This window comes from Oryx dammah, unplaced genomic scaffold (assembly GCF_014754425.2).
Source record: "Oryx dammah isolate SB20612 unplaced genomic scaffold, SCBI_Odam_1.1 HiC_scaffold_26, whole genome shotgun sequence".
Lineage (NCBI taxonomy): Eukaryota > Metazoa > Chordata > Mammalia > Artiodactyla > Bovidae > Oryx > Oryx dammah.
The window spans coordinates 29,460,663-29,532,751 of NW_024070210.1; the positions used below are offsets into that span (position 1 = coordinate 29,460,663).

Genomic DNA, 72,089 nt, shown 5'->3' on the forward strand with positions numbered 1-72,089 from the left:
CAACACTCCAGTCTGAAAGTCTAAGAGGCATTGCTTTTATGTTACATAGGAAGGAACATTTGCTTTCAACAAGGAGAGTTTCATGTAGGACTGTGGGATAATGTTCTGGGTTGTTTTTGGCAAATTTTAATAGTGGAAATTTTTATGTAAAAAATAAAACGTTTCTGCCCTCACTGAAAAAAGAATGTGACAATTTTAACTAAACATATTACTTTCTCCTGCACAGCCTGGCATTGGAATTTCATGTGATTTTCATATTCGAGATGAACAGCGCCACCTAATGGCCACAAGCCATATTCTGAAAGAGAGGAAGAGAACATTGAAAAAACTGGTCCCATCACTTCATGGCAAATATAAGGGAAACAGTGGAAGCAGTGACAGATTTTATTTTCTTGGGCTCCAAAGTCACTGTGTATGGTGACTTCAGCCATGAAATTAAAAGACACTTGCTCCTTGGAAGGAAAGCTATGACAAACCTAGACAGAATATTAAAAAGTAGAGACATCACTTTGCTGACAAAGATCTGTATAGTCCAAGCTATGGTTTTTCCAGTAGTTATGTATGGATGTGAGAGCTGGAGTAAAAAGAGAGCTGAGTGCCAAATAATTGACGCTTTTAAACTGTGGTGCTGGAGAAGCCTCTTGAGCGGCCCCGAGACAGCAAGGAGACAAAACAAGTCAATCCTAAAGGAAATCAACCCTGAATATTTATTGGAAGAACAGATGCTGAAGCTGTAGCTCCAATACTTTGGCCACCTAATCTGAAGAGCCTACTAATTGGAAAAGACTTTAATGCTGGGGAAGATTGGAAGCAGAAGAAGGGGGCAACAGAGGATGAATGGTTGGATGGCATCACTGACTCGATGGACATGAATTTGAGCAGACTCCAGAGATAGTGAAGGACAGGAAAGCCTGGCATGCTGCACTCCATGGGGTTGCATAGAGTTGGAAATGATTTAGTGACTGAACAGCAACAACAAAATCATTAGAAACACCTTGGATGAAGTAATATATTCAACTATGATCATTTTATTTGTTTTTTTAAAGAGGTAAATTAGGAGTATCAATAGGATTTTATCTTGATTTCTACAAGGCTAATGTGGGACTAGTCTTCTGCATGGAAATAATTATTTCATACACTCTCCCTGGGGACATGATGGGTCTGCCGAATGCATCTTGGACTCCAGAGAAGGAACCTTAAGCTGGCATCCACTAATTCTGTTGGGGAAGCTGCAGCATGTGGCATGACCCTTTGCCAGCCCAGCTCTGGAGTCAAAGGAATTTTCCATTGCTCACACATGCCATCCAGCTCTGGGGGCATAAGTGAGAGAAGGGATGGGAGGGGCATGGCTATGCACCATCTTAGTCAAGCTTGCTACTCTAAGAACAATGCCTCCCAGACTGAGACTTGGGTGTGGGGCTCCCAAGTCAAATGAGTCACCTTCCCTTCCAGATCATGAGCCTCTACAAGGCTATGTCTCTTTGGTCTCAGTCTTTCTGAGGTGGTTTGAACCATAGGCTATAGAAATCTATAACTTCCTGTAAGAATTGTTCCAAAATAGCCTGCTCCAATTGAGAAGGGATTTAAACAATAAAGTGTGCTGTTTCACTCTTCCCTCATCACATAGAATATTCAAAATAACCAAAATTCCACTAAAATGTTATAATGTGGAAAAGTGGTATTTTATTGTGTAGTCTTTTCTACCTGCCTTTAAGTTCTTTGGGGAGTGAAAATCACATACAGCTTTATGTACAATTCCAAATGTTTCTTGAATTAACTTCCAGGCTTACAAGAAAGCAAGGGGACTTCGTAATGCAAAAGCCACAAAAAAGCAGCAAAAGACTAAATAAAAAAGTTAAAACATAAGTTTTTTATGTAAGGTTTATTATGTTACGTGGCACCAGTGGTAAAGAACCCGCCTGCCAATGCAGGAGACATAAGAGGTGTGGATTCAATCCCTGGGTTGGGAAGATCCCCTGGAGGAAGGCGTGGCAACCCACTCCAGTATTCTTGCCTGGAGAATCCCACGGACAGAGGAGTCTGGTTGCAAAGAGTTGGACACGACTGAAGAGACTTAGCATGCACGCGTGCATGGAGATCATTAGAAATGATGATTTTTGCAAACTGGTGTCAATACTAAACAATCACTTTCTTTGCTTTCTTCTTGGACTCAGATAAGTTCCCAAAATATGTTGGAAAGGAAGAAGAGGGAAGAGATGTGATAAGGAATGGTTTGAGAAGAAATTGGAGAACTGTGGGCTAAATGCCATGGAGACCAGGATATCACTTACCTGGCTTCACCGTGTGCCAGGCACTCAATTTGGCATCTTGTGTGCATTACTTCACGTCAGCCTTATCACCATTCTTGAAGATAGAGGTTACTATCCCATTTTTGAAGAGCAGAGGAAGAGAAAAGATATTTTGCAGCTTGGTGGTTTAGTTGCTAACGTGTCCTACTCTTTGTGACCCCACGGACTTTAGCCCGCCAGGCTCTTCTGTCCATGGGACTTCCCAGGCAAGAATGCTGGAGTGAGTTGCCATTTCCTTCTCCGGGGGATCTTCCTGACTCAGGGATCAACCTGCGTCTCCTCCTTGGCAGGCAGATTCTTTACCCCTGGGCCACCGGAGTAGCCCCCAGGTAAGGTATATTTATAACTAAGTGGATCTGTCCACTCGCTGGTCCAGGGGCTGGCAATAGCAGCTTCACCTGGTGCTTCTCCCAGGGGAGATATTTTTAGAAATCTCTTCAAATAATTGTGTTCAGCACAATGGTCTGAGAAACACTTTCTTGGATCTGGAGGAAGGTCTTTAGGGATATGCCATAGGGATATCTTTGATCTTTCTCTTTATTTCTTTTGAATTTTTTAAACTGGAAAATGCTTTGCTGTTTCCTCTATTTATAAAAGCAAGCCATGCTCAGGAAATAATAGTTTTCTGGGAGATACATACAAGAATTAAAAAATAAATAAGAAATTATTAGTAGTGTGGCCCCTCAGAGATAAACATTGACTTTTCTTTGCATGCATCTCTCTCTCTTCCATGGTTACATCAGTTCAGTTCAGCTGTTCAGTCATGTCCAACTCTTTGTGACCCCACGGACTGCAGCACGCCAGGCTTCCCTGTCCATCATGTTTACATAAACGCACACATATTTTAACAACAATAGAATCAAAAACGCATACTATTGAATGAATGTTTTCAGTTTTCAGTATACTGTGGACACCTTTCCATGACAATAAAGAGATCTCCAACAACACATTGGAGCTCATCTTACCATCAAATAAATCTACACCAGTTAACAAGTCAACACTGAGGCAAATCCAGTCAGCATTTTCCAGCAACTTCTTTAAAAAAAACAAAATCCTGATTTCATTATTTATTTATTTACTTCTTATTTTTGGCTGTGCTGGATCTTCCTTGCTGCTCAGGCTTTCTCTTGCTGAGGCAAGTGGGGGCTACTCTCTACTTGTGGTGTTGCAGTGGCTTCTCTTGTTGTGGGGCAGAGGCTCCAGGGCGTGTAGGCGCAGTAGTTGCAGCTCCCCGGCTCCAGAGCACAGGCTCAACAGCAGCGGGGCATGGGCTGCATGTAGAGTCTTGGCCGGACCAGGAATCGAACTCGTGTTTCCTGCATTGGCAGGTGGATTCTTATCCACTGTACCACCAGAGAAGCCCCCAGTCAGCATTTTGATTAGTGACTTGAATGAAGGATTAAAGGTTGGGGTTAAGGTTATTTTGATCAAATATTTAGATAACACAAAACTAGCTGAGATGGCTACTGCACTAAACCATCTTAATAAATGCAATTATGACTCTAAATTGAAGTAAAACAACAAATATAAAACTTCAAGTCTGTGTGGCATCTCCTTGACCAATCCCCATATCTGGGGGACTGGGGAGAGTTCTGCAGAAGGGGGTGAAGACAGGGCAGGCAAATCAACCACCCACCTCAGTCAGAATCAACAAACAAAGCATAGCAAGAGAAGTGGTGCAACACCCGTGATGAGAATGATAACTCTCAGTGCAAACTTATTACCTCAGAAGAGGTTGGTCGCCCACTCTATGGACGGGCTGGTTATGGGGCAGTTTCCCTGGTAAGATCTTCCTGGGAGAAATCCTGATATTTAGATCACGGGTGCTACCCAGAGGCTAGCTTCTCACAGCTTGCAAGGAGAAGGCTGACTGCTTTGTGCGCAGACAGAGACTGGGACCTGGCAAGATCATTGAACACGGTTTACAAATCGAGCTAAGTAAAACTCTTAGAGAAGACTGATCACCCACAGATCACTTCTAACAGAGAACGCGGATCTTAGCGAACTCACTATGTTTGGGAAATGAAGAGATTTGGTCTCCAAGATGAGTGTCTGTACAAGTTGGATAGTGGGAACTCTGCCATTTCAACGTGGGAATGAGATGTCATTCCAGTTGAATGTAAGGACTGTCAGAGGTCAACTGTGTGAACTCACAGGGGGAGGGCCAAATAGGGTCACCCCCTGCTTCTGGAAGGAAGACCTAGGACCGGCACTTCCCAAGGCTGCTTTCTGTTGCCGTCACCCTCCCTGTCCAGGCACTGAGGCGCTGTCCCTGGAATGGTCATTTGAGATGGGGTAAAAAAAAGGCCTACAGGTAGCCAGAAGTTTCTTCTTTGAGCCTTAGCTGGCAGGCCCAGAAAGAAGGCAGGAGGCTTACCGGATCACAAGGCTTTGCCTTAACAGATTCCTTTTGCCAACCTGGGAAGTTAATAAAGATGAGCTTACCTTTGATTGATTTTACAATTTCCCGCTTTCACTGCCCAGTCATGTACAGTTAAGTACACAGGGATCCTCACACATACTATTCTCACAGTATCTCTTTCAAAGGTATATCACCTGGCTCTGTGAGTAGATAGGAAAGACCCCTTGTCGGCAGTGTTTTAATTCCTCCTCATTGGTTGGACCAGAGTTAAGTCTACCACATTTTCCCCAAAGGCAGTCATGTACTCTTCTCCTAATTTACTAGATGGTCTATCTAAAGTGTATGTCACGTGCCTGCTGAAGGAATTCTAGGACTCCTGGGCCAGTGTTTACACAAAGGGAACTATGGGCACAGCTATTCTACCATCAGTCACTATTCAACTCTTTGTCAAGCCAGTGGAGCAAGCTAACAAGAAAAACCTGAGTTTGCTGCTTTTATCGTTTTTTTATAACCTTTGACTCTGAAGACTGTAATCAGTTGTAGACTGAGATATACAAGCTCGATATTGAGGCCCCAGGCCCATTTCCACCCTCACCTGAAAGGTTTATAAGGAATCCACACTTAACACTACTGTGTTTCAAAGTCAGCAATAACAGTCCATCAATGGATCAGACACCACTAATGCCATGGTCTTAGTATGAAGAACCAGAAAGGTACAACAGCCAGCTGACCCCATTTCCTACTGCTGTTGTTCAGTCACTAAGTCGTGTCTGACTGTTTGCAACCCCACGAACTGCAGCACACCCGGCTTCCCTGTCCTTCATTTAGTCCAGTTCAGTTCAGTTCAGTCGCTCAGTCATGTCCGACTCTTTGCGACCCCATGAATCATAGCACGCCAGGCCTCCCTGTCCATCACCAACTCCCGGAGTTCACTCAGAGTCGCGTCCATCGAGTCCATGATGCCATCCAACCATCTCATCCTCTGTTGTCTCCTTCTCCTCCTGCCCTCAATCCCTCCCAGCATCAGGGTCTTTTCCAATGAGTCAACTCTTTGCATGAGGTGGCCAAAGTACTGGAGTTTCAGCTTCAGCATCATTCCCTCCAAAGAAATCTCAGGGCTGATCTCCTTCAGAATGGACTGGTTGGATCTCCTTGCAGTCCAAGGGACTCTCAAGAGTCTTCTCTAACACCACAGTTCTAAAGCATCAACTCTTCGGCATTCAGCTTTCTTCACAGTCCAACTCTCATATCCATACATGACCACTGGAAAAACCATAGCCTTGACTAGACGTACCTTTGTTGGCAAAGTAATGTCTCTGCTTTTCAATATGCTATCTAGCTTGGTCATAACTTTTCTTCCAAAGAGTAAGCAAAAGAAAAGCCAGTTGTTCTAAATCCAAAACCATCAACTTTCTGATTTTACATAATTTTTAAACATACGTAGACCGTTCTTAATATAAAAGGTAGATGTTCTGTGAGTAATTTATTGAGATTTGCTTACGGATGAGTGTTCGGATATAAGGACATAAGTTTTTCAAGCTAAAATCATTGAGGCTATACATTGAATATCAACTTGTTAGAGCAAATGCCAAATTATTTCTTAAGGAGAATCTGGGAAACAACAGATGGTCATTTCTTAGCCCACCTCCAGGTGGCGGTGCAGTGGCCTTCTGTCCACCATATGTGCTTGTGAGTTACCTCTGAGTTAATAAGAAGTTGTCAATCTCTCCCTAGCTTGCTTGATTATTAAAACACACGCCTCTGAGTTTAACTGGGGCTCTAGGAACTTACCATGATGCTTTTCATTTTCGTTTTTTAATTAAATGATTTTTGGCTGCACTGGGTCTTCATTGCTGCGAGTGGACTTTCTCTCGTTACAGTGAGTGGGGGCTGCTGTCTAGTTGTGGTGCGTGGGCTTCTCATTGCTGGGCTTCTCCTGTTGCAGCACCCAGGCTCTAGAGTGCTCAGGCTTCAGTAGTTGTGTCACATAGACCCAGTTGCCCGGCAGGATGTAGGATCTTCCCAGATCAGGGATCACACCCGAGTCTCTTGCTGCTGGTGCTGCTGCTGCTAAGTCGCTTCAGTCGTGTCCGACTCTGTGCGACCCCAGAGACGGCAGCCCACCAGGCTCCCCCGTCCCTGGGATTCTCCAAGCAAGAACAGTGGAGTGGCTTGCCATTTCCTTCTCCAATGCATGAAAGTAAAAAGTGAAAGTGAAGTCGCTCAGTCATGTCCGACTCTTAGCAACCCCATGGACTGCAGTCTACCAGGCTCCTCCATCCATGGATTTTTCAGGCAAGAGCACTGGAGTGGGGTGCCATTGGCTTCTCCAGCATCGGCAGGCAAATTCCAAACCAATGGACCACCAGGGAAGTCCAAACTTACCATGATGTTTAATCTTGGAACTCACAGCTGCTCCTTAAATATTGAAAACTTCGGAAAATGAACGATATTTATGAAAGACTACTTGAAGGACAGCAGAGCACCCATTCTTTAAGATCAGCTATTCTCAAACTTCTTTTTTAACCAAAGAACTCTTGTTCAAACAATGTCTTTCTTAAAAGCCCAGGGTCAGAGAAACAGGATGCAAAGGAGGGACGAGGAGCTTGGTTCCACCTCTGATGGGCCCCTCAGAACATAGCCTGAGGACCACTGATAGATCCTCTACCACCATTCATAGACAGTGGGGCAGAGCACAGAGTGGCACATGCAGCCTGGCCTGGGGGCCTTCCTAGAACAGCTTCACAGAATCGTGCTTTACACAAGCATCAGCATATCTCACTGAGGCAGATGTAAGAAACAGTGCTAGGAAACAAACGCAATATTTACTGCAAGGTTGTTGTTAAAGATATCGTTTACCCGGTTTTGTGACATCCTCTCTGGGAAAACCCCAAGGAGGAAATACTTCCTAGTCTTTGGACCAGAAATCACATTCTTTTGAGCTAATGGTTTATTCCTCCTATGGATGCAATGGTTGATCCCTCGCTCGTGGTGTTGGTCACTAGAAAGCTTCAGAAGCAAGCCTGCAGACTACCCCCAGCAAGTCACACAATCTCACAGCAGGTACTTCATGAACCAACTTCTCCCTCAGCTCCACCTTGTTTTATAAAATATATTCCCTTAGCCTTCATTCTTCTGCTTTGGAGTACTTTTTGTATGTTGTTTTATTGCATATTTTAAAGCTACCTCGATATTTTTTAAGACATTATGTAAGAAAATTCTTATTAAGAACATCTTCCAGGACCTCCCTGGTGGTCTAGTGGCTAACACTCTGAGCTCCCAATGCAGGGGCCCCAGGTTGGATCCATGGTCAGGGAACTAGATCCCATAAGCTGCAACCAAAAGATAAGCACACGTCACAATGAAGTTCAAAGGTCCTCATGCTGCAACTAAGACCTGACACAGCTAAATAGACAGATATTTAAAAAGAACATCTACCAAATCCAACAATGGAAGGCGCCAAGGATGTTGAATGTCTAAACTCAAAGAGGACCAAATCAGGAAACTAAGCAAGAATATTCTGGAAATAAAAATCCTGGTGCACACATGATAGCCATCTTCACCATTCTTAAAGGGCAAGGAGTAAGATTATTCTGTATTCCTCTAGAGAAGGAACCTAGAATACATTATGGTCATTATCCAAAAAGCTGTCAAATCTTAGAACTAGACAAGGAAGTTCAGTTCAGTTGCTCAGTTGTGTCTGACTCTCTGTGATCCCATGGACTGCAGCATGCCAGGCTTTCCTGTCCTTCACCAATTCCCAGAGCTTGCTCAAACTCATGTGCATTAAGTCGGTGATGCCATTGAACCGTCTCATCCTCTTGTCCCCTTCTCCCGCCTTCAGTCTTTCCCAGCGTCAGAGCCTTTTCCAAATGAGTCAGTTCTTCCCATCAGATGGCCAAAGTATTGGAGTTTCAGCTTCAGCATCAGTCCTTCAAATGAATATTCAGGACTGATTTCCTTTAGGATGGACTGGTTGGATCTCCTTGCAGTCCATGGGACTCACAAGAGTCTTCTCCAACACCACAGTTCAAAAGCATCAATTCTTTAGCACTCAGCTTGCTTTATGGTCCAACTCTCACATCCATACATGACTACTGGAAAAACCATAGCTTTGACTAGAAGGACCTTTGTTGGCACAGTAATGTCTCTGCTTTTTAATAAGTTGAAGGTCATAGTTTAGGTAGGGCATAGTTTTTTTTTTCCAAGGAGCAAGTGTCTTTTAATTTCATGACTGCAGTCACCATCTGCAGTGATTTTGGAGCCCAAGAAAATAGTCTGTCTCTGTTTTCATTGTTTCCCTACCTATTTGCCATGAAGTGATGGGACAAGATACCATGATCTTAGTTTTTTTGAACGTTGAGTTTTAAGCCAACTTTTTCAATGCTCTTTCAATTTCATCAAGAGACTCTTTAGGTCCTCTTCTCTTTATGCCATAAAGGTTGTATCATCTGCATATATGATGTTATTGATATTTCTCCCTGCAATCTTGATTCCAGCTTGTGCTAGGGACTGCACAAATTGGTGAGTTGTCACAAGAAGTGTTCAAACTCAAAGAGGCTCAAGTATCCTCCTCATTGAGGTTACAAAGGTGTGGTGGGCAGCCTTTGAGTTCTTAGCCAGATCACACCCTCTCCTTTAGAAGAGTCACTTCAACTTTTACTGAAGAGGTAGACACAGGCAGCCATGTATCTATCTCGGGACTTTTTTCCACTTCTGCCACAACAGATTGGACCAGGGCTGGAGCAGTGACCCAAGCTGGAGTCTCCCTGAACTAAAGAACATAACTGGCAAAGTCAGAAGGAGCTAAAAGATGATCCATCACCCTTGTATACATCAGAGGTGTGGCAACCCAAAGCATGCTAAGTCCAGATCCGGAGAAGCAAACTTGCTGGGGAGGGCACCCACCAAAGTCGGGGAGAAGCAGGGGCAAGAAAGAGTACAGAGAGAGGAGGGAAGCTTGATGACTTTCTCCTCCTATGAGAGCTAGATGCACTTCCCTCAGTTGTTCCTGTGACATTCCTCATGTCTGAACAATAGCCAGCCATTGCCGAGATCCCTGACTACAATCAAAATGAATCCCCAGATGGATTATGAGGCTAGATTAGTGGCCCCAAATGATCTCACATTGCTCTGAGTAACCTTCCTGGGTGCTAGCCCCTGGGGCTTATGATTTAGTAGCAAGAATCAGATTATAAGAAATGTGTATTTTTAAACACCACCTCCCTCCCCCAGTGATTTTGCTACTTGGCCAGTTTGGGAACCACTGGGTCAGGTATCATGTAGGGTCTTGGTCCCTTTAAGATTCCCAAACTTTGGTTTAGAAGTTGACCCAATGCAGCTATCCTTATAGTATCCTTCCTACTAAAAGAAAACTGAAAACTTTAGACACAACCACTTTCAAATTCACATTTCAGAGAGAAAGGTCAAGGGCCCCTGTCATCCTCCAAGGGTAATACAACCTTCAGACTGAATATTAACAAGGCGTATTGATCAGCACACATGACAAGCACAGGTTCCCAGCTTCTGGGCCAAGGTATTTAAATATTTATATCAGTGACCTAGATAGTGAAATTAGAAGTATGTGTCTTCAGTTCATTGATGCTATCAAAGACTATTAAGCACCTCTTTCTTGGGCACTGCAGTTTTACTAAGATGAGCCCTCCCTCCTCACATTATGGGTGTTAGAACACCGGGCTTTGCCCTCATGTGGCAACCGACATCTGCTTTATTTGATTTCAAAGCTGATAACTCTTTGAAAAAAATTTTAAGTGTTTAACTATTCACTCCTGATTCAGTCAGGAATTCCTGTTTCAAATAGATATTGTCAGGACTTTCCTGGTGGCCCAGTGGCTAAGACTCTGTGCTCCCAATGCAGGGAGCCTGGGTTCAATCCCTGGTCAGGGAACTAGATGCCACATGCCACAAGGAAGATCAAAGACCCTGAGTGCTGCAACTAAGACCCAGCACAGTTAAGTAAATTAATTAATATTTAAAAACACAAATAGATATCATGACTGTGTGAAAGGGAAAGCCAGAGGATATATCACATCCAGGTGAGGGTGCCCTCTAGCCTCAACAGACAGGCTGGTTCTTTAGACACTGCTCTGCCCATGTCCCCTCTCCTCCCATCCTCACCCTCGTATATGCCCATCTCACCTTTCACAGCGCATAGCCCAATTCAGTTTTGATTATACACTTTATTTCTAGTTACAAAGCTCTTCCTTCCCCTCTATCTCAATTCTGTCACCCAACTTGTCCTCCTGATATTTTGGGTGTCTCTCTCTTCTGCCAGCTCACCAAGTACAACTCCTGCAAACAAACTTTATGCACAAAGTTCAAGTCCAATCCCATCACTGCTGGTTTGTTCAGCCTTTTAACCTGGCCATCCCACACCCAATGCCTGTGCCATCTGAGACCTATTGTCACCTATCTTGGTCCCATAGTTTATTTTATACTGCCCCTTGCAGCTCAACTCACCCAATTCTTCTTACACATGACCTCCACTGTTTTTTCAGGAAGTCGATGACCAAAAATCCCAACACACCACAGCAAAGAGTGGAAAGAATTCCTGTCTTTTCTGCCTTCAGTGCTTGCAGTACTGATTCACTCAAGTTTCTCTGTATCTTCCACTAGGGGGTACCACCCCATAATTTTTGAAACAGGAAGTCTGCTGAATACAGTTCTTAATGAAAAATGAAGTCCAGGCACAGTGGATTTTTTTCAAACTTTTCTGAACACATGCTGTAATTTTATGAAGCAATTTAATTTGATTCCTTTTAAATAAAAGCTGACCCATGGGCAGAGTAATAGGCAGCAATCTCTAGCAGTATAAACTTATATAAGGGAATGCCAATTAAAAACCCTTGGCTCTATTACGGTAAGATAAATAGTCATGAATTAAATGAAATAAATGCAAAACCTGAGTACAGCCAGACAAGTGAAGTTATTTTTACTTGAGCAAGAGAAATAGACATGCTGAGCAAAAAGTTGGCTTTAAAATGAAAGCTTTTGTTAAACAAAAATAAGGCAACTCAGATGTTCTGGGACTTGGCATAAATGGAACAGAATTCTCTTATCTCTGGGCTATAAAAGACTTGCAACACTAAAAATCGGTTCAAGTCTTTGGGGATTTTTTAAGAGGAAGTATGCCCAGACATTACACTGTAGTGACTGAAAATGCAGGATGCCTGGAATTTAGACTTTCCAGTCTCCCACTTAACTCTATAAAAACTTGGCCAGCCTCCATTTCCTTAGCCTAAATCTTAGTTCTGTGTCAGTTTGATGGCTTTAATGATAGGACCAACCACCTAGGTTTCGGGTGTGAATTACATGAGCTACAGCATATAAAGGGCCTACAGAGTGACTGGCCCACAGTAGGTACTCAAGAAAGGCTAACAATTTATTCAGTGAGTCAGTGCAGTGTATGAAAGATCTCTTAGGATGGCTAAGACCAGATATCTTTGCACTGAAAATGATATTTACTATCATTTTGGCAAACACACTCATACAGATAAGTAATCAGGAGACCAGAGAAGTTAATTTGACAAAGGTCACACAGCTATTTCTTGATAAACTTTAGAATAGAACTTGGACTTCCTTAATGTCAGGCAACTTTCTTTCCCCTATCCTATATTGCTTCTCCTAGTACCTGGTTATTTATTCATGCAGATTGAATACATTCTGGGGCTAACAACTGGTTTTGTTGGCAAAGTTTTGGTGAATGTAGCCAAGTAAACATTGTTGCAGCAATATCAAAGACTCCTGCAGTATGTATCTTTAACAGCTTTGATTTTTAAGCCTCTTTCCTACTTTTACAAATTTAGAAATAATATAAAATGAAAGGTTATAAGCAAAAAGATGTTTGCTACCATATTCTTTGGAATACTGAAAAAATAAAAATAATCTACATGCCCAACAATAGGAAAGTAGTTTAATATGGCAGAAGCATGGATTCTGGAAACATTTAAAAATTATGAAGACCACAAAGAAACAGAAATATTTACTTTATTCATCTCATTCCATAAGGAGGTAATTTAACACATAGAATGATAATGTATTTTTGTAATTAAAATCAATTAAATAATTATATGGATAAATCTAGAAAATAAAAGAAAAAATAAAGTGATTTTACTGGAATTGGAAATGACTTTTTCTTTCACTTTGAGTTCTCTTCATGACAAAGAGATGCAATAAAGACTTGTTTAGAATGAACTTTCTTTATTGGGACTGGGAGAGATTTACATGATCCAAGTATCCTTTAATGCATCATGATAACATATAGCCAAATGAAAGACAGGTCAGAGCCCTCACCATACAATGAACTGAGGGACACAGCAATGTATACCCATCCCTGGCCTCTCAGAATTTACAAGCTGGTAGAGAAGAGATGACATAAACCTGGATCTCGACACTGCTCCACCTGCAAAATCTTTAACATCCCATCTCAAGCCAGGGCTGTTCCCCTCTCAGCTTTCATGCCACCTGCTTATTAACATCATTAGAACTGCCAGTCTGCTGGTGCCTGTGCTCTCTTTTGTTCCCACAGCTTTGTTTCATTTTTCTTTGTACTTCTGCTTAAAGACTAAAGCATATCACTTTAGCTACCCTGTCCACAATAAACTGCAATATCCTAGACCTTTATTTCTAATTCATCTGAGCTGAAAGCCCCCATGAGCTGGATGTGTTCACTTGTCTTTGCCCAGCCTGGGTTGCAGGACTTCCCTAGATGAAGCCACCCAACATCCCTTCATATACCCCTGGCCAGTTTCCTCTCCTGCTCCTGGTGGTCCTGCCTAGTCTCGGGCTTCCCCCCGCCCCCACCCCCACCAAAACACACTTTACTGTACAGAAATTCTTACATGAGAAATTTCTTCCCTTGAGCCAAGCCCAAAATCTAGCTGCATTCTGCATCTATCCTTACTCCCTGCCTTCCAGTTTCCAAGGTGACCTGACCCCGCATGTGCTCTCGAACCCAGCACCTCCTGCCTATTCCCACTTTTGTACCATGAGCTTGTTGCCCCTCTCTTCAACTTTGCCTAAACTATGATCATCTTCCTTCAAACCCTTCTCCCCTCCAACTCTTGCCATCATCTATAAAGAAGCCTTTTCCTTGAGATGGATACATACTCTTCTAAATGATTAACACTTGCCTTTCTCCTCCCCTCCCCCATACTTCTAAAAGGAGTTGTCCTACCTTGGCTGTCTCCAAGTCCTCTTTGCCTCATCTGAGATAACCTGACTCCTCCCACTCTATCACCCAAACTGTTTCCACAGAAACTAAATCCAAAGGTGACTTTTCATTTCATATCTCATTAGAAACTCTCAGCTGTTTCACCCTGTTAACCATTCCTTGTCTTGAAATATTCTCTTGACTTATGGGACACTCCACTGTGACCTTAGTTATTGGCTAGTTATTTGAATGAAAAAACAGATGTCACCTGAGGAGGGGAGAGCTAGTAAGGCTCTCAGCTCAACAGGAGGGCTCACACTTCAGGGGGGCGGTGGCAGGGCAGTTGTTAAACTTAAAATCCACTAGATTAAGTTTCGGGAACTGAATTCCTTCCTAGAGACTAGTTTTGTGGACTCTATGTCAAGTCAACTGATGACTCAATGATAAAAGAGATGGATGGAACCCATCAAAATGATACAGAGAACTGTTTATTCTTTTATCTCATTGACGGACAGGTGTAGTGGAGACTGGATCATACTACAGGAACTTGTGGACAATGCTGGGATTTCCTCTCTTGAAGATGATCAAGAGTGAGGGAAGTGGAATTCAAATCAGCTGGGTCTCCCTCAGTCTTCTCTAACAGCTAAAGCTTTCAAACTGCATTCATTCTATTCAATAAGACAGCGAATTTTCCATTATTCAAAGATTACTTTTTAATCTTAGTATCATTCTTGTAAAGTATAACCTGGCACTTAAGTATATGCTGTCTCTTATCTATTTTGATTCTTTCTTACTCTTAAGTAATATGTCTTCTATTAGACTGCAAAAGGCCTTGATGTCAAGGGTCCTTTTTAGTCTAATTGTCTTTTTTCTTCTACATTCCCTAGCATAATAAGACTGACACTTGAAAAATGTTAAAAACAAAAATCCCCATTAAAGACCTAAATGTTAGATCAGACACTATAAAACTCTTAGAGGAAAACATAGGTAGAACAGTCTCTGACATAAATCACAGCAAAATCTTTTTTAATCGATCTCCCAGAATAATGGAAATAAAAGTAAAAATAAACAAATGAGACTGACTTAAAAGCTTTCACACAGCAAGAAAAAGTGAAAGTTGCTCAGTCGTGTCCAACTCTTTCCCACAGACTATATAGTCCATGGAATTCTCCAGGCCAGAATACTGGAGTAGGTACACCTTTTCCTCTCCAGGTAATCTTTCCAACCCAGGGATTGAACCCAGGGTCTCCCGCATTGCAGGCAGATTCTTTACCAGCTGAGCCACAAGGGAAGCCCAGGAATACTGGAGTGGGTAGCCTATCCCTTCTCCAGCAGATCTTCCCAACCCAGGAGCTGAACCAGGGTCTCCTGCATTGCAGGCAGATTCTTTACCAACTGAGCTATCAGGGAAACAAAACAAAAAGACAATCCACAGACTGGGAGAAAGTACTTGCAAATGATGTGACTGATAAGGGATTAGTCTCTGAAATTTACAAACAGCTTATGACACTTAATAGCATCAAAACAAACATCTGCTCAAAAAATGGGCAGAAGACCTGAATAGACAGTTCTCTAAAGAGGATGTACAGATGGCCAATAGGCACATGAAAAGATGTTCAAAATCACTACTTATTTGAGAAATGCAAATCAAACCTGCAATGAGATATCACCTCACACCAGTTAGAGTGGCTACTATCAAAAAATCCACAAACCACAAATGCTGGAGAGGGTGTGGAGAGAAGGGAACCCTCCTACACTGTTGGTGGGAATGTAAATTGGTACAGTCACTATGGAGAACAGTACGCAGGTTTCTTAAAAACTAAAAATAGAGCCACCATACTACCCTGCAATTCCACTTCTGAGCATGTATCCAGAGAAAAACAAGGCCTGAAGACACATACACCCCAATGTTCATTGCACACTGTTTACAATGACCAAGACATGGAAACAACCTCAATGTCCATAAAGAAGACATGGTATATAAATACAATGGAATATTACTCAGCCATTAAAAAGAATGAAATAAGGCCACTTGCGGCAACATGGATGGACTTAAAGAGTGTCATACTAAGTGAGAGTATCATACTAAGTGAAGTAAGTCAGACAGACAAGGAGAAATCTCATATAACATCCTTTATATGTGGAATCTAAAGATGAATGATACAAATGAACTTATAAAACAGAAAGAGACTCACAGAAAATGAACTCATGGTTGCAGTGGGGAAGGGATAGTTAGGGACTTTGAAAAGGTCATGTACACACTGCTATATTTAAAATGGATAACCAACAAAAACCTATTGTATAGCACACAGAACTCTGCTCAATGTTATGTGCCAGCCTGGATGGGATAGGGTTTGGGAGAGAATGGATATATGTATATGTATGACTGAGTTTCCTTCACTGCTCACCTGAAATTTATCACAACATTGTTAATTGGCTATACCCCAATACAAAATATTTTTGGAGGTAAGAAAAATAAAAAGAAATATATATATATATATATACACAAATGAAAAAAAAAATCCTGTTGTTTAATTTAGCAAGTATTTTAACTTTCCAAATTTCAATTGACTCCAGAATGTGATATATTATTCTAGGTGCAGAACTGTAATATAGAAAATATTTAAGTTATTTGCATTTTATGAGCAGGAAGAGAGGCAGAAACACCTCAATACCTAAAAAGGACACCTTCCTGTGTATATTGTACCAACCTAGATATAAAAGCTGGAATCCCAAGCAATGTTCAGAACTAATTTGGGTTTTCTTTGCACTAAGAAATACAAATCCTTGTAGTTCACCTCCTTAGGCCAAAAGTCGTAACATCCGTAGCAGCTAGGTCTTTTGGGACTCTGGATTAGGCTTTTTTTTTTTTTTTTTTTTTTCCCCTGTCAGGCAAATAATCTGAAAAGAGAAAGAAATTACATGTAAGTGCATTTTTCTGCTTGTGCGGTTTCTCCACCAGCTAGAGACATTTAAAGGCTCTGAACCTCTTGCATCTTTAATTCTCTTTTTTAAGTGTCATTTTATTTTTAGAGAACTTTTCACTTTTTTTAGTTTTACGGCCAGATTGGGACACCTAGCTGGAAAATCATTTTCCCTTAAAAAAAAAAAATGCTAGAATTTGAATGCAGGCATGGAATTCCAAACAGATTTACTACAGTGCGATTCTTTGGACATTAACATTTATAGCTGAAAGATAACTGCAAAGGGTCCTTAAATTAACCTACAAAGACAAGAGTCGCTAGAGACACTTTTCCCGCCTTTTAGATAAAAGGGGATTAATTACCTGTAAACTTCAAGGCTCCAGGACGCACGATGCAATCCCTCAGTGGAACTCTGTGCTAGAAGCTGCAGCTTCTATGATTTCGGGCAAGACTGGCCCAAGCACTCTGGTCACATAGAATGCGGAAGGAAGAAGTACCTGAGCTAGGTAGGAGCCACTCAGAAGCAGCCTGGGGCCGCCACTCACCTCGAGGAGGAGGAGCTGGCGTCCGGACCCACCTGGATCGAGAGAACAAGTGAACCCTGGGTCCGCCAGGTGAGGGAAGGGAACGCCCGCCCTACTCACCCCAGAAGAGGCGGGGCGCGGCTCGCGATTACCCGCAGGGGCGGAGCCGGTCAGCACCTGGGCCGAGGCGGAACTGAGGGGATCCAGCCAACACCAGAAGAACCTGGTACCGAGACTCACCTGTGCGGGGGGCCTGAGGCCGGGCCGGGGCCAGAACTCACCAGGGCCGGCGGAAACCGCCCCGGGAGTAGCCCCAGGCTCGCCCAGCGCGGAGGGCGAGGCACCCCGCCGGGCCGCAGCACCCGAGCGCCCCTCCGTGGGTCCGCGCGGCGCCATGACCTGGAGCGCCACCGCCCGGGGCGCCCACCAGCCCGACAACACTGCGTTCACGCAGCAGCGCCTCCCCGCCTGGCACCCGCTGCTGTCGGCCAGCATCGCGCTGCCGCTCTTCTTCTGCGCCGGCCTGGCCTTCATCGGCCTGGGCCTGGGCCTGTACTACTCCTCCAACGGCATCAAGGAGCTGGCGTACGACTACACCGGCGACCCGGGTACCGGCAACTGCTCGGTGTGCGCCACGGCCGGCCAGGGCCGCGCGCCGCCGCCCCCCTGCTCGTGCGCCTGGTACTTCTCGCTGCGCGAGCTCTTCCAGGGCCCCGTGTACCTCTACTACGAGCTGACCAATTTCTACCAGAACAACCGGCGCTACGGCGTGTCCCGCGACGACTCGCAGCTGAGCGGGCTGCCGAGCTCGCTGCGCCACCCGGTCAACGAGTGCGCCCCCTACCAGTACAGCGCGGCCGGCCTGCCCATCGCGCCCTGCGGCGCCATCGCCAACAGCCTCTTCAACGACTCCTTCTCGCTGTGGCACCAGCGCCAGCCCAACGGGCCCTACGTCGAGGTGCCGCTCGACCGCATCGGCATCGCCTGGTGGACCGACTACCACGTCAAGTTCCGCAACCCGCCGCTGGTGAACGGCAGCCTGGCGCTGGCCTTCCGGGGCACCGCGCCTCCGCCCAACTGGCACCGGCCGGTCTACGAGCTGAGCCCCGACCCCAACAACACCGGCTTCATCAACCAGGACTTCGTGGTGTGGATGCGCACCGCTGCGCTGCCCACGTTCCGCAAGCTGTACGCGCGCATCCGCCAGGGCAACTACTCGGCCGGGCTGCCGCGGGGCGCCTACCGCGTCAACATCACCTACAACTACCCGGTGCGCGCCTTCAGCGGCCACAAACGCCTCATCTTAAGCAGCATCTCGTGGATGGGCGGCAAGAATCCATTCCTGGGCATCGCCTACCTGCTGGTCGGCTCCCTCTGCATCCTCGTGGGCTTTGTCATGCTGGTCGTCTACATTCGCTACCAGGACCAGAACGACGACGAGGACGACGACGAGTGATTCCTGCTTTCAAAGTACCCTTTCTGCTCCTTGCCAAAACTTTTGCAAACTTCTTTAGGCTTCTCCCTCTCGACTGTCAACTTCGCCTCACACTGCCTCCTATTGTGGATGAGGGGACCAGGGAGAGAGAAATTAACACCTGATCAGGGGCTTCGAGGCTCTTTTAGGGTGTTTGAACTGCTAGAGCGAGACATTCCTGCAAATATCCCCCATCTCTTTCACGAGTGGACATGTTAGGTTCTTTGAGCGAGGAATGGACGCTTACTTAGACATTCAAACCCCATCTGATGAAGAGACAGACCTGTAGATGTTAAATAACTCGTTCGAGATCTAACAGCTACTCATTGGCTCCTGGTTCTGGTTCTGATTCTGATTCTGACTTTGAAGCTAGAGCTTTAACCACTGTAGTACAGTGGTTTTCTTTTCTTGGGGATGGGGGTAAGTGTAGAAAGTGAAGCCGGCAAATAACCAGCAGAGGCATGGAGAAGTGGAGGAGAACATACTGTTTTAAAATGTAGATAGATTAGAAGGCCCCATCCCCAGAAATTCTGACACATTAAGGCTTTAGTGAGACCCTCGAAGCTGCAGTTTTAACAAACCCATCTGGAGATTCCTCCTGTATTCCCTCAAGGGAATCAGTGCCCTGAATCAGGGAACAAGTAGGATACTGTTGCCTATTTCCTTATATGTTTGAGGCTAGGTGTGACTCCATCACTGCCTGTCCAGTTTTTCAGGTGGTCCTCTTTTCCCAGGGGCAGGGACAAGCATAATGTTCCAAGTTTGATCTCACTCCTCCTTGAACATAGGAAGCTCTCTGTAACATGCAGAGTAAGTGAAAACAGCTAGTTGGCATACAGATTTGCAGAGCAGGGTTTGTAACAATTTATTTGATATTTTAGTGCAAGAAATTGAATTTTTTTTTTTTTTTTGGCCAGGTACTGTGTAGAAACTTGAAAATGTCAGGTCAGTTTGTACAATTCAGTGGGAAGGTTTTAACCTTAGAATCAGATAGCTGGAGGGGACCTTAGAGGGAAAATGTTTTTCCTAAAGTCATATTGTGACTCAGCCTTGTCATCTAAATGATTTTTTATGCTTAGTGATTTTTTATGCTTATGTGGTTCATACCTTTTCCCTTGTGTCTAAAAAAAGTTAATGTTCTCAAATGAACGATGTTTGTTTTTAATAATATGTTGAAGTGAATGCTAAGAAACTAGTCTTATGTAAACTAGACTCAAAAATTATTTGAACCATTGAGATAATGTTAAACTTTGACTACTCTAAAATCATTTTAATATATTGATATATAAAGTTATTGTAAGATAATAGAATTTTAAAAAACCCTTTTATGGCAAAAGAACTTTAAAAAATGAGATCTTCTGCACAAGTTTATTTGCTGAAAGCAAACAGTTATTTGGTGTTCTGTCAGAACTCTTAGTGCCTATTCTCTATTACGGCTACTTTCCAGTTACTACAATTTTTGCTCTTGCCAGTGTTCTTGCCTGGAGAATCCCAGGGACGGGGGAGCCTGGTGGGCTGCCGTCTACGGGGTTGCACAGAGTCAGACACGACTGAAGCGACTTAGCAGCAGCAGCGGCATAAGGCAGGGCAATACTTTGAAGTTTTTTGTTTTTTGTTTTAATTGAGTCACAGAAATATTGAATTGTACTGAATAATTTATATTAATTTTATTTTATTCTTCTGGTTCTTTGAAAAATAATAGACATAGACAACATGCATGTTCGCTGACATCTGCTGGATCTTCTGGAACAGTTGTGACTTAAGAGATTCTGTCCCAGTATTTACATAAACCAAAAAATATTTTATAATCCCAGTATGTTGGCTTCCCCCCTGAGTATGACACAGTTTTACTGTCAGATTGTGTAGTGTGATTTTAGGCTGTGTATATATGATCATATGTATGTAATTTTTATTTATCATGAATTTTTGATCAAGTAGTTGCTTCTTTATAATTTACCACATTTTTTTTTACTACTTAGTTGAGAAGGACCATGTATATCACTATCATTTTTACAGTATTCATTGCTATAAAATTTTAAATGAGTCTACAAAATTAAAGGTATTCTGATTAAATCAATGAATATGGTTCCAGGCCCTCTTCTCGGTTTTTGAAAGAGAATAAAGGTTATATTTGTGTTGCCTTTGTTATCACATTTGCCTAGTCCTTTTGAACTATGATCTTAAAGCCACAAACATTTAAAGTTACCAGCTACCATCAGCTTTGCTCATTTGTTATTAGCAGATTTATACTGCAGCAAGAAAATCATCTTTCAGAATAAAGCTCAAATGAACTCAATCTTTCAGTGTTAACTTCCTAACACAGAATTTGAACTTACATCAATATCAACATGTAGTATGAATCAGACAATCCTTGACTGCTGTTTGAATTTAGTAAAATGTGGTCAATTTTTAATAATATTTACTATTAAGGTACTAAAGAATGTGACTGCAGCAATCTTCTCCATTTCTGCATTTTACCCAAATTCTAAATTACAATTATTTATTGGGTATTTTGGACTACAAAACTTCAGAAACTTTAAAAACAAAAGTTGAAACATTCCCCTGCACTGTAGCATTTTGTTTAGTATCCCTGGATTCTAGCTGGGTTTGAATTCTCATGTCCAGTAAATGCTTCCTAGCTAGAGCTGTGTCGTCTGGAATGAGACTGAAAAATGAACCTCAACAATTGGACTGAAAATGTGCTTTGATCTACTTTGTAAAGTAAACCACAAACAAAAGAGAAACTAATGTGGTTGGCGGGAACTCCCAGTACAGAATAATGTAACAAGAAAGACTTTCCAAGAATCTCCAGAATCAAGTCAACAATTCAAGGACTAGACAGTTGTTTCAAATCAGAAACAGAAAAACAGTCTGAGATTTTCTTTAGTAATAAGTACCACTTCACACTATATAACCACAACCCTTGCTGCATCATGGTATCTGTGCCCTCTTCTCATCATTGGGGATCTCAAAAGTCTTGAGTAAACTCAGAGTTATTGGTAGAGCTGTAATGTAATCAATTCCTTATATGCCCCTGGGTATATCAGTTACTGTGTACAAGTAACTGTAATAATAGTAAATGCCCTCTTCCTTTATTTTCATCAGGCATTTCTTTGCACCCTAGATTTTTTCCCACAGATAAAACATAGCTGACTGATTTAGATGACAAAATCAAATTTTTTTAACTTCAATTTTTTCCCCCCAGGAGAATTTCTCATAAGTTCCCTCTAACAAAAGCAGTCACATAAAGTGTCATTAAGAAAGTCATTCAGTGAATCTGACTGAAATATATTAAGTTCCCAGAGAGATTTTACCCGAGAGTAGTATTTTTGTGTAAAGAATTTGCAAAAATTATCAACAGTTGTTGACTCACTGTATACTACCATCCCCCATGGTTTCTTTGATAAGATGAACAACGTGTATTCAGGGAAAAATACTTCCCCACTGGTTTGCCACCTGGCATTATAATTCTCACTGTTAGTGGTAATGATGTAAATTAGTTCACCACAGCAAGGTGTCATTTCTTTCTTTATTCACTTGGCTGAGCAGCTCAGCATAGCACAATGAAGACCCCGAGGCAGTGAAACCTAACCTAGACTGGGGGTGTGGAGGAAGAGGAGAAAAGAAAGAAAAAAAAAAAAGGTGCAGTTTGGAGCATGAAGCAGGGTGTCCAGAAGGGGGAGACTTGGCTGTGACTGGAACCCACTGCAGAGGGCAGAGCCCACCAGTGACCTCACTGATGACAAACCTTGGAGAAATTCAGTAAGTGGATGGTAGCTCACCTCCTTCTGAACCTCTCAGCTTGTCTTTTTGATGAGTTTTAGTGTGATTTACCTTTTTCCTTAGAAGCAAAAGATATTACTGTCAAGCACCTCCTCTAATAGCCTTTCTCTCTGCTTTGAGTTCTTAACTGAATTCCTATTAAAGTGGCTGAAACCTTACATTACTGATGAAAACTGTAAATGATGTGTCATTAATTATGATACTTTGTTCTTCTAAAAGGCCGTTGTTCTGAAAGTCCAAGGTGCTTAACACTATTATACAGTTTCATTAATTTAACCATCAAAATGCATGAGGTTTTAGAAAGTCATCAAGACTGATGAGAGAGAAATTCGTTCTATTTTGCTCAATTTTGTTCAAAAGTCAGCGAAAGCAGTGTTCTACAACAAAAGCGCAGCCTCTGGATGAGGCAGACATAGTCGTTTCAATGGGGGCACTTGAATATTCTCAAAGGAAGACTTGATGAAGTCTTGCTATGATTTTAATAAGTTAAGGACATATTCCATTTTTGTTAAAGAATCCAAAATGAGAGCTCCATCACTTCCTACTCATAGTAAATGACAGAATGTTGTTGTTGTTTAGTTGCTAAATCATTTCCGGCTCTTTTGCAACCCCATGGACTGTAGCCTGCCAGATTCCTCTGTCCATGGGATTTCCCAGGCACGAATACTAGAGTGAGGTGCCATTTCCTTCTCCAGGAGATCTTCCTGATCCAGGGATAGAACCCGCATCTCCTGCATTGAGGACAGGAGCCACCAGAAAATTCTTTACCACTGAGCCACCAGGGAAACCCAAATGACAAAATGTGAAAGTGTGTGAAAGTGTTAGTTGTGTCTGACTTTTTGAGACCCCATGGACTATAGCCCACCAGGCTCCTCTGTCCATGGAATTCTCCAGGCAGGAATACTGGAGAGGGTAGCTATTCCCTTCTCCAGGGGATTTTCCTGACCTAGGGTCAAGCCCGGGTCTCCTGCATTGCAGGCAGATTCCTTATCATTGGAGCCACTAGGGAAGCCGGAACGACCGAATGGAAAACACTTTTACTCTTTCCTTCTTGTTTTTACCTACAGGGCTTTAGGGGTGAAGACTTGATATATCAGTGTAATTTGTAAGTAACTGAATGATGGTATCTTTCGTACCATTAGGAGGCAACTTAGCTCATTTGTTCACTCCCTTTCATGAATCTTTAAAAACATTATTGACCATCATATAAGTAAATGGCGTAATCTCTACCTCCAATTCTAACTTCTCTCCAAACTCACACATCTAGCTGCCTCTGGGGCACGCCTAAATGTCCTACAAATAGCATAAGCTCCACGTGGTCAGCAGGAAACCCACTGACCTTTCCTCCAAACTCATTCTTCCAGGAAGAGCCCCAGATGCTGAAAATGACTCATCGTCCCACTCGGTCATCCAAGCCCCAAACCTGAACTGCCTCCTTGGCTCCTCCCTCTGTTTCTTCCCACATCCAACTAGTTATCAGAGCCTGTTGCTTCTAGATCCCAAATGCACGCTCAATCAGGTCTCTCTCTGTCACTGCCCTGGCCCAGGACTTTGTTATTTTCCATCTGGAAGCTGGAGGAGCCTGCTAATTGGGCTCTAGTTTATTTTCCACATCCTAACCACAAGGAGCTAGCCAAAACACAGATCTCATCACATGACCCTCAACTTCGACTCTCTCACGTCCACATAAAGCCTGCAGGAGAAAGTCTAAGCTCCTTAGCAGGGCCTACAAGGCCTTCATGGTTGGCCTCGCTCTGAATCTTCATGCCTTCTTCCTCCAAGGCTCCACCAGATTCCAGCTATATTGACGGATTTGAAGGGGCCTGAGCCCAGCATCTTCTCATGTCTTTGCCCATCCTCATCTTGCATGTCCACTTGACCATCAGAATGTGTCCAGTCATCCTCAAGACCCTCAGTGTTTGGGTCATTGTGCTCTGTGAAGTCCTCCACAAGCCCTCTTTGCCCTTCCACTCTCTGCCCTCAGCCTCGTCTTCCTTTTGTGCTTATTCCTTCCTCACAGCACTTGATACATTGCCTAGAAATTGCTTATTTGGTTATATACCTCCATACTCAAACCGTTAGTTCTTTGAGCACTGAGGATTTTTTCATCTCACCTGTCTTTATTACTGCCAATGCCAAGCTGAGTGACTAGCCTGTGGTGGGTCTTCAAACATATGTTGAATGATTATTAGGAAATAATTGTGATTCCATTACTTTACTACCACTGAACAGATTATTTCTTACAATATCATTAAATGCATAGGAAATCACTGAGGAAACAAAGATGACAGCCTAAACTTTTGAAAATGTTACAGTAAGGAGTGTCGTGAAGGCACATATATTTTTAACAGTGCCAAAGTCTAAGCTTAGAGTTCCCATTTGGATAACTTACATGTGCAGTCGGGTTTTCCTCCATAAACTAATTTGCAGCAATGAATAGCAGATGGGTTACATTAGTTCACTGATAGAAGGGACAGTTACTTTATACTCAAAAGTCCTCAGTGTCTCTCCTACTAAACTGCAATAAGTTAATGGAATGTTTATATTTTTGTGGTGCTTCTTTATAGAGAATTTTTTACTTACTGTAGTATTCTATAATAAAATGTAAATGAACACTGCTTTCCTCTGCCAGATAATTACTCCAGAAACCATTTAAATGAAAATAGCATTTGTAGAGAAATATCCAGAAAGAAAAGCAAAAATAAATGGCATACTAGCGGTCCCATTTGCCAGCTGATGTTTGGTTTATAACATTTGGCACATCTTGATATCTACATAATAGTAGTTTTCAAACCATAAATAATATTTTACGGAGGTCACACCATAGTTATTTAAGTTCAGGGGTTTATTTCCCTGAGCACTAAGTAGCTATGAATGAATTATGTTTAGTCTGATCTGCCTCAGAAGGGCCATAAACCTCCAAGTCATAGCAAACCATGGAATATTACTTCAATACGTCAGGAAAATTGTACATGTAAAAGAATAATGCATGATAAGGGAAAGGTGTTTTTATTTTTCTAAAGTAATATATGTTACTGGGCAGGAGCTATAAAATTTTGTTATGTTAAACTTTCCTCTGATTCTGGAAAACAAGTTAAGAAACACTTTTGCCTGGTCAGACCTAAGCCAGCAAAGCAGGCTGTGGAAACAGAGACGGCCTAGGAAAGAGTTTGGCTTTGGTTTTTTTTCCTTCTGAGAATCCTGCTCTTCAAAAGGATGAAAGCAAGGAAAAGTTGCAAGAGTGCAAGAGATGGTTTGGCAAACTTCCCTTTACAATCAGCATTCTTCTCTTAAGCAAACGTTTTGGATTTCCAGGCAAGTGTTTTTGTAGATACCCAGAATTATCTCCAAGAAGAGAAGGTATAATTCACTGATAAAATTAAATCCACTTAAAATGCTTAAATGAAATTGTTAAGCATTTCCCAGACAACATGCTAAGCAATTTCCTTGGTTTCCTCCTTTAACTTCTATAACAAACCCTAATATTATCCCCATTGGGTATACGCAGAAACAGAGGTTTGGAAAAATAAAGAAACTAGTCCAAAGTGACATGGTTGACGAGAGACAGCAAGGAGGTCACTGTGACTGCAGAAGCTCCCAGCTATTCAAAGTCTGTAGCGATGCCTTCCAGGCAACGTTCTCAATACCTTACCGACAACGTCCCCCCATTGTAATCCTCATGACAGTCCTGTGAATCTGCAGGGCATAGACGAGGAACCTGAAGCTCAGAGAGGTAAAGTAACTAGCCTAAGGTAACACAGACAGTAAAGAAGAGCCAGGATTCAAACCAGCTTATCAGACTGAGGATCCACACTAAGGCACTTGATTTCTTGTCCTCTCTGAATATTAAAAGTAATCTCATAAGGGAACAAACATAGGCAAGACACTCCTTAAAAAAAAAGGAACCGGGGGATGTGGGAGTCAGGAGGTGGAAGGGGAATTTCCCTTGACCCACCAGAAATGAAGACTTACTGCAAAGTTTCAGTTATTTAGACAACTGGGTGATTTTAGACAATAGGGAAGACAACTAGACCAATGGAATGGAAGGGAGAGGGCATCAGAGCATGAAGGAAAGACCAGAAGTGATTATAATTCAGGAGAGTGGTTACTTCTGAGAAAAAAGGAGGCAGAGAGAAAGAAGCAGGGATGAGGGACAGGCAAACAGGGGCATCAAAGGTACTGGTCACATTCTATTTCTTAAACTAGGAAGTGAATACACAGGAGTCCATTTTGCTAATGTCATTTAAACTATGCAGGGCTTCCCAGGTGGCCCTAGTGGTAAAGAAATGCAAGAGATGAGGTTTGATCCTTACGTTGGGAAGATTCCCTGGAGAAGGGAATGGCTACCCACTCCAGTATTCCTGCCTGGCAAATCCCAAGAGGAGCCTGGTGGGCTATAGTCCATGGGGTAGCAGAGTCAGACACGACTGAGCATGCACCCTTAGACTATGCAGATAGCATAGTACTGAAAAAAATAATAACCCAGGGAATACACCTTGTCCTTGTGAAAGGCTTTTGGGGTGGGGATGGTTCTCATACTCTTAGAACATGATGGTTTATAACACTGTTAGAGTCCACTCCTTTCTGGGGTGTTTCCAGTATTTCTATAGACTCATGCAATGCACATGGTTAGAAGTCATTCTCAAGCATTTGGTAATTCGTTAAGAAGTCTGAAAATTCTTTTTGATTTAACAGTTTCTTTAAATTGAATGATTGAAATGACTTTAAATGGACTACTGCCCAAGCACTCCATTCTAAATGAAAGTTCAAAGGCACCAAGCACACTCGATGGTTGGTCCCCTGGGAATTCTGGTAAGTTGGCCATTCCCAGTTTGTCCAAATATGGCAGGAAGGAAGCAAAGCTCTGGGCAGGGATGGTATAGAGAGTCAGAAGCTCCTACAGGACCTAAGCCTTCACGTCTCCTCATTGCCTTTCATCAGAGCAGAAAATAGGAGAAAATGCAGCCTAAGGGCAGATCTTGAGAAAGGAATGAGTCTTGTTTTAACCACATCCCGTCCAGTTTGTGGTCAAAAGTGAACTCAAGCAGCCAAGCAGCAAGGCTTGGTCCCAGATGCTTTGCTCATCATAGAGTCTTGAATTGTTCCTGCAGCACACAACCCTGGGCTGAGGGAGTACATCCTACAGAACTGGGAAGAGGAGGCTTCAACTCTGCCACCTGGCGCCCTGCAGCCAACTCTTCATGGCCTTGTTGACCCTGCCAAGGACTGTCACTGGATCCTGACTCAAAAGACAGGGAACGCAACGTACAACTTAGTTGATGAGCCTCGGGCCAATCTGCAATCGGACTCTCTTCTAAAGATGTGCACTACTGCCCTCCGCTGGACAGAGACAGAATCGCAGCCTTTAACTACCTCCGGGCCTCACGCAGGTGAGAAAGGAAAAAAATCTTAGGTGATTGTGTAATGCTGGTCCCCTGATGCGAAGAACTGACTCGTTGGAAAAGACCCTGATGCTGGGAAAGATTGAAGGCAGGAGAAGAAGGAGACGACAGAGGATGAGATGGTTGGATCTGAATGCTCACGTGGAATACTAGTTTCCAAAATTAAGGCTTCTGAGAGTAAATAAAATATGAATTCTTATAAACTGCATAGTAATTCTGTGTTTTAGTACATTCCAGTTAATCTATCAAAAAAGAAACTGGAATGTTTATTTTTAATTTATACTCAAATTATATTATATATGGAGTTATATTTCCTTCAAATATAATTCTAGTGATTACTAGATTTGTAATTACTAGATTACAATTTGTTTTTTCTGCTAAAAATTGTGTGTTTATTTTAGAGCTATGTCATAAAGAAAAGATTCTTGACACTATTCTTGGAAAAGTACATGCCATCTACTTCATTGCAACTTAGGTACAAAAATGAAAAAGACTGCTACTGTTCTTTTCACCAAATAATTTTGCCAAATAGGCATGAAAATGGTTTTTATTAGAAATTTTTATTCAGTTCAGTCGTTCAGTCATGTCCAACTCTTCGAGACCCCATGGACTGCAGGACGCCAGGCTTCTCTGTCCATCACCAATGCCCAGAGCTTACTCAAACTCATGTCATCAAGTCGGTGATGCCATCCAACCATCTCATCCTCTGTTGTCCCCTTATCCTGCCTTCAATCTTTCCCAGGATCAGAATCTTTTCCAATTAGTCAGTTCTTCGCATCAGGTGGCCAAAGTATTGGAGATTCAGCTTCAGCATCAGTCCTTCCAATGAATATTCAGGACTGATTTCCTTTAGGATGGACTGGTTGGATCTCCTTGCAGTCCAAGGGACTATTAAGAGTCTTCTCCGACACCACAGTTCAAAAGCATCAATTCTTCAGCGCTCAGCTTTAGGATTGACTTATTTGAAATTAGAATTTGGGTTTCTTATAGTGATAGGCTAATAAATATTGGCAGGCACCTTTCCCAGGAACTACATGAAGCTGGCTCACAGTCTTAAGAGACTGACAGATAAACCCTCCCCGTGGCCACATTTTTTAAAAAAGAAAGCCTATAGTCTCTCTGTAAGCAAAGTAAGTATGCTCACTAGGATCCGGTGAACTGCTTACACTTAGACAGTAATTTGGAGGTAGCTAATTTTAAACCGCATTTTTTTTTTTTCTGAGGTTGAAGTTGAGCCTTGGAAACAAAAAGAGAAATTTTTGTAACATATTTCTAAATTTTGTATACATGAATCTCATACATGCCATGCTTTGAGACTGAGAGACATCATATTTCTTCCATTCTAAGACATCCCCCACCCCCACATTTTCACATCTCTAAAATCAGGTTGTGTTTCAGTTTCCTGGTTTCTCCCTATCCATGGCTTCTTACAGTTGCTGTCACTTAGACTCACTGTCAGCCAGGCCACGGTCATGGTGTGGGTGTCATTGTGTTGCACCATCATCATATTTTGGGGCAAAACACTGCACTGTGCGTAATCACAGACATTGAAAGATCTGTCTCTAGAGGGACTAAGAACAGCTGGGCTCTGGGTATTAAGACATGTTAGGGGAAACTTAGCCAGTTTAATTTTACATATACTTTCCTTTTTATTTCTACACAAGTGGGATGTATAACAAAATTCTAAATAAATATTTTAAAAATCCCTTGAATAAGGATAAAATACAAAAATTTACACGTAAGGAGCTACTAGTTCCTCTTCTAATGGGCAGCAATTTTTTCATAGTGATACATAAAATAATGGGACATGTCATGATTGATAGCATCTTAAATTCAATGAATTATACGGTACAATAACAGGGCAGTGGAAAGAATGCTTCTGAATTCAAAACCAGATGACACAAGAAGGCATTAACTGAAAAGGCATATTCACTCAATTTCCACTGTCTGGACTATCGATCAATTTTGAAAAGGAAATGGAATTTTAAAAATTCTCTCACTTCTCTGATGTACCCCGATATTAGAAGAATAAAACAATGTGCCAGATGCCAGCATGGATCATCCCCTCAGTCTTCAGCATCTCACTGTAATTACTGGATACAGGCCAACCAACCTTCGGGATCACAAAGACTGTAGGTGAGGGGCTCAGAGATCAAAGCCGACACGGAGCTCATCTGAAGCCCAAGTAATATACGTCACTGGGAGGACGCACAGTGGGGTAGGGTGTGGGAAGAGTGAGAATACTGAAGTGTCTTTCTCAGTCCCTGAGGTCTCCTTTGGACCAGGAAGCTTTGCTGGACAGGCATACATCACAGCTCTGTGTATTACATCTCTCTGGGCTCTCTCAGTACAAGTTGTATGTGAGTGTGTGAACCTGATGACCAAATATAAATCAGAGTTATTTCTGTTGACAGGAAATAAAGTTAGACCATCAGACATGCTCAGAGCCAATATCTGCTTTCATGTTTTTCAAAGTTATGGGGAAAAGATGGCTTCCATTATTATGACTGTCTTGTCAGAGCTAAGACGGAGCCAATTCCATTCCACCTCAGTTCTTTTACTTAGCCAAGAATGGAAACCATACTGTGATAAAATACTGCCAAGAGAGAGTTCTAAATAAAAGCCTCCCAGTCAATTTAGACTCAGCTGGTGGAAGACTCACTTCAACCCCACCCTCTACCACCCTGACCAAGGAATCAGGTTTTCGTTTCTCCTTCAAAAATGTGTTTCTTGTTCCCTACCATCTATCCCCACCCTCCTCACCTCCCTCCTTAGCCAAGCTCATAGAATCAGATTTTTTTTAACATACACAGACACAGATTCACACCAATTTTTAGTAGCGTAAAATGTACACAAATATGCGGAATAGCAGGTTTATAGGTTACTCAGGCAGATCAAGCTGTTTCTAGTTACACGTTTCTTATGAGACAAATCCTCTCCTGGCCCTTTGGAAGATACATTTCCATCTGCCTTTGCTCTCCATCCCTGTTCCAGTGCTGAGTCAAGCCCCTGGTTCAAAGGCTGTGAGCATTTCTCCCTGTAATGATTAGTGTCTCCTTGCAACTCCACCGTTTCTGTACCTCTGACACTCTCGAGTTTGACAACTTTCCCACCTGCTGGCTTTACACATCTTCAGTGTCTACTGGGCACTGCCTGCTTTCTGAATCTGGAATATTTCTAAAAGCATTGCATGTGTGCCTGCTAAGTCGCTTCAGTCATGTCTGACTCTTTGCAACCTTATGGACCAGAGCCTGCCAGGCTCCCCTGTCCATGGGATTCTCCAGGCAAGAACACTGGAGTGGGTTGCCATGCCCTCCTCCAGGGGATCTTCCCGACCCAGGGACTGAACCCATGTCTCTCATGTCTCCTGCCTTGGCAGGAGGGTTCTTTACCACTAGCACCACCTGGAAAGTGCTCTAAAAGCTTTCAGTCAATCCAAGCAAGTGGCTCAGTCACGTCTGACTCTGCGACCCCATGGACTGGAGTCTGCCAGGCTCCTCTGGCCATGGAGCTCTCCAGGCAAGAATACTCGAGTGGGGTGCCATTTCCTTCTCCAGAGGGTTTTCCTGATTTGGGGATCGAACCCAGGTCTCCTGCACTGCAGGCAGATTCTTTACCATTTGAGCCACCAGGGAAGCGTTCGTAGTCTCTAAAATTCTCCCCAGTCCTGAAGCACCCTTCTTTCAAGATCTAGTACTCTTCCCCTAATCGAGTCTCATCCTAGGCAAACATTAACACAGGATACTGGTGAAGAAGCATTTCAGTTTTGTGTTTTCAAGCCCAGATGCAAACTACGTGCTTTGGGTGACAGGATGGTGACACAGATGAGCATTGACTTGGGAGCAGATCCTGTGCACGGCCGCTTTTCCATCATGTGACTCCGATAAGTTATCTAACGCTTTGTGCCTCTTCTGCAGAATGAGACTGGTGGACTAAACCACTGGATGCCTTTCCAGTGATAGAATTCTGTGATTTGAGATTTAGATGGAAATGTTTACAGTGGACTGGGCATAGGATTAATGTTTTGTTTTAATGTTGAAGGATTAATCATTCCTCTGGTGGTTCAGTGGATAAGAATCTGCTTGCCAGTGCAGGGGCCATGGGTTCGATCCCTGATCTAGGAAGATTCCACATGCTGCGGAGCAACTAAGCCCATGAGCCACAACTACTGAGCCCTTGCTCCAGAGCCAGAGAGCCACAACTATTGAGCCTGCATGCTGCAATAACTGAAGCCCAGGCGCCTAGAGCCTGTGCTGTACAACAAGAGAAGCCACCGCAGGGAGAAGCCGCACAGCACAGCTAAGAGTGGCCCCTTCTCACCGTAACTAGAGAAAGCCCATGGAAAGCAACGGAGACCCAGCACAGCCAAACATTAACAAATTAATTAAATTATACATAAAAAATCATTCCCCTGAAATGTCTTCTGCAGGTTATTTCTATTTTCATGAGATGCTATTTGTAGCTGCTTTGCTGCACTGTGGGGAAAGTCCATGATCAGACAAGCTCAAATAGGTTTTTTTTCCCCCTGCAGGACTTTTCAGAGCTTTTAGCTTATGATTCTCCAGGAGTGAAATCAAATACTGCCAAACTATGCAAACATATTTGAGCAAGTACCTCTTTGTGTTCAAACACTAATTACCATCTTGTAGATACAGGGTTCTACATAAGGCGTCTTGGAGAATGGTGCCCAGCGGTGGTTTCATGAGGAGAAATACATTTGTCAGAATTGCAGGAGTTCATAGCAGAGGAGAATCCTGTTGCTTTCCACTGAAATTTTTTAAATAGATTATACTGAGGTTTGTTTTGGACTTGGTTTCTTCCAATCTCAACGTCTAAAATCTTTTTAATGATATGCTTATTTAGTCCCAAGCATGCAGGGGAGGAGGATTTGGTATCTGTAGCCATCTTAACCCTTTTCCTACTCCAGTCCCAGCCCAATTCACACTTGTCCATCCCTTCTTATTCCCCTCACAACACACACCCTGTTTTCTAAATTGCAAACCGAGCCTGCATCCTGGAAGAGCTAAAATCTAAGGAATCCAAGCCTCTATGTTTCACTGCCAAGCACTGTTCCAAGAAGTTCACTGATCTCTGAAATCCGCCAGCCCCTAAATAGCTGAAGGGGGTCAGAAGAGTTAAAAGATTCCAGATGGGGCCAGAGCAGCCTCTCCAATTTCTTCCGCCTCTGTTGTTCATTCAGAGGGTGTGACCTGTACAGGTCACTAAATCTCTGTGTGCTTTCAACTCCCCATTTATAAAATTTGGCTGATACATATTGATTTCTAGAATGTTTAGAGATACCTGAATTCAAATCACAACAAATGGCAAATTCCCGACCTGATTTTTGCATTATTACCCAGAGAGGCTGTGGGTACAATTCAACAGTCAGAAAGCAGCATGGGTGAGAAGTTGCAGAAATTGACCAAATCAGGCATTCTTAGCTCCGGAACCCCTGCTACCCAATTAAATCTGCACATTCACATTGGACAGCATCTAGTTTATAAAGGCAAATATTTAATTAGTGAGACCTAGGATCAATAATACTACTTCTAACACATGTAACAAGATATCTCAAACTTGGGAAGCAAACCCTGTAAACTTAAACTACTGCAAAATTATAAAGTTTAACATAAAAATGGAAAATCTTTAAATGGCTGTTTTGTGCAATGTTCTTCACAGACAAGACTGCCACACAATGGAACTGTGTAACAGCTAGCAGCAGGCACTCCAGGAAGATAAAATAAACTGGCTTTATGGACCCGAGGAATTGATTTTTAATGAGATTCTGCTTGGCTGTAATGGCATCCTGAGAGAGTGATCTAGTTTCTACAGCCTCTGGTATACAGTTATAAGGTACAGAGCAGTACTTGCTTAAACAAGGCCCATGCATTTGCTCTTTTAGAATATGAGATGAAATAAAAGAAGGATGCTATTCTAATACACACCCCAGAAAGCACATGGGTACATGCTCTTATATACCTTCTGACACTATTCCCAAGGTGTTACCTGCTTGTATATTCTGAATTTTAAAAGGACCAAATCCTTGAAGTGATACGCATGTATAACTTTTATATTTTTCTCTACCAGAGCATAAGGACCCACCCGTAAATTATTACATAGACTTGATGGATTCTTTCATGCTCCATAACTTGGGCTTCATGCTGACATTTATGTTTATATGTATATATGTACAGAGGTGGGTATAGATAAGAATAGGTAGAGGTATTGATAGAGATATGGTTATAAATTACAGATGGTGTAGAACAGAGAAGGCAGTGTAACATACTGGTTAAAATATGTTAACCAATTTTAAGCTTTAACTCTTGTCTCTACCACTTCCTAGCTGTGTCCTTGGACATATTAATTTATTTCTCTGAGCCCCAATATTATCTTCAATATGTGGCTAAAAATCCCTATTTCATAGGGCTATAATAAAGATTAAATGCTTAACAATTTACATGAATCTCAGCAATATAATGTGAAAAAATAAATGCCAAAAGATTATATACAATACATTTTTTCATAAAGTTAAAGCTAAATAACATCTAAATCTACATGTACAATAATTCACAAGCTTTAATAAAACTGTATGTAAAAAGGAAAGAAAAGGAATGGTAAACACAGAGTTCAGGATGATGGTTACCTTGAGCTGGGGGAAGTTGGGAAAATGGGAGATAGGATTATATAGCTAGATAATAGGTTACAGTCAAGGTTCTAGTTAGTTCTTGGGTGAAGGTCTTACAAGTATATATTATGAATAACTAGCTAACTGAATAAAACTAGCCATGCATGAACCAAAGATAAGAATATGTCATGAACCAAGGAATAGGGCTAATCCAATTTTATGCACTGGAGTGTCAAAGAAAAAGGGAAGGTTAAATAGATAATATAGAAGAAAGTGATTAGCACAGTGCTTGGTGCACAGTAAGTACTCAAGAAACTTTCAGGTAGCTGGCTAGGGATTCCTGTATCCACGTACATTGTCATCCTTACTGAGTTTCACATCCTCCAGCATCTCTGATTTCCCCTCATTTCTTCTATTTCCTGATTTCCTCAGTCATTTCTTTTTTCCTGGTACAACATCTGTATTCCCCAAATTCTTTACTTCTTAATTTTAAAAAACTTGAGGGATAATTTACACACAGTACCAGATACAGGTTTTAGGTGTTCAGTTCAGTGTGTTATGTCAATTGTATTCACAAACACAACCATTTAAAACAAGATATAGAACATTTCTATCACCTCCATAAAGTTCCTATGTGACCCTTTACAATCAATTATCCCCATACCAGAGGCAACCTTTTTGACTTCTGACTTCTATTATTGTTGATTAATTTTGACCATTCATGGATTTCATATAAATGAATTATGCAGTATATACTCTTTCATATCCCCCTTCTTTTGATCAATCTAATGCTTTTAAGATTCCCAATATTCTTGTGTACCAGTAGTATTTTGTTGCATGTATATATTACAATTTGATTATCCTTTCTCTTGTTAATGGACAACTGGGTTGTGTCCAATTTGAAACTGTTACAAGTAATGCTACTATGAACATTGCCATGTAATTATTTTTGTAGATGTATCTTTTGATTTCTCTTGGGTAATCCTTAGGAGTGGGATTGCCGAGTTGTAGGGTAGGTGCCTGCTTATCTTTTTGAGAAACTGCCGTTTTTTCCAATGTGGTTAAAAAATCATTTCAAATCCTTAAGCTTGTAACATCTAACTCCACGGAAAGCTGATTAAGTAACCATACTGGCAATGACCCGTTTGTATCTGGTCCCTGTCCTTTATCAACTCCAAAATGATTCCCAGGCCAGTAAAACAAATTTGAAAAAGAAAGAGATGAATGTAAAGAGCAATAGGTGAATGCAGACTTGTCTGATGGTAGAATGTACAAAACGGAGCAGCAAGAAAGCACTTCCCTGCTGATTCAGACCATGAAACGAATCATTTTTAAGACTGCGTACTACTTGAGTGAAGTGTGAGCCTAAATCATAGGTTCTCCAGCTGGGTGGATGAAGCTCTTGGCTTCAACAGACAGACTGAATAATCTTTGGGGGCCAAGGGTGGGTGACGGATGGCAGGGACATTAATTGCTTTCCATTGGCTGGTTGAGTTGGTTGTAAAGAGAAAGGCCTGCCCTAGCCCCAAAGAGCTTACATCTGTTTCTCATACAGCTCAGCCACCCGTGCTGCTTCAACCGTCTCCTACTGCTGGCCAGGCTACCACTTTATTGATTTCTCCCCCTGCCCTTTTAAAAAGATGAAAGTTCCTAAAAGCTTTTTGTATGCAAGTATGTGTGTTTGTATGCTTGCACGTGTGTGTTGGTGACAATGGTTTAGGTTAGCAAACTAAACAGCAGCTAGAAACCATCGGTTTGTGTGCGTGGGTGTGTGTGAGTGTTTAATCAATTACTCTAAGATTGGGCACCCCCAGTGTCGGAGCTGGCAGAAGCATAACAATTAGAATGTGATGACAACAACTTAAAGATAATTAGTTGACAATGACTTGAGACCTCATTAACCCCTTTAACACCTCATGGTTTATGATTAAAATGAAATACTTGGAGACCATTTTAAGGACATCTTGTCTCACTACCAGCAGCTGTTAAGGTAGAGCTACAATATTTGGTGTTCTTTGATATGGCTCCCATTCTTTATAACCATGAACAATAATTATTCAAAACAGCTATCATTATTCTATGGACATCAATTGATTAAGGTGTTTTTACTCAGAAACCTGTTCTTTTACTTCTTTCCCAACACTCTCCCATTCTCATCCAGACTTTTAAATAAATGATGGTCAAACTTTTTAAAGTCAGCCCCATTATCCTTATAAATTACATGGATTGATAACGTCAACTGTGATTTTTATTGAAATCACAATCCAGTTGGGAATTTACAACTGGAGGATTCTACCATGAGAACTTACAGGTGTGTTTAGATGAAACTGGGAAAATTCCCAAACCTGCTAACCTCAGGCTTCAGTAAACAAATGTTTTTCATTTTTCTTAATGGGCCCTCAATAAATATTTAATAGATGAATTGATGCTGAGATTCCACTATCTTCCAAACTTTGTTCAGTTTCATGTTGCCTCTAAAATAGACACCATTTAAAACACTGGAAGTAAAACCTAGTGGTTCTATCCTTCATTACTAAATATTTCTTAGGAAAAAAGTTTCAGTGCTTCTGGGACAATCTGATTATAATACATATTAAACTGCAAACATCAGACAATGTTTGAATATGTAAGGAGGTTTGAAATAAACTTTATTTGATTATAAAATGTTGATCACCTATAAAACTATAGTCTCTTTTTAAGCTATAGCTATATTATCAGTTGTACCATTTAGATACATAATCAGTTGTACTGTTTAGACATTACAACCAATTATTTGATGTGGAAGTTTCATACTAATAAGGCCAATACTGCTAAGTTTTCCCATTTTTAAAACAATGATCTTTAACCTTTTGGGGAGGTCACAGACCCATTTTAGAATATGTGGAAACTGCTGATCTGCAAAAAAACCCTCTATTCACTTACATGCCAAATTGATAGAATTTCCTGGAATCTATGGATTCCCGATTAATATTCTTTTATCATCAGTAATATAGATGTGATTTTAATCTTCCAGACATGTTGGTGACAATCTATAAAACAGAAGAAGGGGAAATGGACCATTTATGAACATATTGTGTTCAAATTAAAACTATGTTTGCCAATCAGAAAAACGATGTCTTGCTATAAAATAAGGTCAAGTATGCAATGGATGTTTATTGAAAAGATTTATTGACCAGAGTTCTGAGCAAGGGCTTCTCACAATATAATCTATATGACTCCAACAAAATTAAGAGAGATGCTTGTTTAAAATGCATATTCCTCGGCTCCATTTTTGGCCGAATATACTGGCTTCTCCTGTGATGGGAGCTGGCATCCTATAGCACAGTTGAACCAATTTCCTGGTGATTCTAATACACAGTTAAGACGGTCTCTTAACATGCTCATTCTTAACACTTAGCTTATGTCTTTTGCAAAGTGCTTTATTTATATTAGTATTGTTAGTCAGTCAATGTGGATGAAGATCCTACATAAACATCCAGAAAATGCTTTTGATAACTCCAATTTGGATAGTGGATGTCATCAGGGAGAGAGCCCTTGGAAGGCAGCTGCAAACAATTGTCACTCCACTGCACTTACCATCAGAGTCAGGCCACTTTAGATTGGCCCATCACATTGTTTCATTTTTTGGTACTTAGTCATTTGTTACAATAAAAATTAAGTTACAGGGAAGGAACACTGTGACAGGATAATGGACTCCTGCTCAGAAGAAACCAGCCTGCCTCCAATTCATCACGGCATTTATAGTGCATTAGAAGACATTACAGTGACAACATCATTCCTTTGGGGCAGGAAGAAAAACCAGATTGAGTGGAAAAGAGGGAATTTACTTCATGAACTTGGCAAAAGTGAAATAAAAATAGAATCCCGGGGTGGTTTAAATTGCCATGTTCAGCAAAGGACGAGGGAAAAGCTAACCATCTCTGAGGCTAACATTCCAACATGTTAAAATTTAAAAAAAAAATTAGCTTAGTTCACCTTGCATCACATGAGTAGTTTGTGGGTTAAAATGAAATGGTTGCCTAAGGAATAACAGAGAGGCATGGGAGAAAACGGGCAAAGTTAAGGCAATTTAAAATGATTAAAGCCCACAGAATATTTTGCAAATATAAAATCCTGGAGAGAAGCTTAATAATAATATTTGTCCAATGGACTGAGCCAAAGATATCTATATTGTCTAGGTATTTTAATTGGAGGCCTGAAGTATCATTATAAAATCATAAGAAATGTGTGTCTGTGTTCTTGTAAAAGTAAAAATGGTTGTTTGATGTTAGAAAGCAATGTTTTGAAAAGTAGGAGCTAAAGGAATAGCATTGGGTAGGCAAGCCTGGCAATTTAGACCTGGGAACTTAATAACTTTATAGTATTTTTACTATTATACCCATATTATGTTAAGCCTGGGGGAGGGGGCGGAAAAAGAGAGAGCACCAGGCAACTTGGTATAATGGAAACAATGTCTTCATTCTCTGATTTTTTTTTAAAGTGCCATTTTTCTAAACTACACTTTTCTAGAAAGTAACTTTTTTTGCTTTGTTTTGTAGATCTCAGATCTCTCTGGTGGGGCGAACTGGGGAGGGGAGATTCTGGTTTTCGCCTTAATAAAATCTTTAATTCACTTAAGAATCAGTTTGAACAAAAATCTGTGTGGTCTCATTTTCTTCCCCTGTCAATCTGTGTTATTTCCAGGGTGAAAGGTAATTTTGACCGTAAACATGATTTCTATCACCCATTTCTAATTTTAACCTATTTGTCTCCATTTGATTTACATTGGGTCTAGAGCAAATTAACTATTGTGAGCTTTTATTGAAAATTAATTAGGTGGCTAAAGTGCCTATGGCAGTCTCTGCCAGTGCGTGTTTCTCTCTGGGTCGCCAGCCTTCTCCAGTTAAAACACCTAGCAACTTAAAATATCCATAAAACGAATGATATAATTAGTTCCAGAGTGGAACTCAATCTCTTTGAAATCAGATGCTTTCTTCTAGTGCTGAAGGGCCATGCTATAGCCAGCATTTTATGGTATCAGGGGATTTTCCTGGGGGTAAAGAATAGCTCACTGCAGCTGAATCATCTCCCGTGACTTACAATAGGCGTCCCTGTGGAACCAAATACAGTTGCATCTCTGATCAGATTCCTAAGTCAAAGCAAGGAGAAGAGGGAAGCTGGGCTTACCATACTGTAAATATAAAAAACAAGCTACCCGTGAGTGTGTGTGTGTGTGTGTGTGTGTGTGTGTGTGAAGAAAGAGAGATCTTATACTTAAGAAAAGCCAGGATGTAAAGGTGATTTATTATAAATAGTTCCACAACATTAAAATGAGTTTTTATTTTCGATGTATGCTGCTTCAAAGAAGAGCTCTGTGGGCTCATAAAAATGCAGAGAACAAATAGGGGCCTCTAAGTCCAATTTATATGCCATGCCCACTGTGCATTGAGACACATATAATCTGTAAAATGTCAGCTTCAAAGTTCCACCGAAATGGGTGTTAACCCTGACCTCTGGCCTCGCTGCCTCTGGCTGGGCCTGCGTGCTTTCTTTACCAGCTGTTTTAGATAAATGTGTTCCATTTTTAAGAGATTGTCTCAGCGTTTTTTTTACATGAATAGTGGTAATATTATTAACTCTCACTGGAGAAACCACCTTTTCTAAGAGGGTTTTACAGAGGAACCAATCATTTCATGCCCCATGCAGAGAGGAGTGAATTAATAAATATGTCATTGTCCTGAAAATATTTAAACAACACTGGGAGAAAAGAGCAAGGCACACAACAAAAGGAAAGCATATTAGTAGTGTTTCCTGTCAAAATTCACAGAGGAAGCACTTTATTTAGACCATTTTCTCCATAAAGAGACATGGCGGGCCAAAATAAACACAGTGAAGGAATCTGGTTTATCCCACTTTGGAGATTGGAGACCATCAGCTCAACCAATGTTATGAGACCAAAACCAGGTTTTCTCTCTTGAGGCTGCTAAGTAAAGCCATCGACAGAGGCAAGTAGATAGACTTAGCGGATCCATAGTCCACAGATAGGTGGTACACACTGGTACCATTTCTTACAGGGCTGAGCAGAATAATTCACTTACATGGCTTGATAAGCAGAAAATTCAGAGATACATATATAAAATTTTCATGTAGGGGATTTACCCAACCAAGACTATAAAAAAAGGTTTCAGAGTCCGGGGATGTTTTTCCATTTCCACAGAACAAAGTAAATCCTGACAATGTTTACTGAGTGATTCCTGGATGCCACATAGTTCTTGATGGGAAATGGATTTAAAGACATGTTGTTGTTCAATCACTAAGCTATGTCCGACACTTTGCAGCCCCATGGACTACAGCACACCAGGCTTCTCTTCCTTAACCGTCTCCTGGAGCCTCCTCAAATTCATGTCCATTGCGTCAATGATGCCACCCAACTGTCTCATCCTCTGTTGCCCCCTTCTCCTCCTGCCTGCAATCTCTCCCAGAATCAGGGTCTTTTCCAGTGAGTTGGCTCATCAGGTGGCCAAAGATTTGGAACTGCAGCATCATTCCTTCCAGTGAATATTCAGGTTTGATTTCCTTTAAGAATTGACTGGTTTGATCCCCTTGCAGTCCAAGGGACTCTCAAGAATCTTCTCCAGCACCACAATTTGAAAGCATCAATTCTTTGGCACTCAGCCTTCTTTATAGTCCAACTCTCACATCTGTACATGACTACTGGAAAAACCACAGCTTTGTCTATACAAACTTTTGTCAGCAAAGTGATGTCTCTGCTTTTTAAAACACTGTATAGGTTTGTCATAGCTTTCCTTTCAAGGAGCAAGTGTCTTTTAATTTAAGGATAATTTCTACTGGCCTAAAAAATTGACTTTCCAGGATCAAAAAGCCAGTCAAACTTCACAGAGATGAGCGTTGTCATCAGGAAGAGCAAGTGTAAATGGAAATGAAGTTGTGAAATATATAGTCGTGGGTAAAACAAGAAATGAAGTTACATATGATGAGTTTCATTGAGGTGATACACTCTGAAATCAGTCTTGATGAACAATTGCTAGGACCCAGATTAGTAACTGAGAAAGGGAATACTATGCTATTTGCTAAAGGAGACAGAAGATGGAAGGGATACAAGAGAAAAATACACCATCTTTTGGCGTGAAGCATTCATTGTAACCCAAATGAAGAGAGGAAAGTGGGGGTAAGATGACCAATCCATTCTTGGTCAGCTTTTGCCAGCTATCAGAGTCTCTTGTTCTGACTGGTACCCATTTTGATGAATCTTGAAACTACGGTTTGCAATGTGTTCAGAATTTAAGACAAGGATAGAAAACATTACAAAATCCTGAAATTATTACACCCCTTCAAATCCACATGCATTTGAAATAGGATCCCAAATTCTCAGCATTACATTTTATATAAGGACAGTTTTGAATTCTTTCATGTGTAGAGACTGATATCATTTAGATTGAATAAGCCATGAGTGTTTTTTTAATGAGAAAAAGTTCCTCAAAATAGCTAAGACTGTTGAAAGTCACTAAACAAATCATTTTGAAAGGGTAGATACGCCTCCTCTAGAATGTTGTATTTGGCGCTCCCAAATGTGTTACCCAAAAGTATTAAGTCTATACCAGGTGAGAAGGTTGTTTTTGAAATTGATCCTGCAGAATTGTCCCTTTAAAGTGGCTGCTTTCATGAATCAGCCAGTATTTATATATTATTATAAAGATAATACCCTTACTTTACCTCACAAGGGTGTTCTGAGAATTAATTAATGTTTGTCAAGTACTTTGAGCTCTGTAGATGAAAGGTAAAGTGGAAATGCTAAGTAGTATTATTATTTTCATCTGTATTTGAACTTGCCTCTTATAAGACAATCTTTTTTTAAGATAATGATCTCTCCTTTGGGGAGAAAAGGCAAAAATTGCCTCATCCACAATCAAACCCTCATAAGGAGGACAGGTGTGATTATGAGGATTTGGCCTAAAGAACAGATTGAAGTGGATGGCAAACTTCAAAAGCATATATTCCCAAATCCCAAGACTTCTCCTGGGAGTCCCACAAGGGCCAAGTTCATCCTATAATCCCTGTCAGATATGGCCTAATGCAAAGGCCAGGACCAGTTAGGTATTTACATGGCATGTAAATAACAACCTAAACCCTTTCAATTAACCTCTTTCTTGCTAGGTGTTTGTGAGGTCCACAATCCAATTACGGAAGAGAAAGATACTCTCTTAATCCTGCTGCTGCTGCTGCTGCTAAGTCTCTTCAGTCGTGTCTGACTCTGTGCGACCCCATAGACGGCAGCCCACCAGTCTTCTTTGTCCATGGGATTCTCTAGGCAAGAATACTGGAGTGGATTGCCATTTCCTTCTCCACCCTTAATCCTACCAAGAAGTTAAAGGACAATGTTTAGAAATTGGTTTGGCTAAACGAGTTGGCTAATTGCCTTGAAAGGAATTGATTTTGCTCTGTTCTATGTCTTCAACTCTAAGTCTAACCCTGGTCAGTGGAGGAGAATGATTGCCAAAGATTTCGACGGGTCCCTCTGAGAGCGTGTCAGACTGCAGTGAAGAAGGACAGTGCAAATCTCAGGATCCTGAAGGACTCAGAAGCTTTTTCCTCCTCCCCCTACAGAGTGCGTCCTTTTCATGGGCAGAGAATGGATCTTTGTTATCAGTATCTCTTCCAACACCCCGGTAGGCACAGAGCCGGTGAAGGAGGAACAGATGGCATACTGGCAATATATTGGGGGAACCCGTCTACACCCAGAAGACCAGATTCCTTCCTGAAATGTGGTTTGAAATTTCTTGGAGGCTTCTAACTCTGTGCTTCAGTGGAGGTGTTCATATAGGCAGAGAAACTTTAAAATTGACTTGTTTTTATTCTTGCCCCAAATTAAAGGCTTGCCTACCATCAATGACTTCCCTCTCAACAACTCACATATACAAGTGCCAGTCTTTCAGCATGTTTTTTTTTTTAATCATGATTATCTATACTTCATCTCTAAGATTCAACATTTTTATCTAAAGCTAATTGGGATTATTCCAGGATGATAGGAGACAGGTTTCAGCATCAGTCACTAACCCTCCCAATTACCTGTTAAAGTGGGCACTATAAGCAGCCCCCTTTTACAAAGAAGGAAACTGAGACATAGGAAGTTTAGAGAACTTGCCCAAAGTTGCCTAACTAGGGAATGGCAGAGTCAAAAACAGGTATGATTCGGCATTTTGACATAAAAGGCAGTGAACTGAAACGCTGAACTGTTTCCTCCATGCCCCTATAACAGAGTGTTTAAAGAAGATATTGCAAAGCACAGCACATTTTAGTGCATCAGGATATATACTGCGCATAAGGAAACATTCTCTTTAGGAAAAAAAAAAAAAAAGCATTCATCCTCCAAATTAAGGACTAAGGATTCTGAAAATATCCAAATTACATAGTGACCATAGGAAAAAGTTTGGTAAAATGTGTCACGTTTTCTTTGAATGTTTCCAACCCTGTTGACCTATCTCAAACACATCCCTCTCCCCAGGCAGTTCTGAAAACTCAGTCTTGAAGTTCACATCTGCTTTCAGGTTTATCAGAATTACTCCTGATCCTGAAACAGATACACTCCTGCCTGTGCACAAAGAACTCAGAACCCTGGCAGGCAATTAGATAGAAAAGAAACAGTTCAGCTATGAAGCTGCTTTTAGATGCCCTGCACAAAATAGACGAGCTCTTAAAAAATCACTTAACGTAAGTGTCAAGGTACTGCAGAAGTGGCAAACACTCAACCAAGTTTCTTTCTAGAAACTTAAAAAGGAATATGACTTTCAGGTTTGTCCTTTAATCCAATAAATTTTTAAAAAATGATTAAATGAAACAATTTTTCTTCTCCTCCAAAAGCACAACTTTAAAGCATTTTCTTTTTTCCTGTATTCAGTTCAGTTCAGTTCCTGGCCATCCTAGTTTGTCCTCATTTATCCAGCAGGGGTCACTCTTGCCCACTGTACTTTTTAAAGGAATCGCTTTTCTGCACTATTTTCACAGGCGTGTGTGTGTGTGTGTGTGTGTGTGTTTGCACGTGCTCAGTCATGACCAACCTTTATTTCAGGCAGCAGAATGAAGAAATATGGACAAAGATGTCAGGCTTGAGAGATTGAAGAGAAACAAATCTGTGGTTTTGGAGGTGGGATTGCAATGTTGGGGAAATGGATGCTTTGATAATGACTCTGTATGAACAAGTAGGCTTCAAGTCAGTACTTCAAATTTCTCAAATAAATTAGTCCTTGTCACAAGATGATTAGCCTTAACTCACTCTTGCTCTGAGTTTATAAGTGAGTGAAAGTTGCTCACTTCAGTTCAGTCACTCAGTCATGTCTAACTCTTTGCAACCCTAAGAATCGCAGCACGCCAGGCCTCCCTGTCCATCACCAACTCCTGGAGTTCACTCAGACTCACATCTATCGAGTCAGTGATGCCATCCAGCCATCTCATCCTCTGTCGTCCCCTTCTCTTCCTGCCCCCAATCCCTCCCAGCATCAGAGTCTTTCCAATGAGTCAACTCTTCGCATGAGGTGGCCAAAGTACTGGAGTTTCAGCTTCAGCATCATTTCTTCCAAAGAAGTCCCAGGGCTGATCTCCTTCAGAAAGGACTGGTTGGATCTCCTTGCAGTCCAAGGGACTCTCAAGAGTCTTCTCCAACACCACACTTCAAAAGCATCAATTCTTTGGCGCTCAGCCTTCTTCACAGTCCAACTCTCACATCCATACAAGACCACAGGAAAAACCATAGCCTTGACTAGACGGACCTTAGTCAGCAAAGTAATGTCTCTGCTTTTAAATATGCTATCTAGGTTGGTCATAACTTTTCTTCCAAGGAGTAAGCATCTTTTAATTTCATGGCTGCAATCACCATCTGCAGTGATTTTTGAGCCCCCCCAAAATAAAGTCTGACACTGTTTCCACTGTTTCCCCATCTATTTCCCATGAAGTGATGGGACCGGAAGTTGCTCAGTTGTGTCCAACTCTTTGCGACCCCATGGACTATACAGTCATGGGATTTTCCAGGCCAGAATACTGGAGTGGGTAGCATTTCTCTTCTGCAGGGGATCTTCCCAACCCAGGGATCGAACCCAGGTCTCCTGCATTGCAGGTGGATTCTTTACCTGCTGAGCCACAAGGGAAGCCCAAACCTGAATTTATGCTGTGTCTCTTCTCTGTGTATCATTATCAGGCTTCTAAGTAGGGAATGGGGAATGGAGCTGCGTGCACTTCTGTTCGTCTAGGCCATTGTCAGCCAAACCCTTCCTCGGGGTTCAGCCTGGCCTTGGTGATCACTCATATCTTGCAGAGCAATGACTGTCTAATACTCAGTGATTGTTCAGTCTTGGGTGGAAGTTAGTCTTTAACTGTAGCAACTTCTTCCTGCAGGAACTCAGGGCAGGTTCACACAGGCCACTCAGATCAGATCCTGAGTCTCAGGGTGCATGTGAAAGGGGTGCTAGGGAAGGCATGGTCTTCCTACCTCCTCACTCCAGGAACTTCTCCTGAGGCCCCACAGGCAGCCCAAGGAGGAAACAGCTCCCCAGGTTTTGACACTGAGGAATGCAGGAGTGGGGTTCTAACACTGAACAAAGTGGTCGCTTGAGGATGGGGCTGCATCAATAAAGACGCATGAAACATAAAGCACCACTTTGGGTTACTCTACACCTCTATATACCTCTGGGTGACCAAACAGTGATATTTAAATCAGATATTTAAAAGACTCCCTTTCACTCTGCTTCCTCTGCGTCCTTTTTTTTTTTTTTTTTTAGTGTGCTCTAGTGAAGTGAGTCATGTCCAACTCTTTGCGACCCCATGGACTGCATAGTCCATGGAATTTTCCAGGCCAGAATGCTGCAGTGGGTAGCCTTTCCCTTCTGCAGGGGATCTTCCCAACCCAGGGATCGAACCCTGGTCTCCCGCATTGTGGCTGGATTCTTTACCAGCTGAGCCACAAGGGAAGCCCATGAATACTGGAGCCAGTAGCCTATCCCTTCTCCAGCAGATCTTCCTGGCCCAGGAATTGAACCGGGGTCTCCTGCATTGCAGGTGGATTCTTTACCAACTGAGCTATGAGGGAAGCTCTAGACTTAAAAACAAATACACTTAAATTTTTAGAACAGTGCCAGGATCATAGTAAAACTGAGTGGAAAGCACAGTTTCCAGATACTCCCTGTCCAGACGTGCATGCCCTTCCCCACTAACAGCATCCCACTGGAGAGGGTACATTTGTTACAACTGGTAAACCTACACTGATACATCATCATCACATAGAGTCCATAGTTCACACTAGGGCTCACTGTTTGTGTTGTATGTTCTACACGTTTTGACAAATGTATAATGTCCTGTATCCAACATCATAGTATCATACAGAATAGTTCCATTGTCCTAAAAATCCTCTGTGTTCCACCTATTCATCCATGCTGCCCTGACAACCACTGATCTTTTTACTGTCTCCATAGTTTTGCCTTTTCCAGAATGTCATATCGTTGGAATCCTATAACATGTAATCTTTTTAGACTGACTTCTTTCACTTAGTAGTATGCATTTAAATTTCCTTCTTTTCAAGGCTGAGAGCTCATTTCTTTTTAGCATTCAATAATACTCCATTGTCTGGATGAAATACAGTCACTTACTTATCCACTCATTTATTGAAGGACCTCTTGACTGCTTCCAAGTTCTGGCAAGAATGAAATAAACCTGCTGTAAACTTCCATGTATGGGGGGTTTGTGTGGACATAAGTTTTCAACTCATTTGGGTAAATACTAAGTACAGCAATTCCTGGATGAAATGATAACCTCAATACCTTTTCTTCATGGTCTTCACAATTGTTGTGTCAACATCTTACCTTCAAAATTACATAACAGATGCTTTCTGCAGTTTGCATTCGGGTGGATGACTATTCCTTTTGCTCCCCAATTCTACCATCAACTTCCGGAGAAGCGCCCTGTGTCTGAGCAGCACTTGTCAGACGAGCAGCGGCTATGCTGAGGAGGGTGCAGTCACCACAGATGCCTCTTCAGATGGAGACAAAAGTGGGGAGGTGTGGTTTTATGAGTATGTTTATCCAGAATTCGAACTCTGGGAGTTGGTGATGGACAGGGAGGCCTGGCGTGCTGCAATTCATGGGGTCGCAAAGAGTCGGACACGACTGAGCGACTGAACTGAACTGAACTGATATACAATGAAATACACTCTTTATAATACTGGGGTTTCCAATTGCCACTGAATTCAATTAGTTTGAACTTCATATTCGGGAGTGGAGAGAGGGCATGAAAGAAAATACTGTGTTGCAAGGTGGTGGTGTGTGTAAGGAGGGAGGCTTTAATAATTTGGTGTCAATTTTGTGTCCCAGCATCGGATACTTGTCAAGAGGATTTGGAGTTTCTGAACTATGCCCTTGCTCTTTTTGACTCCATGGAGTTTTCTTGTTTAGACCCCCAGACTGTGCCAGTGGAATCGATGAGCTGCTCTGTAGATTGAGAGCTATTAGCAACCAAGCACCAGCCTCCACCGTGCATTCTGCAGGTTGTGTAACACCAGCCAGTGTCTTTGCTTTGTTTACACTGCTGATGTCTCTCTGTTATTAACATCCTTTTTATGACTGACAACTTTTGATCTGCAGCAAATAGTTTTCTAAAAAATAAACCAACTCCAGATTATTTTGATGGTTGATATAACATGCTGAATGTAAAAATGGACATTTTCGAGTAACTCCAGTGGGTGATCTCCGGTAAAATGAATGAAGCTGCTGTCTCGAGGTGGCCCAGCCCCACTATTCCAGAGCACTAGAGAATACCAGGAAGAAAAAGATACCTACAGGATATCAATTTTAAAGGATAAATAATGTTGCCAGAGCTTGTGAGAAGTGAGGTATGTTCGACCCACTTCATTTAATGCTCCCATGTCTTAGGAATAAATCCCAAACTATACGAAGTAATCCTATAGCTGCACAATTGTGAAACAATAGACACTAAGTGATTATGTCTCCACTAAGCAGTTGAAGTAGTTTGTTTTAAAGCCATTTCAGAATTACAGAAACTTTAAGAGCCATAGGGACAAAGAGGTCAGCCTATCAATGCTGGTAATTCCAAAGGATCATACTATTATCTTCAGGTAACAATATCACTTTACTTCTTCCACTGGAGGGTATTTTAAAGCCTCCCTAAATCAGATGTCCTATGGTTTATTTTTCTATTCTTTCTAGTTATTCCACAAAAACATCCTTTATAAGTGTTTGATTTTTCATTTACATTAGTACGTAAGCAGCTAAGGTATACACGGAATATATAGAGAAAACTAATAACATTAATTAAATATCTATACTGTTGTGTTTCTACAGGGCTTAAAGAAATGTCTAATTCCCAGGGAACCTGGTTTTGGGAAACACTTGCTGGCAAGTTGTCATTTGGTTTAGTTTATCAATTTCTAACAGTAATTCTTGCTTGGTGCTGCATTAAGAGGATGCGTTCATACCCAGGGCATCGTCCTCGGCCTTCTGATGCTCCCATAAGGAGATGGGACATTTCAGTGTGATGTGGGGGTGTTGTATAGGAGTGGGGGGGTCAGCATCTCTGAATCCCAGCCTGGAGGTCTTACTCCTGACACACCTCAAAACAACCAGTAAGTGTCAGGAGGCAGATGGGAGGGGCAGAAGACCCAGAAAGGGACCTCAGGCATCTCAGATGACAGGAGCAAAAGTACTGACATGGTAGGTATCTGAAGGACAAGGAGGAGACTTAAAAGGGATAAGGCTGCAGAAGTACCTGGGAGAACACTGGGGTGTTGGTGGTCTATGCTGTAGGCAATGGAGAATCACGGCAGATTTTAAGTGGGGATTTTTTAGGATGGGATATTCTGATGATTATGTGGAGGACTGTGGCTTGGAGGGAGCATGACCAGAAGCAGGAAAGTTACTGGCAAGGCTTGGTCAAAAATGCAGGATTGAGGTGAGAGGTGTGGCTTCATGACTCCTAAATAAGCTGAATAGGAGAATTCTTTCAGATACAGATATGCTGCAGTGCATTCCATACTTGTCCAGTGGATGAGAGCACTTTGGGATTGTGAAGATTTTGTGTGCCCCTGTATATCCGGTCTCCTCTGAAAGCTCTCCCTCATTCCTAAGCATCCCAAGATCAGAGGCCACCAGCTACTGGGTTTCAAAACAGAGACAGCTCCCTCTTTCTCCCTGCCATACCTGCTCTTTGATGCTGGAAAACCCTTTAGGACAAGGATTAGAAATAAGATGCCTGCACAACCTCTAACTTTTCTTTCATGCTTATTAGGCTTGGGATGCTAAAGAATCTGAGTGAAGTAATACATTGCCTAACCTGACGTCTGACCCTGTGCTGGCCGTTTGCTTTTGCCCCTCCAGATGGATTCTCTGCTCTTCCATGGGCACTCTGTGCCCTAGGACATTGGCTGCTGTAGGCAGCACCACCAGCTTCTCTTGCTGAAGCTCCTGCTGGATTCTCATAAGGGTTCCACCACATCTAGCCCCTTGATGTTGGGGTGGGAGTAGCTCCCTATGGTTAGAGTCCTTGAGTACTTCTCTAGCCTCTCACCAGTTCTCTTTACCAGCCTTATTGTTATTCAGTCGTTAAGTCGTGTCTGACTCTCTGTGACCCCATGGACTGCAGCACACCAGGTTTCCCTGTCCATTATCTCCTGGAGTTTGCTCAAACTCATGTCCATTGAGTCAGTGATGCCATCCAACCATCTTATCCTCTCTTTCTTCTGCCTTCAATCTTTCCCAGCATCAGGGTCTTTTCCAATGTTTACCAGCCTACGTTTTGCTAAATAGCAACTTCACTTCATTCTTTGCAGTGTGAATAACTCTTTCGAGAGTTTCCTGCCATCCCTCCACCGATATAGGTTCTTTCCTGCGTTTGCACTTGGGCAGGAGTAGGACACAGAGCTCCTGAGCATGAGGGAAGCTATGGAGGATGGAAGACATCCAGAAAGAGGACTCTGGGGTCATAGAAGACCCCTTCACACCTATTGCATGGGTGCCTGGCTGCCCATCTGCCTATATGGCCTGTGAAAAGCTGGCTTCACAGATCTGGTTTGAATTTATATTAGAAAAATCCTGAATTGATTTGTAACCTCCAATCTGTAATTCATAAGCACTCCATCAATAGGTATTTCTTGTCTAAGTGGGTAACTTAGTAGACATCAGAGGAAGGGAAACCAGAAACATATAGGTGTCGTCTCAAGTTGTACGCATAACAGAGTCTTCAAGGGTTAAGAAACAGCCACATGCTGTGCGGCAGGTACGGTAGGTTTACCAGAGGTTTTCTTTTGTGCTTCTACAATAAAGTGGTTGGTGGTCTGCTGGCTACAGCCTGTTATACATTCCTTGCTTTTATTAGGATAACCATAAGCCTCAAAGACCCACCCTGATGTCAGTGGCAGGTTTTATAGAACACTCACAAGTTTCTTCTTGTTGTATTCGGGGGTATATAAAGTGTGAGGCATAATAGGTAACAGGTTGGAAGACCAGTTCAGGGCCGACAAAAGTCCCAATTCCTGATGTGAATATTTAATACCTTCTTATTACAGGAAAAGTTGACTACCAGATGCCTGTTACCATGGCTCCAGAGCCCACTAAAGTTTTGAGTTCTTCCAGGAGAGGGTGGGTTTTGGCAGCTCCCCCTGCCGTTTAAACAACCCAGAAACCAGGACACACCCTGTTGATTTAGGAATGCTGGAGGGGAGCATTTGCTGGAAACATCTCTTCTGTTATTCAGTGGCCAAGTGATCAATTACTTCTAAGACATCGATTTCATGAGATGATAGAGCGTGGTGGTTTAAGAAGTTGTTTTCAATAAACTCGAAAGCTTCACAACAAATGTAGGCTCCAAGTTGGTGTGTTTGCATCACTAAGACAGCATTTCAGGATGTACATTTATGGAGGTCCCTGATATATCCCCTGAGCTCCAGTTGTAGTTAACTGACATGACAGAGACCCAGCCCTGCACTCCTGAACAGAAAAACACCCTTACAACTTGTCAGGTTCTAGACGCTGTAGTTTGTCCAGCTGCGCTCTGACCACAGCCAGTCTGGGAGTTGCATTGTTTTGCATTTCCAGGGCATGTTTCCTGACATAATGCTCACTGGCTGCCTCCTACCTCAACTCCCTAGGGTGGTGAGAGGAAGGGTCCTTGCAGCCTGGCTTCCACCACCTGCTCTGGTCACATTGGCATGTCCCATGGCCTTGGACTGAGAGGGGACCCAGGCTGCAGGGCTAAGCTCCTGTCACTGTCCTCCCTGGGTAAAGGAAGCTGATGTTCCAAGAACACTACCTAGGGGCTTCCCTGGTGGTTCAGTGGCTAAGACTCTGAGTTCCCAATGGAGAGGGCCCAGGTTCAATTCCTGGTCAAGGAGCTAGATCCCACATGCTCCAACCAAGTGTTCACGTGCCACAACTAGAAAACAAAGATACCTTATGTTGCAATGAAGAGCTGGTGCAGCCTAAATAAATATTTTTTAAAAAAGAAAAAGAATAACCACCTATTATAAAAACACTTTTACTCAATATTTTTATGTGGACTTGGCCAAAAAGTTTGTTTGGTTTTTTTAAGATGTTACAGAAAACTCTATTGAACTTCTTGGCCAACTCAATATATAGGGTGAGTCTACTGAGTTGGTTTTTAAAAACTCTAAATTCAAGAACATCTAAACTATAAATAACAAATGATTTGAAATACTTATTTGTTTTTCTATTAAAAAAATCCAAAATGGAAATAGCTATATGTTACTATTCTGCTTAAAGCTCTGGCTCTCTATTCCTCTTAAAACCAAATGCAAAGACCATTAACAGGATCTCTGAGGCCATCTTGCTCTTATGTGAATTTCCTCCTTTCCCTAAGCAGTAAGCACTCTGGCCTCCTTTTAACTTCTTAAATCACCATGCCTCAGGGTCTTTGTACATGCTAATCTCCACATCTGGAATATTTTTCTTTCTTTCCTCTTCCTCTCCCCCTTCAGATTTCAGTTTTAATACTATTTCTGCGAAGAAGCTTTCCCAGACTCTAGGTTAGGTCAGTCCCTCTTGATTTCGTAGTTACCTACACTTCTCTATCAGGCGTTATTGTCATTGGAAACATAAATTATTAGTGTAAATACTTATTCAATGTCTTATTCCTGTCTAGATCATAGACATAAGGAGATAATGGATGCTGTATTCTCAATGCTTAGCAGAGTACTGTTCATATAGACAAATGTCTAAATGTTGAATTAATTATTCAAATAATGCATACTTATTACAAAGCAGATGACCACAGTAAAGAAAAAGGTAAAGAAGAAAATTAAAATAATCTGTATCTATACATCCCAGGCAGAACAACTTTAACATTTCAGTATATTTTCCTTAGGTCCTTAAAAAACAAACAAACAAACATATGTGGTGTGTGCATAAATATTACCTGCTGAAAGCTGGATCCTTTGGATATTTAGAAAAATCTTAAAATGCACCAGGCTCCTGGTGTTCAAAACTGATGCTAGTGGGGGAGAGTCTAAATAGGGAGATCACCATTCATAGTCTCCACGCACGCTATGTGCATGCTAAGTCGCTTCAGTTGCGTCCAACTCTCTGCGACCACAGACTGCAGCTTGCCAGGCTCCTCTGTCCATGGGATTCTCCCAGCAAGAATACTGGAGTGGGTTGCCATGTCCTCCCCCAGGGGATCTTCCCAACCCAGGACTCAACCCACGTCTCTTATGTCTCCTGCACTGGCACGTGGGTTCTTTACCATTAGGGCCACCTGGGAAGCCCCTCCAAGGCTGGGGAGGGATTATAAGCCAACTCTTGGGAGCAAGTTCTGGCACCTTCCTATCTGACTCCACCATCATTTTAAGAATGTTTATTTAGACTTTTAGTACAGTATCGATTTCTTAAATATTTAGAAATATGTCACCTCACAGTTTAAATTGTGTTGCTCTTGTTCCTACTCTTCCCCTAATTCATTTGTGAGGGACATTTTCAGAACTGTGGTTCCAGATTGCCAATTCCCAGCTCTTCTGCAAAGGGAGACGTGTCTGGAAACAGACTGGGAGCAACGGCAATAATCTCCATTCCCAGATAACTGCATGATTTTTTTACCCCAGATGCTCCCACAGTTTACTGCATAGAATCCATTTCTATTAACAGGGCTAAATTCACAGAGCAGGTACTGTTGTCCATATTATACATGAAGAGATATGGTGTAAGGAGGTCACAGAACTTGCTCACAGCCACACAACTAATCAATGGCTGTGTCAGGCTTAAAACCCAAGTTGGCCTGACTCCAGGGCCCAGGGTCTGAGCCACCACACCACGCTGCCCAAAGCAGATCTCTCTGGATTCCACCACGTGGATCAGGAATATGAGTGGACTTCACAGGGACTTAGGGCTTTCTGGGTAGCTCAAACAGTAAAGAATCTGCCCGCAGTGCAGGAGACCTGGGTTCAACCCCTGAGTTGGGAAGATCCCTTGGAGAAGAGTATGGCAACCCACTCCAGTACTCTTGCCTGGAGAATTCCATGGACAGTGGAGCCTGACAGGCTACAGTCCATAGACTCGCAAAGAGTCGGACACGACTGAGCGACTAACACACTCACAGGGCCTTGGAAACCCCTGAGCTTGTGTATAAATTTTCTGTGTCTGTACAGATTTTTATCTTTGTCTGTATTTTTTCCTGGGGAGAAGTTCTCTATATTTCATTAGATTTATTTGGAAGAAGAAAAATAAAATTTCATCTGGATTCACAATTATGCTAGTGTTTGTTGACTGGTTACCAAGTATGGTTCTAAGCACTTAACATGTATTAAATCCTTTAATCCTTGCAATAACTCTGAGCCACTAGCACTATTATCCCCATTTTATGATCAAAGAAACTGAGACACAGAGAGGCTGTCACTTGCCCTAGTCACACAGCCGACCATGGTGCAGGGATCCTATCCAGGCAAGTCCCTAGCATCTGTGCTTTTATTAGACCACAGTGAAAGAATGCCTTCTTCACAGATCTTCCAATGTTTTGTGCATTTCACTCCCTGAACCTGAGATGTTATCTCCCTGTTTCTATACACTATTCATGTAGTAGTTTTTCCTTCCTCCCCTTAAAGTTATTAATAAACTGGCTATGGATCTTACAATAGGACACCCCAGAATAAAAATTAGCAACTGCCCCCAGGAAGATTCGGAGAAGGCAATGGCACCCCACTCCAGTACTCTTGCCTGGAAAATCCCATGGATGGAGGAGCCTGGTAGGCTGCAGTTCGTGGGGTCGCGAAGAGTCGGACACGACTGAGCAACTTCACTTTCACTTTTCACTTTCATGCATTGGAGAAGGAAATGACAACCCACTCCAGTGTTCTTGCCTGGAGAATCCCAGGGACGGAGGAGCCTGGTGGGCTGCCGTCTCTGGGGTCGCACAGAGTCGGACACGACTGAAGCGACTTAGCAGCAGCAGCAGGGACAGAGAAGTGACCAGGAGGTGAAAGGGGATCCCACTGACAGTCACTGAGTATCTGGGCGTGGCCAGAGTTTACATATACCTACTCTGCCTCTGTGAGTACATACTTCTGCTCTAAATATGGACCAAGACACACTTGACTTATATGTATTGATTAAGATGAATGAAGTTTGAATGATGTGATACTTTCTCTGCACCTTTTGAGATAATGAGGCACAACCTAAACTGTTCCCAAATGGCTTTCATGGATTACTGTGTATGAAGACTAAACACACTTCATGGTTTTTCCCTTTACAGATGGAAAAATAGAGGTAAGAGCATCGGGCTACTTGTTCGGGGGATTCTAGGGGATTTAATATAAAGCTAAGAAGAGAGTTATGACTTTTCCTCTCCCTGCTGAGGAATTAGCATTTTCCTGATTAAGTGACATTGAGACCAAAGACTGAAATAACAGAGCCTCAGAGATGAGAATTGAGTCTGCCCCAGGGTCCAGATGAAGTGAAAGACGAAACAGGAAGCAAGTGCGCTTACAGCATGAGGCCTTGGCCGGCACCAAACAGCCTGCCTGGTTCAGGCTGAGTGGGTGTGGGAGAAAGGCCTGAAAAATACACGCCAGGCTGGCTTTCGAGAAAAGAAGATCTTATAGTGTTTTTTTCTCTAAATGTTCAAATTCTGGCAAACTCCTACTTTCAGACCCATTAAAATTCAGGAAGGGAAAAAGAAAAAAAATTGAAACAGTTTTCAAAGAGGGAAAAACCCAACAAACACACCCACTCTTGCAAAAATAAAATCCCACCCCAAGAAAACCTTTATGAAAATGTTTTTGAGCTTTTAAAAACAGAAGGGGTTGAAATGTCAATGGGGCACAGCCTGTGGACCGTGGAATGACTATTAAATGTGGCATTCCCACCAGCGTCTGGGCATGAGTGTCTTAACTTTGTTTGATCCCTGGAGAAAAACAGCCCTGTTTCCTCCCTGGAAGAAGGAATAGAACCCATTTCTATGGATGGGCTAGATCCCACTGTATTAATGTGGTTAGGTGGAGTGCGAGGAACAATTTGTTCTAATTCACTGCCTCAAAATAAGAGCCTCTCACTCTGGAAGTTTCCTTTCCAACCCACCCTCCCATGCAATCAACGGTCCAAGCCAAATCCTTCCTTCAGTCTCAGATTTCAGTTATATAAGCTGTTCTATCAAACAGACTCTTTCCAATTCAGACCAGGGTAAAATAGCCATTTACACAAACAGCTCGTGGTTTATGTAACCAGAGCCATTCAGGTGCCCCAGGTGAACAATGGCAGGCGGATTCCGCAGCTCTGAGCTCTGACTGTGGTGGAACTTTGTTCCTACAGCTGGACGCCTCCGAAGAGGTCAGTCCTTCCTGCAGTCTCTCTCCAGGTTAAAGAGCCTCATGGGAAGGTGCACGTTACTTTGCATCCCTTGAAAATTCTTGTTCTTTATAGAGAACAAATTAAGCATTTTAATCTCAGGGATCAATGGTAAATTTTACTCCTGACGTTATGAAACTTTCTGATGATCAAAGCCATGTATATTCAGAATTTCAATTTGAAAAACACAGAGAAATAAGAAAATGAAATACACCTGTAATTCCACTACCCGGAGTTAGTTACTTTTGAGTTACTTTTGACATTTTGTGTATATCCTTCTAGTCTTTCTTCTAGGCATATCAGATGCATACATATCTACGTGTACATAGAATGTACTATATATGCATACATATATTAAGGTGTACATGTTTTAAAGTCATGCACATATACAGAATATTTAAATGAATGATATATTATGACTATACTGGTCATTCTGTGTTTTACCCAACAATGACATCATCATCAACTCATTTTTTATCTTCATTTCTGTTGTCCTTCTAATGCCCCTGTGAGTTATCACCACCCGCATATAGCAGCTCAAATTTAAGGCCTCTGAAGCCTGTGATGTGAAGCCCTACCTTATGTCTCACTGCTATTAAATGCTTCCCTAAGGAAGGCTTTGAATGACTGCCTGGCATTCCCATTGTATTCTCTCTAACCCATTACCTATTTCAGAGTGTTTAGAAAATTTCCATTTGGGGGGGCATTCTAAATAATTCTGTGAGGAACATTCTGTCATATAAATATTTATACTACTATTCCCATAGTATAAAATCCTAGCAATGAAAATTCTGGTCCAAGGATATGCCCTTTTTGATGACATTTTATTATATGCTGCCAAAATGCTTTCCAGAAAATGGAAATGAATTTATATTTTCATCAGCTACTGCTCAATACTCTAACCAAAGTCAGAGTTAGACTTATAAAAATATAAATTTTTGTAATTAAAAAGATGATTAAAAATGAAAGAAAATATCATTCTCAAGCTGCTCTCCTTGGGAAAATAAAAATACATACAACAAATGTTTGATAATCTGCCTATTCTCTCATTTACAATTATAACATTTCTAGAAAAAAATCACTGGGGGACTAAAGTATATTTGTGAACTGCTAGGGCTTCCCAGGTGCTGCTGCTGCTGCTGCTAAGTTGCTTCAGTTGTGTCCGACTCTGTGCGACCCCAGAGACGGCAGCCCACCAGGCTCCCCCGTCACTGGGATTCTCCAGGCAAGAACACTGGAGTGGCTTGCCATTTCCTTCTCCAATGCATGAAAGTGAAAAGTGAAAGAGAAGTCACTCAGTCGTATCCGACTCAGCGACCCCATGGACTGCAGCCTACCAGGCTCCTCCTTCCATGGGATTTTCCAGGCAAGAGTACTGGAGTGGGGTGCCATTGCCTTCTCCGAGGGCTTTCCAGGGGGGTCAATGGTAAAGAACCCGCCTGCCAATGCAGAGACAGGAGACACGAGTTCAGTCCCTGGGTTCAGAAGGTTCCCTGGAGGAGGAAATGGCAATCGACTCTAGTATTCTTGTCTGGAAAATTCCATGACAGAAGAAGCTGGCGGGCTATAGTCCACAGGGTCGCAAAGAGTTGGACATGACCCAGCGACTAAGCACACCACAAACACCCACAGACACACACACATTAGATTGATGTGATGAATTCACCTTCAGCCTCCAAAATATAAACCCTCCAGTTATTTTTTCCCTCCCTGTTTCCCCCTGCCCTGCAGACCCAGCCACAGCTTCTAATCACCAGTCTTCCACAGGCTCACGGGAAGAGGCAGCCTCTAACAACACAACAGAAGGGAACTTGCAGGATGGGGAGAAGAAAGGGCTCAGGTTCACTGCTGTCAGCAAAAAGCTCCTATAAACAGAGAAGCACATTAAGCCCTTCTGTTAATATGCTGTCTAGACTTGAAAAGATTGCTTTTCTCTCTGTCTTCTAAGCTTCAACTTTTGACCTTGTTTCTGTCCTTGTGTCTGTACTGGACTCAAGCAATTCTTCAACAGTCAATTTACTGAATTACTTGTCACCTAAGCTACTGCAGTGACTGGGTGGGGACATGATCCCTGTGAAATGAATGGAAAACTTGACGACACTTGACCCCCGAGGCAGAAAATGCAGGGAGTCCCCCTTCTTCTGGTTTAAGGGTAAAATGATACTCTCCCCAGAAACTGGAGCAGATAATCCCTTTGTTGATTGTGGATGGAATCTTGGAAGGTACTGAAGGGAGGGTTGAGAAGAGCTTATGAGTTCCACACTTGGGGATAGAAACCAGTTCTTAGCAACATGAATGCAAGTCTTTTTTTGGACTATGTTTTACTCTGGGACGTTTCTCTCCACATTCCCAGGGCCTTTATGCTAACAGCTAGTTGCTCAAGTCTCTCTCCAATACGTAATATTTATTAAGCACTTGTTGAATGCCAGGCATTTCTAAGCACTCATCTAACTGTTCTCTTTTAATCCTCCCAACTGCAATATTACAAGGTAGATACTCTTGTTATTATCATTCCTGTTGTACAAATGGAGAAATGGAAGCGGTAAGGAGTTATGAAACTACCTGGGTCACAGGGGTTCTGGCAGCCACTATGGAAGATGGTATGGAGATTCCTTAAAAAACTAGGAATAAAACCACCATATGACCCAGCAATCCCACTCCTAGGCATATACCCTGAGGAAACCAGAACTGAAAAATAGACATGTATCCCATTGTTCACTGCAGCACTATTTATAATAGCTAGAACACGAAAGCAACCTAGATGTCCATCGACAGATGAATGGATAAAGAAGTTGTGGTACATATACACAATGGAATATTACTCAGCCATAAAAAGGAACACATTTGAGTCAGTTCTGATGAGGTGGATAAACCTAGAACCTATTATGCAGAGTGAAGTAGGTCAGAAAGAGAAAGATAAATATTGTATTCTAATGAATATGTACAGAATCTAGAAAAATGGTACTGAAGAATTTATTTACAGGGCAACAATGGAGAAACAGACATAGAAAATAGACTTATGGACATGGGGAGAGAGGAGGAGAGGGTGAGATGTATGGAAAGAGTAACATGGAAACTTACATTACCATATGTAAAATAGATAGCCAAAGGGAATTTGCTGTATGGCTCAGGAAACTCAAACAGGGGCTCTGTATCAACCTAGAGGAGTGGGATGGGGAGGGAGATGGGAGGGAGCTTCAAAAGGGAGGGGATATATGTATACCTATGGCTGATTCATGTTAAGGTTTGACAGAAAACAATAAAATTCTGTAAAGCAATTATCCTTCAATAAAAAATAATTAAAAGAAAAGAAGTTATGAAACTAGAAGATCATGAGGGCAGATGTCTGACTCTTAGAGTCACAGGATTAACCAGTGTTCTATGCTGCCAATCAATCTAGATTTGCTGTTGTTGTTCTAGATTTTTCTTCTCCATCATCAAAAAAATAACTTGTCCCCTTACCAAAAAAATAATTTGTCCCCTTAATCTATCTGAGCCTGGCAGAGTTGGCTAAATTAATCCAATAAACACATTTAGTCTGCTAATGGCTAATGATGGACTAAAGCGTTATCAGTATCAGCGAATGCATAGTTCTTTAGAACTTTCACAGTTAAAAGACTAGTCATGGCATCCAAGGATATCTGAGAAAGACAGGTTGGTGGGAGGGGTTGATGGTAGTAGGAGGTGATGTGGAGATGGGGATAGAATATTCTTCAGTGGGGGACCTCTCTCTATCAGTCAATGGCTCACTCAGCACACAGAACAAGACAAGCCCTGGATGTAATAGTTAGGCCTCTATCAGGAATGACCAAAAGCTCAGCTGTTTGTCTCACAAGAAAGTATTTCAGAGAATTCAGAAGCACTTAATGACAACCATCATCTGCCAACCATTGCCAAACACCATGCTCTGTGGGAATCACATAATTCCACAGTCTATCCACAACATCCAGTTTTCCAGCACATTTTTGTGATTAAGGACAGCAAGAGGAGTATGACAGGATTGCCCCATACAAATCTGTCACCCCAACTGGGAACAACCCAATTGAAACATCACAAACCCACAAGAAGTTGTCACATCCTTTCTATTTGATTAACCCACAACATCCTGCAAATACTTCTCTCTCCCGACTCTCTCTGGGGCCAGAGCAGATTGTGGAAGAGAAAAGCTGACTTGATGAAGGGTGTGGCCAAGAAAAAATATAATCTTTGGCTTGAAGATGTATATTTTGGTCTGGACAAGTGTATTTGAAAGATTTTAATGAGTCACGAAGGTCGTGCTGACACTTAGAACAATATTTTTCATGCTTTTTAGGGTAAATTACTAACCCAGTAATTCCTGGGTCGGGAAGATCCCTTGGAGAAGGAAATGGCAACCCACTCCAGTATTCTTGCCCGGAGAATCCCATGGACAGAGAAACCTGGCCGGCTACAGTCCATGAGGTCGCAAGAGTCAAACATGACTGAGTGGCTTTCACTACTACTACTACTAACACAGTGCCTGGCTTAGAGAAATGCCTGTTGGTTGAAAGAGCAAGTGAGTACTGAGAACCTGACATGATGCAATTCACCTACAGTTAAGACTGTGCTGGAACAGAGGTGAACCTTTAGTGGGGCCTTGAAGGGGCGTGAGAGTTGGACTATAAAGAAAGCTGAGCACTGAAGAATTGATGCTTTTGAACTGTGCTGTTGGAGAAAACTCTTGAGAGTAACTTGGACTGCAAGGAGATCAAACCAGTCCATCCTAAAGGAAATCAGTCCTGAAAATTCATCGGAAGGGCTGATGCTGAAGCTGAAACTCCAATACTTTGGCTACCTGATGCAAAGAATGGAGTCATTTGAAAAGACCCTGATGCTGGGAGAGATTGAAGGTGGGAGGAGAAGGGGATGACAGAGGATGAGATGGTTGGATGGCATCACCGACTCAATGGACATGAGTTTGAGTAAACTCCAGGAGTTGATGATGGACAAGGAGGCCTGGCGTGCTGAATTCTGTGGGGTCACAAAGAGTCGGACATGACTGAGCAACTGAAATGAACTGAACTGAACTGAAGGGGCTTCCAGAATTTGGTAAATGATTGTCCTTTCGTCAGTCACTTCTATCAGCCACATCAGTTGATACAGGTAATTTGCTTCTCATTAAAAACACTCCCATTCTGGGACTTCCCTGGTGGTCCTGTGGCTAAGACTCTACACTCCCAATGCAGCAGGCCTGGGTTCGATCCCTGGTCAGGGAAGTAGATCCCACATGCTGTAACTAAGAGTTCATATCCCGCAACCAAAAAAACAGAAAGAAAGAAAAAAGATGCTGTATGCCATAATTAAAAGATCCTGCATGCTGCAATGTAGACTGAAGATCCTTTGTCCCGCAACTATGAGCCGGTGCAGTCGGATACATATGTACATACATACATACATGTTAAAAAACACTCCCACTCCTGAGATTATATTTCTATTTTTCAAGACTATGCATGTCCACTAAAGATTGTTGTTTTGCCTTGCTTATTTTTATAAGCTGACTGAAAAAAGAGGAGTTTCCATGTTATGCTGCAATAACAGGACAGACAATATCTGCTCATAGGCATATAGAGCCACCTCCCCCAGAACCTCGGAGAGCTCATGAATGCTATCATGCACCCAGGCTCTTTGCCCCCTGACCCCTTCCCAGGGGACAGAGGAGGAGTTCTGTGCCCCAGAGTCTCTGCAGTACATCATTTCTAGTCATCAAGAGCTGCCCCTCCTCAGTTCATCTGATTCTGGTTATCAAGTGTTCAGCAAGATGCTCTGCTGGGGCCTCATGTCACCCTCTCCACTTGGCAGGTGGCAATTCTGAGGTCCCAGGAGAATGAATTTCTCAAGCCCACAGTGTGGGAGGGAGTGGTAAAACAGAAATCAGTTCAAAGAGTTTTATTTCCCGACGGGAAGTTCCAGAGCTAGGCCTACAAAGCACACATGCCGTTACAAGTCTGTATGCATCAACCCCCCTCACACACTGACTGTCCTATGAGCCACACATTCTTTTTCAGAATTCAGATTAAAACAAAATCCAGTGTAAATCCACTGAAATTTAATGGGGAGAGCATTTTCCTAGCGCCGGAGCACTGTGGTATTCACCCTCGTAAACGTGGATTTTGATGTAGAGGGGTCGCTATTAAAGCATGATTAAAATGATAGCCCGAAAGCTCAGCAAGCTGGCAAGTGTGTGAGTTGCCTCTGAGAATGTACAAATGTATCAGAAGGTGAGATCCTGCTGAGCAAGTCTGATTCTGGAGTCTCCGCTCAGAGGCACAGTCTTAGCACAGGGTTTGGTGTTCCAAAGGGCCCTGCCAATTTACCAAATGCAGATTAAGGAGCACGTAAACCCCTCCTCCATCGTGGGCCCCTCCTAGGGACTTGCTTCTAAAGAGCTGAGCGTGCAAAGCGGGGAGAGGGAAGGAAGTCAGTTCTCAATGGAGAAACCTGGTAAACATCACCCCCGCCAGGTGATCAAGGTCAATGTCAACAGCAATAAGTCATGTTGACAGCAGGTACCTGCTAATATGATGTGATGAGAATAACAGTACAGCTCTGTGGTCTTTGGACTGCAAGGAGATCAAACCAGTTAATCCTAAAAGAAATCAACTCTGAATACTCACTGGTAGAACTGATGCTGAAGCTCTTGGCCAGTACTTTGGCCACCTGGTGCAAAGAGTTGACTCACTGGTAAAGGCCTTGGTGTTGGGAAAGACTGAAGGCAAAAGGAGAAAGGGATGGCAGAGGATGAGATGGTTAGATAGCATCACCGACTCAATGGACATGAATTTAAGCAAACTCTGGGAGGTAGAGGAGGACAAGGGAGCCTGGCATGCTACAGTCCATGGCATCAGACATGACTTGGCTACTGTACAAGAACAACAGATCTGTGGTCTTCCTCTCAGCCTAATGATGAGGAGAATATCAAACAAACCCCCAAAGTGGTATTCTACAAAATACCCAACCCAGCACTCCTCAAATCTGTCAGCATCATTAAATGCAAGAAAAATCTAGGGAAATGCAACTAAATACCACAATGAAATGTTACCTCACTACTGTCATTCAGAAGACAAGACACAATACGTGCTGGTGAGGCTGTGGTGAGAAGGGAATCCTTACACATGGCTAGTGGGAATAGAAATTAAGCCCAACCACTGTGGAAAACAATAGGGAGGTTTCTCAACAAATTAATTCCACCTCTAGTTATATACCCAAAGGAAATGAAAACAGGAGATGTATATACTCCCATGTTTATTGCAGCAATTATTCACAATAGCCAAGATATGCAACCAACTCAAATGCCCATCAGTGGATGAATGGATAAGATAGATGTAGTATATACACACAATGGAATATTATTCAGCCATGAGAAAGAAGGAAATCCTTCCATTTGCAATAACACGCATGGGCTTTGAGCGCATTATGACAAGAAAGATAAGTCAGACAGAAACACTTTTATGTAGAACCTAAAAAGTCAAACTGTAAACAAACAATATAAAATGGTGGTTACCAGGGGAGTTGGGGCTGAGAGATAAGATAGATGGTGTTTAATGGTACAAACTTGCAATGAGTACTAACTAAGCCACAGAGATCTAATAGACTGTATATGGAATATAGACAATAGTATTGTACTATAAGTATGTAATGTGATAAATATCATTACACTGGAAATCATATTACAATATATAAATAGATCAAAGCAATACCATGCTATAACCTTAAATTCACACAATGTTTTATGTCAGTTCAGTTCAGTCACTCAGTTGTGTCTGACTCTGCAACCCCATGAACCACAGCATGCCAGGCCTCCCTCTCCATCACCAATTCCCGGAGTCCACCCAAACCCATGTCCATTGTGTCGGTGATACCATCCAACCATCTCATTCTCTGTTGTCCCCTTCTCCTCCTGCCCTCAATCTTTCCCAGCATCAGGGTCTTTTCAAATGAGTCAGCTCTTCGCATCAGGTGGCCAAAGTTTTGGAGTTTCAGCTTCAACATCAGTCCTTCCAAAGAACATCCTGGACTGATCTCCTTTAGGACAGACTGGTTGGTTCTCCTTGTAGTCCAAGTTACTCTCAAGAGTCTTCTCCAACACCACAGTTTTTTTGAAGTTTTTAAGCATCAATTCTTCGGTGCTCAGCTTTCTTTATAGTCCAACTCTCACATTCATACTTGACCATTGGAAAAACCATAGCCTTAACTAGATGGACCTTTGTTGACAAAGTAATGTCTCTGCTTTTCAATATTCTGTCTAGGTTGGTCGTAACTTTCCTTCCAAGGAGTAAGCGTCTTTCAATTTCATGGCTGCAATCACCATCTGCAGTGATTTTGGAGCCCAGAAAAATAAAGTCAGCCACTGTTTCCACTGTTTCCCCATCTATTTGCCAGAAGTGATGGGACCAGATGCCATGACCTTAGTTTTCTGAATGTTGAGATTTAAGCCAACTTTTTCACTCTCCTCTTTCATTTTTATCAACCAACTTTATCCAATAAAAATTTAATTAAAAAAAAAGTAAAAATCTGTAAAACTATCACAACCAAGAGGAGCCAAAAAAGACATGATGACCAATGTAGCATCCTAGTAGGATCCTGGACCAGAAAAAGGATGTTCATGAAAGATAAATAGTGTAAAATTTAGTTCATACTTACATACAATGCTCATTTCTTGGCTGTGACAAATATACACGGTAGTATAAGATAATACCAGTAGAAGAAATTGGATGAGAAGAATACAAAACTTTTTATATTATCTTTGCAATGCTTCTGTAAATCTAAAGCTATTCTAACATAAAAGGCTTATTTTAAAAACAGGTAGAAAAAGAAGCACTGAAAAGACATAAAAACACTAATACAAGTGGTTACACATAGTGGGTAGGGATGGGGATGAATCCACTTAGTCAGGGGTGGGAGTGAGACTTCTCAACAAATACATATTTTTACTACCATTTTGAGTTATACACAATGTAAATGTATTACCTGTTTTTTTTAAAAAATACACAGTCTAGGTTTGCAGATTGTTTATATGTATTGAATGGGAACATCAATGACAAAGATTAAGCTTATTAGGCAAAAAGCTAATTTTTAAAAAATGGAGCCATTGTCCCAAGTGAAGGCCAGACATGTGAGTATAAGGTTGCCAACTGCAAATGCACTCCCCCACAAGGAGCTGTTTGTGGCTGCCTGTCTGGACCGTGGAACTATAAGTGTGAAGCTTTGAAAAACCAATTTGGCTCTGAGGGGCCTCCAAGAGGCCTGGCTCTTTTGCAAGCCTCTGGCCCTTCCCCTCTGGGTGCCGACTTTCTACCACTGTTTATGACAAGCAGCGCCTCTTGCCCCCTCGGCTGCGAAGGTGACGTGTCAGACAGGAAAATTGGGGTTGTATATTGTAGACTTGAGTCCTAATAAATAAATTCAGAGGCTGATATCACACTATATAATGGAGTGTGGGAAAAGAGCAATAAAGATCAGGCAACAGAGTCTTCCCAGGAGGCTGGGGAGGAGGGCAGGAGTTGGAGACAAGCTGAACTTGAGCCAAATGGTAGGAGCCTGAGGTGAAGTTGTAGGCCTCAGGCCATGGAAATTGTGATAAGCTCACCTCAGTTCTGGCCTCAAAGGCAAGACACTCTAGACAGTCTGAAAGCTAAAGAAATGGGTTGTAGGGAACACTGTCGCTTCATTTTAAACCCAAAACAAAAGTGAAATCTTTAACTCACACCTCCTTCTTGTCTCTGTTGATGTCGGCCACTTTATAGGGCTCGCTGGTGGAAAGCATACGGAATCTGAAGCTTCCAACAATCTCTTCTTGCTGTGTAAAGTTCCCCAATTTTGTACAGTTCCTTCTCCCTCTCCTGGATCCTTTCCTGTGTTGAAACTGTTGAAATGGGTGAAACTGGGGTGCTTTTCACTTCTAAAAGACTATGAAATATCTTTGCTTGAGGGGAATTGGGTTTCAGAGCTTAAGTCTCCTGGGGCAATTCAACAAGATGAAGAGTTGGACTGGCTGGTGCAAAATTTAAAAAAAGAGAGAGAGAGAGCCAATAGCACGTTTTTAAAAGTTAAAGAAAGAAAGAAAGAAAAAAACCAGGCCAAAAATATCTCCCAAGTTTTCCAGTTCTCCTAAATATAACGGGTGTGAAACTGGCCACTGGGAATAAAATATGGAAAGGGGAATAGATTAATTAGTTGAATCTTTGAGGTTCAAATTTCATGAGCTCATGAGAGCTCTTTGGTTTTCTGAGAAGACAGAATATATGCAAGAAGCTGAAAGCTTTTTGTTCATGCAGAGTTTATTTTCTCAAATGCCGCTTATCCATTATAAAACTAACAGTCTTTGCTGAGAGATTATCTCATGAAACATTTCAGGTGGAAGTAGGATATTTTATGCAATTATAAATCCCATGAGGAAACCTTTCCAAAGCTCAAGTGATTCACGCACAGAAAGGTTCACGGAGTTGTTCCTGTCTGAACTCAAAATTCTCAGGAGACACATTTGCTTGTTTGATAAACCAGAAAGAACAGTGTATCTTGAGCAAGTATTTTAATATAGGAAATATGCTAGTCTGTATCTCTCCAAGTCCATGTGTATGAGGGAATTTTGAAGTAAAATGTCACTTGAATCTCCAAAACATAGTTAAAAGAGATATACGTAAGGATGCTAGTGAGGAAAATGCTTCTTTTGTCTGTACCACATAGAAGAAATAAAAAATGCATATAAGCTAACAAGAAGAACAGAAGTGAAGCAAGATGCTGAGCAACTGAGAATCATTTCAAAGATATGGATTTGATAAAAAGTTCATTCGGATTTTTTCATAACATTTTACAGAAAAACCCAAATGAACTTTTGTCCAACCCAGTATTTGCCTGTGAAAATCTGTCTCGATAGCCCTGGATACACTAGTTTCTTGATAAAACCCAGCACCACACATCAAATTTTGTAACAGAGGGGAGGCTCAGAACCAGTCTGACAGCTTTTCTGAGATTAGAAAAGGGGAAAATATCACTTTACAGGAACTGCTTTTCAGAGGCGGCCTCAGCACTCTGCAGAGACAGGGGCCAGGCCAGACAGTGCTGGGAGGGAGCCCTGTGTGGGTGACTCTGTCTCCCCAACCTGGACCCCAGAGAACTCAGCTAAAGAGGATATCACACGGGGAGGCAATCTCTGTGGACTGTTTGGATTGTAAATACTCTCCCAAGCAGCCTTTTAACACAAAGTCACCTAGGGAAAAAGGCACCAGTAACTCTTCCTTCTCCCTTCCGGTGAATGTTTTAGAAAATGACTCTGCAAAGCTGCAGTGAGAAGGAAAAGGAAGGCAGCCTGCAGTGCCTGGCTCGGAAGAAGGATGCCACCCTCCTGAGGAGCAAGAAGATGAGAAGCTGCTGCAAAGACAGTGGTGGTCCCAGCCATGAGGTTCTCCGTGGGACCTCAGACCACTTCCAGGAGACAGAATCAACGTAGGAGGAATGCAGGAGGTCAGAGCCCAAACCTCAGACAGGGGTTGCCCTAACATGCCTCCTGTCCTCTCACAAAGACGGAGAGGAGCAAAGGACAGAAAAGAATGGGGAGGCACATGGGGGGAATAAGATGATGTGCTTGGGAATAAAATTTTCCCGAGCAGGAGATGAGGCCCCAAAAAGAAAGAGAGAAAAATGGTAATTAAAATGTGAAAAGCAGAACTAATTATCATGGTATCTCACCTCCAAACCCAACTCCAGTGATTTTTGTCTAAGCTTATGGCTAATAATATTAATTCAAAGGAAAATCCTTAGGGAAGTAAGCAGCCAAAAACACAACTTCCAGGAAGTCAGTGTCTCTCGTCCATAGGGGATCTGGCATCTGGGTTTCTCTCATTCTTGGTCACTGGCCGGTTTTCAAGTTGCCTCCAAGCCAACTGCTGCCCACTGACACCCCACCTTCTCTTTGCCTTCATCCTGTTAATATTTCTCTTTATTTCTTTTAACCCTCCACATTTGTCCTAAATTTGAAGCTCAAGATTCATTTTTAAACAAATGACCTGCCACTACAGCATGCAATTTTTATAAAAGTCTGCCCAGCACTAACAGCACCAAGTAATAAGATTCAAATCCCCAAAGCAACATTATTCTGCCAACCCCTCCCTTTCCCCCAGACTTACCAGAGTGTGGGACGTCTGCCAGGGAAATACAATAAAATGTGGGAACAGGAATAAATAAAAATAAAAATTTAAATTCTGTATCTTTGCCTGTTTAATTTTCCTTTTCAGTTTTTAATCCCTTTCTTTCCCTTCTTGATCATACCATCAGATTCTCTATTGTTAACTATCTTTGTTTTTGCCTCCTCTGTTGACGATGTTAATGTATCTGCCCTTTCTTTATGAATTTTCCAGGCAAGTGAGTTTCCTGCACCATTGGAATAATTTCCTCTCTTGCCTTTTCTTATCGTATCTTCTGTGTGGAGTTGGTGCATCTAACCAAGCTCTTCTCTGGCTTTTGTGTCCTGTACCATGTTCTATCTCTTGGTTTCCTCACTGTTGACTCTTGCAAATCTTACCTAATTCATCTTACAATGTTTCCTTCTGTCACTGTTTGTAAATTCCGCCCCCATTTCCTGTTGTATTTCTTGAGGATAATCCTTTTAATACTCAGATGCCCTGTTCTTCCCAACTGGCATGAGGAGTGATTTGGGGCTTCCTTTTCCTTTACCCAATCTAATAAACTTTGAATACTATGCGTTTTTTTTTTTTTTTTCCTCCTGTTTAGTCCACCAGCTATACCTCTGTCTGGGATGATCAAAAAACTTTCTCTTTTGGGTGTATGCCTCCCAGCAGGACTCTGCCACATGACAGGGAGGTATCCTTAGGCAGGATTATCAGCAGCATCCACCACTAGCATAGCCATTTGGGGTTGGGGTACATGTAACAGGATGTTGGGATTTGCTGTTGGAGCAACTGGGAGAAAAGGGGGATTCTGCACAGAGTCGGACACGACTGAAACGACTTAGCAGCAGCAGCAGCAGGGGTCCCAGGACTGTGCCTTTCCAAGGGTTCTCTAGGACCATGCAACATCTCTCATCATTTACCACAAGCTCAAAAATACAGATGTTGCTGCCACAATACAATCCTTCTACCCTTATGAGAAGAACATACTCCAAGTCCTCCCAGGGAACATAGTTGAGAGGCAGATTCTTGAGTCTTACATAGAAAATCTATTCTAACACTGCCACCTCCCTGAACCTTCTGACTTCTTTTTCAATGATTACGATAAAGCAGTTCTGACATTTCTACCTCATTTCTCATAAGCCATTTTTCTGTGGGCTTCAAACAGCAATGACAAATGTAATTTGTTAAGAAGCTTTGTTACAAAGTTGAAAAATATGACAAAAATTTCTAAATTATCACCACTAGAGGAAATGATAACAACTCAAATGTTCCTTTTGTATGTTTCTATTTTTTTATTTAATAACAGGTAAAAGACTCTGATGCTGGGAGGGATTGGGGGCAGGAGGAAAAGGGGACGACAGAGGATGAGATGGCTGGATGGCATCACTGACTCGATCAACATGAGTTTGGGTGAACTCCGGGAGTCGTGACGGACAGGGAGGCCTGGCATGCTGCAATTCATGGGGTCGCAAAGAGTGGGACACGACTGAGTGACTGAACTGAACTGAATGGTAATGACTCATCTGAGTAACATCAAATAAGACAACTCGTAGGGTAATAAAGCTGTAAGATACAGAACTGATCCATATAATGACACTGTTTAAAAATTATTTTATTGAAATATAATGAACTTGTAGTGGCATGTTAATTTCTGCTGTATAGCAAAGTGATTCAAGTATATATATATATATATATATATATATACACACACACATTCTCATACATATTCTTTTCCATTATGGTTTATCACAGGATATTGCATTTAATTCCTTGTGCTAACAGTAAGACTTCGCTATTTCCCCGTTCTACATATAATAGTTCGGACTGTAAATCTCAGACTTCTGATCCACTGCTCCCTCACCTTCCCTCCTGCTTGGCAACCACAAGTCTGTTCTCTATGTTTGCGAGTCTGTTTCTGTTTCATAGATATGTTCATTTGTGTCAGATGTTAAATTTCACAGATAAGCAATATCAAATGGCATTTACCTTTCTCTTTCTGACTTCATTTTGTATGATAATCTCTAGGTCCATCCCCGTTACTGTCAATGGCATTAGTTCACTCTTTCAATGGCTGAGTAGTATTCCACTGTATACATGTACTGCCTCTTTTTTACATATTCATCTGCTGATGGAGATTTAGGTTGTTTACATGTCTTAGCTGCTGTAAATAGTAGCTATGAACAATAGGGTGCATGCGTCTTTTCAAATTATAATTTTGTCTGGGTGTATGCCCAGGAGTGGGATTGCTGGATCAGCTGGATCACATGGCAAGTCTATTTTTTGAGGAACTGGACATGAAAAAACAGACTGGTTCAAAATAGGAAAAGGAGTACGTCAAGGCTGTATATTGTCACCCTGCCTACTTAACTTCTGTGCAGAGTACATCATGAGAAATGCTGGGCTGGAGGAAGCACAGGCTGGAATCAAGATTGCTGGGAGAAATATCAATAACCTCAGATATGCAGATGACACCACCCTTATGGCAGAAGGTGAAGAAGAACTAAAGAGCCTCTTGATGAAGCTGAAAGAGGAGAGTAAAAAAGTTGGCTTAAAGCTCAACATTCAGGAAACTAAGATCACGGCATCTGGTCCCATCACTTCATGGCAAATAGATGGGGAAACAGTGGACACAGTGGCTGACTTTATATTTTGGGGCTCCAAAATCACTGCAGATGGTGATTGCAGCCATGAAATTAAAAGACTCTTACTCCTTAGAAGGAAAGTTATGACCAACTAGACAGAATATTGAAAAGCAGAGACATTACTTTGTCAACAAAGGTCCATCTAGTCAAGGCTATGGTTTTTCCAGTGGTCATGTATTCATGTGAGAGTTGGACTGTGAAGAAAGCTGAGCGCCGAAGAATTGATGCTTTTGAACTGTGGAGAAGACTCTTGAGGGTCCCTTGGACTGCAAGGAGATCCAACCAGTCCATCCTAAAGGAAATCAGTCCTGAGTGTTCATTGGAAGGACTGATGTTGAAGCTGAAACTCCAAAACTTTGGCCATCTGATGCAAAGAGTTGACTCATTTGAAAAGACCCTGATGGAAAGATTGAGGGCAGGAGGAGAAGGGGATGACAGAGGATGAGATGGCTGGATGGCATCACTGACTCAGTGGACATGGGTTTGGGTGAACTCCGGGAGTCGGTGATGAACAGGGAGGCCTGGGGTGCTGTGGTTCATGGGGTCGCGAAGAGTCGGACACGACTGAGTGACTGAACTGGAACTGGAATGCTATTTTCCATAATGACTGCACCAATTCACACTCCCACCCTTTCTAGAATTTATTATTTGTAGACTTTTTGATGATGGCTATTCTGACTGGTGTGAGATAGTACTTTATTATAGTTTTCTTTCTTCTTAAAAAAGATTATTTATTTTTTATTGGAGGATAATTGCTTTACAATATTATGTTGGTTTCTGCCATACATCAACATGAATCAGCCATAGGTATACATATGTCCCCTCCCTCTTGAACCTCCCTCCCACCTCCAACCTAAATTTTTTACCTGCATTTTTCTAATCACTAGTGA

At 42.0% G+C, this 72,089-nt stretch overlaps 1 protein-coding gene across 1 annotated transcript; it reads left to right on the plus strand.

Moving 5' to 3' along the window:
• The first annotated feature begins 17,529 nt into the window (after positions 1-17,529).
• On the plus strand, positions 17,530-21,061 carry TMEM30B (transmembrane protein 30B). The gene has a single exon (XM_040226316.1). It carries the CDS (start codon positions 17,686-17,688, stop codon positions 18,745-18,747), a length of 1,062 nt encoding a protein of 353 aa, XP_040082250.1. The 5' UTR covers positions 17,530-17,685; the 3' UTR covers positions 18,748-21,061.
• Positions 21,062-72,089: the final 51,028 nt, after the last annotated feature.

Coding starts and splice junctions, on each gene's coding strand:
- TMEM30B (XM_040226316.1), top strand. CDS start 17,686: ATGACCTGGAGCGCCACCGCCCGGGGCGCCCACCAGCCCGACAACACT.